Genomic DNA, 65,434 nt, shown 5'->3' with positions numbered 1-65,434 from the left:
ACATGGGTTTAATATCAGCCAGAAACCAAAGCTGGAGGAGGAACTCAACCTGCAACAGGTCGGCACTGGACAAAGTGAGGAAGAAGCTTTGCACACCCAAGCACTCCCCGTTGCTCCTAGAGATTACCAAGGCAGCTTTTGTCCCCCCGATCTGTTAATAGAGCGACGAGGAGGACTTGAGCTGGTGGAAGACTTTGTGTCAATGTCCTCAAGGTGGCTCAAAACCATCTGGCTGGAGAGGAGCTGAGTGGGGATGGATGGAGCTGTACGGCTCCAGCCATGTCCCAGATTCATCCCATGCTGGAGGAGACACGGGAAGAACATTAGAGCCTCATCCATGAAGGTCTTGGAGGGGAGAGCTTAAACCTTGCGCTGGTTTGGGGTCAGATGTGTATGATGCGGCTGGGTGAAGCAGCTGGAGGCGATACCACACTTACTTTGCCCTAAAATTGCATTATGTGCCCCAAAAGCAATGTGAAATCAGGCTGGATGCAGCTATGGGATATGGTCATGCACTCATAGACCCACATACTCTATATATGGTAGACAAGAGACCTATTTCCAGCTAATTACATCCTCAGCATGCCCATACCAAACAACCAGGCCCATCCCACCTAAGCCCGGCTTACATCCCAAATCCACTGTTTACCTTCTGTAATTGGAGACAAGAGCCTGAATCCGGAACTGTTCCCCGCCAGCTCAGGTGATGCTGAGCCTGGCTTGCTGCCATGTTAAATAACCCGGGAAGACCTCGCCGTGTTTATTTTTCCTTGCCGGTGTTCCCAAGATCCAAGCGGATCATTTCCGATGGGTGGTGGGACCATCCGGGAGGTGGTTGGAGGAGAAATTCCCGGTGATGAGCAACTACATGGGTCTTGTAGCATCTTTAATAGAGCCAGGCTCTTGGCTTGCAAAGATTTTGGAGGTGATTGCATCCAAATTATGGATGGACGCACTCAGGGCATGGGGGTTTTGCAGCTTCCCAACACCATCCCATCACAGGACGGCCAGGCAACATCATGGTGGGCTTCGAAATATGCCCCAATCCTCTATGAATTAGCAGCAGCACTTCATCTCTGCTCTAGAAAATTGCTTTTTTGAAAATTTGGGTGGTTTCTCTAACAAAACATCTCCCTGGGAGATGCCCAGGAGCTAGGCAAGGGGCTGTGAAGCATCTCCAGCAATGCCAGAGCGTCATCGTCCATTCCCAGCCATGGTGAGGAGCACAGGGAAGACATGGAATCGCTGCTCGCTACGCACATGGAGGGCTAAACACCCCGTATCTGCAGGAAAAAACCCACAGCTCCACCAAGCAATCGGGGAGATTTTAGCTTTATATCCACATCGTGACACAGGTTCAACATCGACACAGGTTTTTCCCCAGCAGTATAAATAAATCAAGGAGTATTTTGCTGCAGGGGGTCTATTATTCCTGCGTTATCTCCTCCTTTGCTTGATTTGGCTTGTGTTTCTGGCTGGAGGGGAGCAAACCTGGATGAGTTCACCAGGATTTACCCATGATAACATCTTTGCTCCTCCTAGGAAAAATCAAAATACCAGGAGCAGGTTCTCCACGAGGTTTCTCGAAGGGTAAAAATCCATGCAGGAGGTTCCCACGCACCCATGGGTGACCATACCCACGCAACCGTTTGTGGGGCTGGGTGAATTGTTGCATTTCAACATGGGCGAAAACCCTCTGGCCTGAGCTCCTCTTCCTTTATTTTGGATATCGGTGATGAAAACAAGCGGTTGGGATGGGCTGGAAACTCCTCAGACCAGTTGTGTGATGTCTTCTCCACCTCCATCCCAAAATGACCCCCTCCTCGGTGCTTTCATCTCTGCATCTTGCTCTGGCAATTGGGATTTAGGATTGCAAATAGGATGGCTGGGGAAATTTCCAGCAAAAGGCATTTCCATCCCCAACCCGTTGCAATTCAGACTTTGATACATGTAATTTTTTCAGGGGGTGATGCTGAACATCCCCCGTGGTGCAAAATGGAGACGGAAAGCACCATCAGATCCCACTGGAAATAGGGAAAAGCTCAAAAGGAATGTGAAATCCCACTGCCAGAGTAGCCCCCTTAAAAGAAAAAAATCAGAAATATATAATATAGAGAGATAAATGCGGGATTTATTATAAAATATGTTGCTCGTTGCATTTTGTCCTCAATCTGGGGCAAAATGATGGGGAATGGAGGTTCCACATCATGAGCAGGTTGGTGATACCCAATGTGATAGGGTATCAAGAGGTGGAAAAGCCATAAATTAGGGTCAGGAATAAGGCAATAAATCCTTATTTAAGGGAAAATGGATTAGTTTTTCCCTTTTCCCAAGGAAAAGCCCCAGGAAGAGCAGAAGGACACGAGCACGCTTCGGTTTGGGTTGGGTCAATGGTTGAGCTGGCCCCAAGGAGGGGATGCTGCAGAGCTGGGAGCCAGTTTGGAGCTCTTCCACCCAAATCCATGTTAATTTGTTTAATTGACACAGGACTGCTCATCAAACAAGGGCCAGGGTGGGATTTTATTGACTTTTGCATCGGAGTAAATGCCTGGAATGAAGCAATTTTTGCAATTAGCGGGGCTGGTTTCCTCTATCGGCAACACAAATCTGTAACAGAGGCTGAAAGTAGCATCAAATTCCTTCTAAAATGGTAAAAATGCAAATAATACCCCCAATTTCTAGGCATATTTAGGTCTTCTTTCAAAACAAAAATAAAAGATATTCTTACTAATTCGACGATTAACTTTTCCTGGTTAAAAACAAGGGGGAATTGAAGCAAAGTGATGCCTGGCAGCAGGTGAGAGCAAGCCCAGGATGGCCCAAGCAGGAAAACAGCATCATTTCCCAGCTTTTTCCCAAAAAATCCCAATCTCAGATGATGCTGTTGGAGAAGCAGAGACAGACCTGGAGGTCGCTGCTGGCGGCTCTCATAGATCTGCAAACCCATTTTTTTGGGCTTCACCTCAACTGTTTTAGCATCATTCTTGCTCAGCAGCAGTGCTGGGACCCTCCACTAGTGTTTTCCAGGAGAAATCCAAGTGTTTCCCATCATAAGTTGGACTTATGATCTCCCTTGGGGTGGAAAAGTGCATGGAGCAATGTTCTTTAATTTCTGTCCCCTTCCAATATCCAGCATGCAGGGAGGTCCCTCAATAAGTGCAAAAGTTGGGATCTGCTCGTTAAGGCACCAAATATTCAGCTTAAATGGGAGATGGGGCGAGGTGAGGGTGGGGGAACAGCGGGAGAAGTGAGATCGCCCTGGTGTGAGAGGAGCAGCCCAGTGTAAGCCTGTTGCAAGCCCAGTGCAAGCCTATTACAAACCCGTTGCAAGCCTGTGGCATGCCTGTTGCAAGCCCGTCGCATGCCTACTACAAGCCCGTTGCAAGCCCATTGTAAGTCCCTTGCAAGTTCATTGCAACACCCACTGCAAGCCCATTGCAAGCCCCTTGTAAACCCACTGTAAGCCTACTACAAGCCCATTGCAAGCCACTTGCAAGGTCATTGCAAGCCCATTGCAAGCCTATTATAAGCCCACTGCATGCCTGTTACAAGCTCGTTGGAAGCTCGTTGCAAGCCTGTTGCAAGCATGTTACAAGCCCATTGCAAACCTGTTGCAAGCTCACTGTAAACCTATTACAAGCCCGTGGCAAGCCTGTTGTAAGCTTGTTGTAAGCCTATTGCAAGTCCCTTGCATCCCTACCACCGAGGGAAGGAGGAAGCCGGCAACGAATGCCCAGATCAAAGAAACCCTGCTGCTCCAAGCCTCCCGGAGCTGAAATTCCCAGCCTGGACTCCCCTCCCTTCTGGTTCCAGTTACTCGGAGGCTCCAGGGCTTCCTTCATCTCGGCCGTCCTGCCTTCCTGCGCGTCACCAGCCACAGCCCCACGCAGCCATCGCACCTTCGGGGTCCTTCTCGGCAGCGCCGCGGGGTTTTTCCAGCCTCCCTTGGCTTCAGCCGCCTCTTTAATCTCCCACTTTTGCAGCTGCTTTTCCTTAAATTGCGGAAAGCAAAGCAAAGGGCAGGGGGGTGGCTTGAAATAAAACCTCTCCCTGGATGGTCTGAAATAAGAGACAGCCCTGGGAAATCTGGAAGCATCACGGGGGCATTGGGAAACCTCTGCGCTGGCTCCAGCCAGCCTGCTTTTGGGGAGGAGGTGCAAAAATTGGGAGCTGGGATTGGGCTTCCGGAGATGTGCTAATAGTTTGGCCCACCTGTATGGACAGAAGATATTGCAAACCCATTGCAAGCTCATTGTAAGCCCATTGCAAATCCATTGCACATGCGTTGCAGGCCCATTGCAAACCTATAGCAAGCCTATTGCAAACCCTGTGCAAGCCCATTGCAAACTCAGTGCAAGTGTATTGCACAACCCTTGCAAACCTTGGAAGCTCATTGCAAACCCTTTGCAAGCCTGTTGCTTGCAAACCTGTTGCAAGCCCATTGCAAACCCACTGGAAACCTTGGAAGCCTGTTGCAAATGCCTTGCAAGCCCATTGCAAGTCTAATGCAAACTCATTGCAAACCCTTCACAAACCCCTTGCAAGCCTATTGCAAACCCATTGCAAACCCATTGCAAGCCTGTTTCAAGCCCATTGCAACCCCATTGCAAACTCATTGCAAGCCTGTTTCAAGCCCATTGCAACCCCATTGCAAACTCATTGCAAGCCTGTTTCAAGCCCACTGCAACCTCCTTGTGCAAATCCATCGCAAACCTGTTGCGAGCCCATTGCAAGCTTGTTACAAGCTCATTGCAAGCTCGCAGCAAGCCGGGGCTGCTCTCAGCTCTCTATCCCACCCTAGTGCAGAAGCTACCCAAGCCCCCAGCTCGCCCATCCATATCTCCAGCTAAATTTTCTTTAATTAAATCTTTCCTGTTGGAAAAATGAAGGACACACGAAAGCCAAAAGAGAGAAATCAAATCTCTTCTTGTAGCCTCCCCCCTCGCAAAGCCCAATGCCTTGCCGGGGCATCACCCCACCGCTCCCACCCCAGCCGGCTCAGCAGAACCCGCCGACGGTCTCGTCGGGCCCCTTGGCCTCGTTAGGGCTCATTAACGAAGAGTCCGTCTCGCTTTTCCAAGCTGTCAGTGCCCATTACCATCCGGGTCTCCTTCACCCCGTCCTGCGGGCTGGGAACGGGACAGGACCGGGAGGATCAAAGGCAGCGGGTGTCCAGCTCCAGCGGGGCAGAATAATTTAATAGAGAAGCTTATAATTTATTTTTACAAGGGTTTTTATTTTTGCTATTACCAGGTTTTTTTATTTTCTTTGCTATTACCAGTCTCAATTCAGCCCCTAAATCTCTGCTGCAAGCTCCGTCCGCTCCCTGCCCACCTCCACCACCAGGAAAAATTGGGTGGTTTTTTTAATTAAGCTCAAAATTTTTGGCAAATTCCACTTTTCTCTTTCCAGGGAAATTAAAATTTGCTGGAAAGGCCGGGATGGGCGAGGGGGAAGCAGCGGGATGCCGGCGTGTTACCACTGCTCTCTGCTGGACCCGCCGCCTTTCCCGCAGCCGGAGCCAGACACCGCTGGGCTGGGGCAGGGGAGGAGGAGGAAGAGGAGGAGGGGGAGGAAGAGGGATGGTGCTGGGGCAACCCCGGCCTGAGCATCCCCAGCCGGGGAAAAGCAGGCGGTGGTGGAGAACCTGTGGCCCTGAGGGCAGTAGTGCAGTGACCAGCATTGCAACCCTCTCCCCAGCGTTGCAACCATCTGCCCAGTGTTGCAAGCCTCACCCAGTGTTGCAACCCTCTGCCCAGTATTGCAACCCTCTCCCCAGCATTGCAACCCTCTCCCCAGTATTGCAGCCCTCTCCCCAGCATTGCAACCTTCTCCCCAGCATTGCAACCTTCTCCCCAGCATTGCAACCGTCTGCCCAGCGTTGCAAGCCTCACCCAGTGTTGCAACCCTCTGCCCAGTATTGCAACCTTCTCCCCAGCATTGCAACCCTCTCCCCAGCATTGCAACCTTCTCCCCAGCGTTGCAACCGTCTGCCCAGTGTTGCAAGCCTCACCCAGTGTTGCAACCCTCTGCCCAGTATTGCAACCCTCTCCCCAGCGTTGCAACCCTCTCCCCAGCATTGCAGCCCTCTCCCCAGCATTGCAACCTTCTCCCCAGCATTGCAACCTTCTCCCCAGCATTGCAACCGTCTGCCCAGCGTTGCAAGCCTCACCCAGTGTTGCAACCCTCTGCCCAGTATTGCAACCTTCTCCCCAGCATTGCAACCCTCTCCCCAGCATTGCAACCTTCTCCCCAGCGTTGCAACCGTCTGCCCAGTGTTGCAAGCCTCACCCAGTGTTGCAACCCTCTGCCCAGTATTGCAACCCTCTCCCCAGCGTTGCAACCCTCTCCCCAGCATTGCAACCTTCTCCCCAGTATTGCAACCCTCTCCCCAGCATTGCAACCGTCTGCCCAGTGTTGCAAGCCTCACCCAGTGTTGCAAGCCTCACCCAGTGTTGCAACCCTTTGCCCAGTATTGCAACCCTCTCCCCAGCATTGCAACCCTCTCCCCAATGCTGCAACCCTCTCCCCAGCATTGCAAGCTTCCCCCCAGTCTTGCAGCCCTTTCCCCAGCGCTGGCATTCCTGGAAGGCTCTTGTTCGATCACTTGCAGGACAGTGCTCTGCATGTGTCCAGGCTCAAACTCCACTAGGGAAGGTTTCTTTGCTCTCTAGAAAATCAGAGCCTGCTGCAATCTCAGCTGGAGTCGCTTCTCTCCACGGCTGCTGTTTCACAGGGTGCGGAAACCCGGGCTCAGCCCCAGCGCTGGGTTTTCTCTTAGGATCTGCGTACGAAAAATTAAAATCCCTCACGCCTGTAAACTCAGCAGCTCCTGGACTGCTGCTGGGGCCCTGCCGGGGTGTGTTGTGCAACGCAGCACCCCAGGAGCAAAGCTAAATGCACCGATGCTAAATGCAGCAGCGCTAAATGCACCGACATTAAATGCACCGATGCTAAATACACCAACGCTACATGCACCAGCGCTAAATGGACCAGCGCTTAATGCACCGACCCTAAATGCACCAGTGCTAAATGCACTGATATTAAATACACCAACACTAAATGCACCAATGCTAAATGCACCAATGTTAAATGCCCTGATGCTAAATGCTCTTTTGCTAAATGCACTGACCCTAAATTCCCCAGATGCTAAATGCATCAATGCTAAATACCCTGGAGTTAAATGCTTTTTTGCTAAATGCACCGATGTTAAATGCACCAACGCTAAATTCCCCAGTGCCCAGGTGCTAAATGCCCCGATGCTAAATACCCCGGAGCTAAATTCCCCGGCAGCGCTCACCTCATCCTGCTTTGACATACCAGGAAAAAAAATGCATGTTGCAATCTAAAGCAGCGGCTCCATTTTGGGAGACTCCCCCATCCCAGATTTAAGCCGTTTTGGAACTAATTGGAGTGATTTAATTAACCCAAAAAAGATGATGCATGGGAGACACAAACAGATTTAAGGCGCCCGGTTCCCAGTGCCGATTCGGCACCCGGCGGGATTTCTAGCCAAAAAATAGGCGCTGAATCACTCCCATATGGATCCTATAGGATATCCATGACCCAGCAACCCTTATCACTGGTAAATTAAGGTTTTAATTGCAGGGAGGTGAAGACATTCCCCCAAATAAGCCAACGCTGATGGATTGGGGGGGGCGGGATGGACAGACAGACGGACAGCAGGGCCGGAGAGGGGCTGGAGCTGACACCAAGTGGATGGAAATTGCAATTTCTGCTCTGTGAGGAGAAAACGAAGGATTTGGGGCAAAAATGGGGGAGACTGCAAAAAAAAGAACCAGCCAAAATTGTGCAAAAAAAGCTCCATTTGGAGCATTCAGAAGAAGCCGGGGAGGGCAGCGGGGAATCGCGTCAGCCTGCGATTTCCTTTGGAAAAATACCCAATCCGTTGCAAATAAATGAAATAAACCCCCAAAGGCGACTCGAAACATTTATGTAACCTCGGTCATTCCCTTTTCCTCACTTTCCTGCCCCGGAATGGGGAGATGCTGGAGGCTGGGGAGCGTCTCTGGGAGTGGAAGGGTGATGCTTTGGGTCATCACGGTGACCTTTGCACCCCGGGATACTCGTGTAAGGGAGGCAGCGATGGATGGAGGGGTCCCTCGGCAGCCCCACGGGGGGGATTATAAGCTCCCGGCCTCGTTAAACAACCCTCCTTTGTTAAAAAAGGGACAAGGTGACACCGTGCATCGGCAACTTGGGGACCACTGCAGTGCGACCCCCCTGCCACGCTAAGGATGCTTACAGGGATGTGGGAGCCTGGTGCTCATACAAAGCCTTTATTTTGTCCCAAGAAGCCTTTTTTTCCCCCAAAAAAAAGCCTTTTTTTTCCCCAAAAAGACATTTTTCTCCAAAATGCCTTTTTTCCCCCCTAAAAAAACCTTTTCCCCTAAATCCTCTTTTTTTTTTTCAAAAAAACCTTTATTCCCCCAAAAAAAGCCTTCCCCCCCCAAAAAAAAAATAATTTGCCTTTTTTTGGAGGGATTTAAACCAGCTGGAGGCCGCAGGTAGGCAGATAGGAATCGGCTCAGGCCTCGGCTCCGCTCACATCAGAAAATATCCGGCTTCATTGTTTGGGGGGGGAATGCGCCGCGTCCGTGTTTTGTTCCCTTGGGACCTTTTTGAACCGCATAAATATTTGCAGAGCCTGAACACGCGGGGAGGCGGAGGAATTATTCCCCCCCCCTCTTATTTTTGGGGGCCAAATGTGGCTTTTTGTACCTTCGGAGGGAAATTTCCGACTGGAAACCCAACCCTGAGCATGTTTTGAGGTTGAATGGTCACCCCGCTGGGTGGAAACAATACGGATTTTTGCTTAAAAGCTTTTCCTGCCCGGTTCCCCGGAGTGATCAGGAATTGCATCCCACCAGCATCATCGTGGCACGGTGCCAGCGGGATGCACGAGGAGCATCAGGATCTTGGCATTGCTTGGATTATTATTTTGGGGGGGGGCTTCAACATGGAGATACAGAGCTGGGGATGAGTATGTGGGATGGGGTACCCCCAAAATGAAGCCGCATCTCTGAGGGCAAAGGATGCTGAAGGTTTTGATTGATGGGTGTCTTTCACCCTTGCGGTGGTACCCGAGGGGGACCCCCTGGCCAATCTCTGCCACGGTTGGTGATGTCGTCACCCAACATGGCTTTTTTGGGGCTGAAAAGGGCACGATTTGAGTTATACAGTGGTCTGAAGTGGTTTTGGTGTGGGCAAGGATGCTCGGGTGACACCAGAGTATCCTGAATACCGGGAGGTCCTGGGAAAAAAAAAGGGGGGAAAAAAATAAAGGAAGAGGAGAAAAATAGGAAAAAAGGGGAAAAAAGAAGAAAAAAGGGGAAAAAAGAAGAAAAAAGGGGGAAAAAGAAGAAAAAAGGGAAAGAAGGGAAAAAAGGGGGAGGGGGAGGGAAAAAAAGAGGGGGGAAAGGGAAAAAAAGGGATAAATCCTGCCTCAGCCAGGCCTGTGCCAGGCTCAGCGTGGGAGGGAAGGCATTGCCACCTCGTGGCAGCAGCCACGAAGCCCAAAGAGAGGGTTCAGCCGTCCCGCAGCCTGTGGCATGTCCCCCCCAGACCCCTCCCTGTACCCTCCAGTAGGCTTCTCTGGGGTCCCCCCATAGCCCTCACAGGCCCCCCAGTCCCCCCCCAGTGCCCCCCATAGCCCTCACACCCCCCCACTGTCCCCCTAGCATCCCCTAGTGCCCCTGATAGCCCTCACAGACACCCCACTGCCCCCTTCCAGCGCCCCCCAGTGCCCCCCCCAGCCCTCCTAGGCCCCCCAGTTGCCCCCCATAGTCCTCCCAGGCCCCCAGTGCCCCCCATAGCCCTCACAGCCCCCCCAGTCCCCCCCCAAGGGAGCCCTGCCACCCCCCCAGTGCAGGCAGGAGAGGGCAGCACCCACCCTCCCAAACCCAGGCTGGGGGTGGGGGACGCTGGGGGGGGAACCCCAAATCCCCACAGCCAGGCTGGACCCCCCCCAAGGCAGGGGGAGTTTTTTGGCCCCTACCCCCCCCCGGGGGGGGGGCTCCTGCTGCTCCCTGGGAGCAGGAACTGTCATGGGGGGTCAGCCCCACTCGGGGCTGCTCCCTCCAGCTGCAAACCCACGAGCCCCCCCCCCCGCAATCCCTCGAGTGCCCTGTGCAGACCCCCACGAGTCCCCTTCCCAAATCCACAAGCCCCTTCCCCAAATCCTTGGGTCCTCTTCACGAATCCCCACGGCCCAGGCGCAACTCCTTGAGCCCCCTTCGCAAATCCTCGAGTACCACGTGGAAACCCACAAGCCCCCCCGTTGCAAACCCACTAGCCCCCACCACAAACCCACAAGTCCCCGTTACAAACTCACTAGCCCCCACCGCAAACCCACGAGTCCCCTTACAAACCCACTAGCCCCCACCGCAAACCCACTAGTCCCCGTTACAAACCCACTAGCCCCCACCGCAAACCCACTAGTCCCCGTTACAAACCCACTAGCCCCCACCGCAAACCCACAAGTCCCCGTTACAAACCCACTAGCCCCCACCGCAAACCCACTAGTCCCCGTTACAAACCCACTAGTCCCCACCGCAAACCCACTAGTCCCCGTTACAAACCCCCAGGCCCCATCCCAAACCCCCGAGCCCCACTGCAAACCCCCAGGCCCCCACTTGCAAGCCCACGGGTCCCTCTGCAAACCCACAAGCCCCGTTACAAACCCACTGGCCCCATTGCGAAGCCCCAAGCCCCGTGAAGGGCGATTAACGGCCCAAATTTCGGTACCCAAAACCCAAATAACGTCCCTGCCGGGAAACTGGGGGGGACAGCACTCAGCCGTGGGGACACGGGCACGGGAGCAGGACCGGGGGGGACACGGGGACCGGTGCCGCCACCGCCCCCGGTGCAGCATCCCGCCGGTACCGGCACCGGACACCCCGCGGTGACCCCAGGAAGCACCGGGGACCGGTGCCACCCCCCCCCCCCCCCGGTTCAGCATCCCGCCGGTACCGGCACCGGGAGCACCCCCGGGTGACCCCAAGCAGCACCGGGGACCGGTGCCACCCCCCCCCCGGTTCAGCATCCCGCCGGTACCGGTCCCCCCCCCCGCGGGGCGCATCCGCAGCCCGGGGCGGGCGCCGGGGTTCCCCCCCCCCTTCCCCTCCCCTCCCCGTTGCCATGACGACCCCCCTCCCTCCCCTCCCCTCCCCACGTTGCCATGGCGAGCGCGAGCGGCGGCCGCCGTCGCGGCGGGCGCGGGGCTCGCTGGGCGTGTCCGGCGGGGCGGGCGGGGCGCTGATTGGCCGCCCGTCCCACGTGACGCGCGGAGGAATGCAAATGAGTTATGGCATCGGGCCGCCGCGCCGCCGCCTGAGGGAGGAGGGAGCGGCCGCGGGCCCGGCCCCGCCGGTACCGGCACCGGCACCGGGACCCCCCCCCTCCGCCCCCCGCCCGCCCCCCGGAGGCGCCTGGGCCATGGCCGTGGCCGGCGGGAGCCGTTCCGCCCGGGCCGCAGGTACCGCGCGTTGCCGCCGCTACCGGGCCCCGGCGGCTTTGTCTGGGCCGGGCCGGGGCCGGGGCCGGGGCGGGGGTGGGGGCGAGGAGGGGGGAGAGGAGGGGGGGACTGAGGCGGCGGGGGGGGTGGGGGGGTGGTGAGGGGGGGCCGCGCCGCGCATGCGCCCCGGCACCCGCCGTGCCTCAGTTTACCCAGCCGGGCCCGGCTCAGAGCCCACCAGTGTCCGTGTCCCCCCGCCGTTCCCTGCCCCCACTTTAGACCCCCCCCGTTATATCCCAGCCCCACTCGTGTTTTCTGCCCCCTCCCCATCATCTTGTGCCCCCCATCCCCCAGGTTCTGCACCCCCTTATTATCACCCCCCACCATCATGTTTCACTGCTTACTACCACATCCCAGCCCCCCACTAGAGTTCCCCTCCCATATCCCCCTCATCTTGCACCCCCTTTTCTGATTTTTCACCCCCTTACTATTATTCCCACCCCCCCCCGCTGTCATACTCCACTATTTACTGTTCTATCTGCCCCCCCATTATATCTGCCCCCCCTTATATCTTCCCCCCCTCTTTTATATCTGCCCCCCCTATTTCATCCCACCCTTGCTATGATTTCCCCCCCCCCATTATTTTGCACCCCTTTTTGGGGCTCAGCTCAGGGGTTCCAGGTCCGCAGCTCCTCCCTGTGCTGGCTGGGGGACACCCCCCCCCACAGACCTGTGGTGGATCCTGCATCACCTGGCAGTGCCAGAATTCTTCCCTTTTATTTTTCATTTTGGGTGGGTTTAAGGGTTTTTGGAGGGTTTGCGGGGGTCGGAAGTGGGTTTCCTCTGTCACCTGTGGCTCAAAAGCGAGGTGCCCCCGTCTGACACCCCAAAGTCCACGGGGTGCAGGCAGGTCTTGAACCCTTGGAGGGTGGATGGTGGGCTCCCTGCACCATGTTCCTCCTGGGAGGATTTTGGCTCTGGGTGGACCCGGTGCAGTCCCTTCATGTCAGTCACTGTGGTGGCCCCGTGTCACCCTGATGCCACCAGGCTCTTCTGGGGGGAAAAAACAGATCCGTGGCCACTCAGCAGGGAAAAGCACTTCCCAAAATTCCTCTGGCTCGTGGTGGACATGCTGGCGGGCAGACCTGAGGCTGGGAAGTGTCACGGGCCACACGGAGGAGCGGTGGGGACGTGTGCTGCCACTCCCACGGACACGTGGACGTCCCACCCCATGCTTTGGGGCAGCAACACCCTCAGGGGACACAACCCCACGGGCCACCGAGGCCAGGGACATCACCACTGCCACGTCCCTTGGGTGCCGTGCTGAGGCTGGAGGTGGTTTGGTGGGGCCGTGCTGTGGCATGGCCACCATGACCACCCACCGTGGCCACCAAGGCCACCCGCCGTGGCCGCTGTCCATGGTCTGCAGCGCCCCACACTGCTGTCCCTGGTCCTGCCACGTTGTCACCCGTCATGGTGGCACCCATGGCAGTGGCACCCATCGCCTGGCAGCGCAGGGTCTCCCCAGGGACAGGTGTCATGGGCAGGTGACCCGAGGTCCCTTGGTGTGCACGGGGCCACCAGACCGCAGTGGCCATGGGTGGCTGTCGGTGACCGCAGAGCCTCGTGGCCACCATGGTGATAGTGGTGATGATAGTGCTGCCCGCAACCTCCCCTGCAGCCTCAACAGCACCCGTCCCTCTGTCCCTGTCCTCCCATCTGCATGTCCTTCGTTCCATTTGTCCGTCCCCTTCCTTCCATCCATTTGTCCCTCTTCTTCTTTCCATCTGTCCATCCTTCCCTCCATCCCTTGGTCCCTTCCTGCCTGCCTTCCATCCATCCTTCCGTCTGTCCTTACTTCTGTCCGTCCTTCCTTCCCTCCCTCCTTCCATCCGTTCCTTTTTCCGCCCATCCTTCTGTCCATCCCTTTCTTCTGTCTGTCCTTCCCTCCTTTTCCATCCATCCTTCCGTCCATCACTTTCCTCCTCCTGTGGCATTCTGTCCCTCCTTCCATCCTTCCCTTTATGCCTTTCCTACTTCCGTCCATCCTTCCATCTGTCCTTTCCTACTTCCATCCCTCCCTCCCTCCCTTGGTCTCTCTGCTTCCTTCCATCCCTTTCCTACTTCCTTCTGTCCTGTCCATCCTTCTGTCAGTCCCTCCTGTCCTTTGTCCCTTTCCCACTTCCCTCATTTCCTTCTGTCCATCCGTCCCTTCATCCCTCTCCTCCTCCCATCCATCCTTCTGTCTGTCCCTGCATCCTTACCTCCGTCTCTCTCTTCCTTCCAGCCATCCATCCTTCTGTCCTTCCCTTTCCCCCGTCACTCTGTCCGTCCCTCCCTCCCATCATCCCTTCCCTACCTCTGTCCATCCTTCTGTCTGTCCTTCCTTTCATCCATCCTCCCTTTCCCTAGCTCCCCCCGCACTGGGGGCTCCTCCCGCCCCAGCCCCTCCCTCAGCACCCGGGGCAGGATGGCGGCGCTGGCCCCCTTCGCCCCAGAGGGGCCCCTCTTTGGCGGGGGAGGGTGAACCATGGGGCCTCCTGCCGTCCTTCCTCCATCCTGCCATCCTCCTCCTCCTCCATATCAGGGGAGGCGGGAGTCACAGCCGCAGTCTTCCTGCTCTGAGCCTCGGAGCAGACATTGGGTGCCAACTTTGGGAGCCATGGGGTTCCTCCTCTCACTCTTTCTCCCCCACCCCCTGCCCCAGCTCTAGCCTGACCCCTGCCACCTCGCAGCGCCCCGGCAAACCGCCATGGAGAACGAGCAGCTCCCGGCACCTCCGCCCTCCAGCAGCGCCGGCGGCACCGCCACGACGCCCAGCAGCACCGGCACCGCCCGCCCGCCCGCTCCCCAGATCTCCGTCTACAGCGGCATCCCCGACCGCCAAACCGTCCAGGTATGATATTTTGGCACGGGGTGGGGGGCTGGAAGTCAGGGGGCAGCGTTTTGGGGTTGCGGTGCAGCCCGGGGACGTGTTTGCACCCCACAAAAAGGTGATCCAGCAAGCGCTGCACCGGCAGCCCAACACGGCAGCGCAGTACCTGCAGCAGATGTACGCGGCGCAGCAGCAGCACCTGATGCTGCAGACGGCCGCGCTCCAGCAGCAGCACCTCACCAGCGCCCAGCTCCAGAGCCTGGCCGCCGTCCAGCAGGTACGGGACACCACCCCAGGGGCACCCATGGGTGCTGCGGTGAGGGACACGGGTGACGCTTGGCTCTTCTCCCCAGGCGAGCCTGGCGGCAAACAGGCAGAGCGGCTCTTCAGGTGGTAACGGCACCCAGCCGGCACCCACGCAGCAACCCACGGTGAGTCCCCTGTCCTCTCCGGCACTCGTCCCGCCATCGCCTATCCACCAGTCCGGCGCGGCACCCCGGCCTTCTCCTTCTGCCCTGTTGCAGATCAACCTGGCGACGTCACCGGCGGCCGCACAGCTCCTGAACCGGGCGCAGAGCGTCACCCCCGGGGCCTCGGGCATCGCGCAGCAGGCCGTGCTGCTGGGCAACGCCGCCTCACCCGCCCTCACTGCCAGCCAGGCCCAGATGTACCTGCGGGCGCAGATGGTAAAGGGGCCACCGTCATGCCTGGCAGCGCCCTGCCCCACGGCGCTGTGGGGTGGCTGGGATCTGTGGGGTGCTCATCGTCCTGCTGTGGGGTGGCTGGGAATTGTGGGGTGCTTCTTGTCCTACTGTGGGGTGGCTAAGACCCTACAGGGTCCCTGACTCTGTAGGGTGCCCATTGCTCTGCTGTGGGATGGCTGGGACTCATAGGGTGCCCGTCATTGTGCAGGGGGGTGGCCAGGATCCATGGGGTGCCCGTCACCCAGCTGTGTGGTGCCCGGGACCCATTGGGTGCCTGTCATCCAGCTGTGGGGTGGCCAGGACCCATTGGGTGCCTGTCATCCAGCTGTGGGGTGGCCAGGACCCATAGGGTGCCCATGGTCCTGCTGCAGGACAGCCAGGACCCTATAGGGTCCCTGACCCTGTAGGGTGCCCATTGCTCTGCTGTGGGGTCCCCAGACCCATAGGGTGCCCATCGTCTCACTGCTATGCGGTGGCTGGGCCCCGTGGGGTGCCCATTGTCCCACCATGGGGTGGCTGGGCCCCGTGGGGTGCCCATTGTCCCACTGTGACGTTGCCAGGAGCTGGGGGGTGCCCTTTACCTTAGGGGGGGAGTTGGGACCCTATAGGGTGTCCTCTGCCATGCTGGGGGTGCCCACACCCTATAGAGTGCCTGTCCCCTGCGCCCCTCCTGGCGCTGGGGTGCACCCAAGGGACGGGAAGGGCACTGCCACGCTGGAGGGCCCTGAGGACACGTGTGTCACCCCACCTGCCATCCTACCTGTGTGCCACCCCACAGGGACATGGGGGACACATGTGGGGTGCCACCCTCTCCCCTCTGCCGCATCGGGGGCCATGCACCCATCCTCTGTCTCCCCCACAGCTCATCTTTACCCCTACGGGCCCTGTCAGCGCCGTCCGGCCCGAGAGCCCCGCACCGGCACCACCGCCAGCGCCACCACCCGCCCCGCCACCTGCCACCCCTCAGGTGAGCCCCCCAATGCCCTCACCCCCTCAGCCAGTCCCCCCAAATCCCCCCCCCACCCTGGGACTCCCCTGACCCGCTGCCGTTGCAGGTGCACAGCCTGGCCCTGCGCCCCACCGGCCCTCACCTCCCCGCCCTGGCCATGAAGCCCCCCGGCGGCCCCCCGCCCCGAGCTGGCCCCCCCCGGGGTCCCCCACCCGACCCCCCGGCCGAGCACCTCAAAAAAGCTGAGGGTCCTGACGCCCGCGCCCACCCCCTGGCCCGCGCTGCTGCCCCCGCTGCCGCCCACCCACTCGTCACCCCAGGTAAGGTGCTGTGCCGTGACGGGGATACCCATAAGTGCTGGGAGAGTCATGGGGTGAGATGTTCACTCTGAAACCTAACAATGGTTTTCTTGCCTGTACATGGCACCAGCAGCCCCGTATATGCACTTCAGGGGTGCGTTGCCACCGCCTCAGGTGCTCAGAAACTCGGGGTGAGGTGAGCAGGGTGGGCGCAGCTCTCAGCTGAGCAGCCTGTGGGCCATTCACTCTGAGACCTAATGGTGGCCCACACTGGTGTTTCCTGTACATTGCCTGTGTTTGGGACCTTGTGTGTCCACACACCCCCTCAGGGGCCCTGCCTGGGAGGGTCTTAGCACCTGCAGCAACCACAGAGTCCCAGGGCCTCGTGGGGTGAGCCTTTGCATGGGGCTGGGCCAGTGAGGGTGTGGGCCAGGGGACCCCACAGGGTGACAGAGCCTGGGGATGCTGTGCTGGTGTGTGTGGCTCCCAAAATGGGGGATCCCCGCCTGGGACAGCCTGAGCCCAGCTTCCTCCCGCAGCAGCAGCGGGAGCTGGTAAAGTTGGTTGTCAGTAGGCACCACAGTGAACAGATGCTAGAGTGAGGAGCAGCCTCAGGGAGGGGGGAGGATCCTGGAGGGAGGCTCTATTAGGGCTGAAGTGCTGGTGACGAGGGGGGGGTCCCTGTCCCCCATTGTTGTCCCCGCAGCCTACGCCCCACTGCAGCCCCCCCAGTTCCTGCAGCAGCCGCCGAAGCCGATGCAGCCACAGCCGCAGCAGCAGCAGCAGCAGCAATTTGTCATCCAGCAGCAGCAGCTGGCACCCCGTGGGCAGCCCCCCCCGGGCCCCCCCGCTGCCCCCCAACTCCAACCCCTTCCCCCTGCCAGTCCCGGCCCGGCCCCGCAACCCAAAGCAGGGGTTCCCCAAGGAACTGGGGGCGAGGGCGGCCCCCCCAACGGCCACCCCGGCTGCCACGCTGCCCCCCGCAAGTTCCAGCACGCCTCTGCCGTCATCCTGCAGCTGCAGCCCGCCGGCACCACGGTGAGGGGCGTCCCCCCACCCCCCCAGCACGGTTTGGGGGTGCAGGGGGGGTAGGGATGGGGAGGCTGGTGTGGGAAGGGGGGGCCCTGATCTGTGCACGCGCGTGTGTGCGCACACATGCATGCCTGATCCGTGCACGTCTGCGTGCACCTCATCTGCGCACGTGTGCGCAATCCCTGTGGCTGACGCACAGGCGGGTGCACACTTGTGCCGCGTTTGTGCGTGTGCACGCGTGGGCCAGATCCATGCATGTACGCCCGTGATCGGGGGGGTGGGGGGGGGCGGAATGTGCACGTGCCGGATCCAGGCACGTGTGTGCGCTTGAGCCGCGTGGGTCTGGTCAGTGCACGCGTGCTTGATCCGCCTCTGTCCCAGCCGTGCACATGTGTGCACGCTCGTGCCAGATCCCTGCATGCGCGTGTGCAAACAACCGTGCCAGATCATGCACGTGGCGGGGGGGAGGTGTGCGGACGCGCGGGCCTGACGGAGACATGCGTGGCACATGCCCGCGCCCGACCCACGTGCTCCCGCCGCCCTCCCCGCATGCTCATCTCGCGCCTCGCACGCTCGAAGGCGCGCCTGACCCTCGCGCCCCCCTGTGCCCCCCCCCCCTCCCCGCTGCCGCAGCCCCCACTGGGGGTCCCCGAGGGCACCCGCCGGGACCCGCCGCCCACCCCAAGGAGCACCGAGAGCCCACCGCCCGCCCCACCGCAGCCCCCCGCCCTCTCGCCACCCGCCGCCCCACCGGGCCCCGACACCCCCGAGGGTGAGCGGCCCCCCACTCACGGTAAGCCCCATGCTGCTTCCCCCCCCCCAATTCCACGGGCACCCACTCATGGGGTGGAGCTGACCCTCACCCCAAGGAGGGGGGGCTGCAGCAGGGGGAAAACTGAGGCATGGGTGGGCGTGCGGGGCCTGGGGGGGCTCTGCGGGGGGGGGAGCTGTGCTGTAGCGGGGGTTCTGTGAGCCCACGGGTGACAGCGTCGGGTTTGGAGGGGTCGGGCTGAGTGTAGGCGTCCCCCCCTGGCTGCGGGGGGGGGGGGGGGGTGTTCCCGCCCCATTGTGTCCGCGGGGGGCGCCCACTCCCACGCGTGGGGAGGGGAGGGGGCACGGGGCCGCTGGGAGAAGCGCGGCCACGCCCCTTCCTCGAGACCACGCCCCTCCTCGAAGCCCCGCCCGGCGGCGCGGCTCCACCCCCTCACACACCCCACACCCCCGCCTTCCCGGCGGCGTGGGCGCGCGAGCGCGGCGGCGGCCAATAGGGCCGCAAGGGGCGTGCCCGCCGCCGGGCCCCGCCCTCCCCGCGCAGCAGCAGCCGCCGCCGCCCCGGCCCGGCCCGGCCCCGCCGCCGCCGCCGCCGCCTTTGTCCCCGCTCCGGCACCGCCACCGCCCGCGCCGCCTTTGTCCGCGCCATGGGGCCGCCGAGCCGCTGAGAGCCGCCGGTGAGTGCGGCCCGGCCCCGCCCAAACCCGCCCCGACGACGCTCGGCCTGGTCCGGCCCGGCTCGGCCCGGCGGGGCGGCGGGCGCTGACCTCACTTCCGCATCCGCCCCCCCCTTCCCACGCCCCCCCCCCCGTCCCCCCCCCTTCCCTACCGCCGGTCCCGGCTCCGCAGCCGCGGCCCGGGCGCAGGTAGGGGCGGGGGGAGCCGGCTCCGCCGCCGGACAAAGGTGGTGGGGCCTACCGGGGCCTAGCGAGGCCTGCCGGGGCCTTACCGGCACCTACCGGGCCGTGCGGGGGGTAGATGAGGCCTTACCGGAGCGTACTGGGCCTTACTGGGGGAGATGGGGGCTTACTGGGGTGTATTAGGCCTTGCTGGGGTAGATAGGGCCTTATTGGGGCGTACTGGGCCTTACTGGGGCGTATCGGGTCTTTCCGGCGTAGATCGGGCCTTGCTGGGGCCTTTTTGAGATGTATTGAGGCTCTGCTGGGGCGAACTGGGGGCTTACTGGGCATGTTTGGGGGCTCTTTAGGGCCTGCCGGGGTATTTGGGGGCTGTCTGGGCTCCACCAGGATATTTTGGGGTGCACTGGGGCGTTTGGGGGGGCTCTCTAGGATACAGGAGGGCTCTTCAGGGCTTACTGGGACCCACTGGGCCACACTGGGAGCGGCAGCAGCTGCTTTTCCGCTCCCCCCGCCCCCCCCGCCCCGCTCTCTTTCCCAAAGCAGCCCAGCTGTATGGTAATACAGGCCCCGGCGTCACCGCCGGCGTCACCGCGTCCCCCGTAACCATCCCTGTCCTTCCCCCCCCACCCCCCACCCCCCCAACCCCCCCCAACCGCAGAGCCGCCCCCCGACCGCCTTCATGCTCAGCCCCAGACCCTCGCCAGCGTTCCCGGCATGACCTCGGGGACCGGGAGCTCTGCCTCCACCGTCGCCGGCGCTGCCCCCCACAATGGTGAGAACAAACCGCCCCAGGCCATCGTGAAACCCCAAATCCTCACCCACGTTATCGAGGGCTTCGTCATCCAGGAAGGGGCAGAACCGTTCCCGGTAACGTATTCCCCCCCCCCCAACCTGATCTTTATTTCTTCTTGTGGGGCTGGATTGGGGGGGGGGCGGGGGGGAAGCACCCACTAGTGTTTTTCTGTCACAGGTGGGGCGCTCCTCATTGCTGGTAGGGAACCTGAAGAAGAAGTATGCGCAGGAGCTGCTGGCTGAGAAACTCCCGCAGCAGGACAACACCACCACCACCGACTCCGAAATGGAGGAACCCTATTTACAAGGTAGCGCCCGGCCCCCCCAAAACGATTTCCTCGCCAAGCAGGGTACGGTAGAGCCCCACCCCCTCCCCCGCCACCTTCCCAATTTGGGGGTCCCCCACGGCTGAGCTGGTTGCGTTTCTCTCTCTGGGCGTCCCTCCGCGCCCCCCAGAATCCAAAGAAGAGGGGAACCCCCCCAAACTGAAATGCGAGCTCTGTGGCCGCGTCGACTTCGCTTACAAATTCAAGCGCTCCAAGCGCTTCTGCTCCATGGCTTGTGCCAAGAGGTAACCCCCCAAAAAACCGCAGCCCCCCTGCCAGGATCTGGCCCCCCCTCCTCCCCATCTCTCACCCCCTTCCCTCCCCACAGGTACAACGTGGGGTGCACGAAGCGGGTGGGTTTGTTCCACCCTGATCGCAGCAAGCTGCAAAAACCTGGCGGTCCCCCCCACGGCCGCCGTCGGACATGCAAGGGGACGTTACCCACCCTCAGCAAAGACACCAAGAAGCAGGTGAGGGCAGGGGACGGGCAGGATTCGTCCCCAAATTCAGGGCAATGCGTTAACACGGGTGGGCTCTGAGGCCGGTGCTGCTCCGTCCCGCAGCCGCCGGTTTCTCTCCCGCCGGGTTCGGTGCCTCTTTCCGTGACGGCGTCGTTGCAGCTCAACCACAGCCAAGAAGATTCGAGTCGTTGTTCGGATAATTCGAGCTACGAGGAACCGCTCTCCCCCATCTCGGCCAGTTCCTCCACGTCCCGCCGACGGCAGGGCGAGCGCGACTTGGAGCTACGTGAGATGGAACTGCCCGACGTCCACGTCCGGGACCTGGCGAGCATCGGCCATCGCTTCCTCCCCAGCGAGCCCAGCAAATGGAACGTGGAGGACGTCTACGAGTTCATCCGTTCGCTGCCGGGTGAGGAATATTCGGGGACACCCCCACCAATATTTTTGGGGTTCGAGGTTGGGGGGCGGGTTTGCTGAGCGTAGCCCCCTCCCCGCAGGCTGCCAGGAGATCGCGGAGGAGTTCAGGGCACAGGAGATCGACGGGCAGGCGCTGCTGCTGCTGAAGGAAGATCATCTCATGAGCACCATGAACATCAAACTGGGGCCGGCCCTCAAGATCTACGCCCGCATCAGCATGCTCAAGGACTCCTAGAGCCGGTTGGGTGGGGGGGGGGCACCCATGGGACCCCCGATCCCACTCCCCCCCCCCTCCAAACCTTTGCCCAGCTGTAGGGAGGGGGCTATGGGGCAGGGAGGAGGGGGGGGGAAGAGCCACTTCTGAGCACAACCCAGCCCCGGGGCAGCCCCCCTCATCTCCCCAGGGGTGTGTATATAGCCCGTAGCTATAGTGTCCCCCTGTATGGGGGGGTCACCCCCCCTTCTCCAGCAGGGAGGGGAGGTCCCCACGTCTCCCCCCGTGTCCCCCATCCCCGTCCCCCCCCTCCCCAAAACGGCAGGGCGAAGCAGGACGATTGCCTTAACGTGTGGGCCCCCCCACCCCCAGATGGGATTTGGTGTACCAGCCCCAGGGGGGTGTTAGCCCCTGGGGGGGGGGGGGGGGGGGGGGCAGGCGGGCGGGGGGGGGGGCAGCGTTTCGGGGTGCCTGGGGACAGAGAAGTTGTCACACACACACACACACACCCCTTCACATACCCCACGCTGGGTCTGGTTTGGGGGCACCTTAGTAGAAGATGGTGGCAGTGGAGGGGAGGGCCCCAGGCAGGTAAGGACCCCCCCACCCCGCCCCCGGCCACCACGGTCTTTTTAAGAAAAGAAAAGAAAAAAAAAAAAAGGAAAAAACCACACACAGCCCCCCACCCCCTTTTTTTCCTGTTTTTTTTTTGTTTGTTTTTAATAAACACCGAGAAAAAAAAAAAAAAGAAAATCTTGGGGCCCCCCCACTTTTCCTCCTCTCCCCTGTCGTCCCACCCGTTCCTTCCTGGGTAAACTGAGGCAGCACCGTGGGGGATGTCCCCAGGTGCCACCGAGGGGTGGTGGGATGCTCCGTGGGTGATGGGGACAGGGCTGGTGTCACCGAGGGTGCCCCTGCTGCCTCCCAAGGGGGCGGTGGGCTGAGGTTCCCCCCCCACCCTGTGCCAGCTCCCTCCTCAGGGGACCCCCGGGTGGAGGCAGAACCCTCCACGCCTGCAGGGTGGCCCCAAAATCCCAGCCCTGGGGACTGCGGGGGGGCCCCAAAGTGCGTGAGATGGGGAGGAGGAGAGGAGGGGACACCCGCTGTGGTGGCACCATGGTGATGGCACCTGTGGTGAGATGTCCGCGGAGCTGGTACCCATGGGGGTGACATGTCCTTGGAGCTGGTGCCTGTGGTGAGGTGTCCCCAGAGCTGGTGGCCATGGTGGTGACATGTCCCCAGAGCTGGTGGCCACAGAGGTGGTGGCCCCGGCGAGGTGTCGCTGGAGGTGGCGACACATCCTTGGACCTTGTGCCTGGGGTAAGGAGTCCCCGGAGCTGGTGGCCATGGTGGTGACGTGTCCTTGAAGCTGGTGACCATGGTGGTGACGTGTCCCCAGGGCTGGTGACCACCCCCTCCCAGCCCAAGACCTGCTGGTCCCCAGGGGTGTCCCCAGCTCAGGCCATCACCCCACCACCCCCTGAGACACTGGTGACCCCCCTCCCGTGGGGACAACTGCCCTGCTGGCAGGGTGACCCACGGCTTCACACACACACACCCCCCCCCGCGGCTGTGGCCCCACGGGGACCGGCCCACCAGCATTGTTCCCACCAGGAGGTCCCTGAGGTGGCCCAGAGGAGCCATCGGCTACCAGCCCCTCGCTCACTCGTTTCCACCTTTATTGGTCGTTTTTTTTTTTTTTTTAACCTCCCACAACAAACACAACAAACCCAGATTTTTATTAAATTTTTTTTTCTTCTGTTTTATTCTTCTTTTTTTTTTTCTTTTTTTTCTTTTTGGGAAATGGGCACCGGTTTTGGGGGGGTTTCACTCCTTTTCGACACCGTGAACGCTCCCGGCGAGGCCACGGATTTTCACCACCCCCACCACCACCCCCACCCCCCCCCCCCGGCTTCTCTGTGAACCACAATGCAAGACAGCGGCGGGGGGGGGCGGGGGGAGGGAAGGGCTTTTTTTTCTTCATTTTCTCTTTTTTTTTTGTTTTTCGCCTTTTTTAATAAGGTAAGAACTAGCTCTAGGGACACGTGGCCTGGATTTCCATCGAGGAAAATAAAAAAAGCCCCAAAACTTGGGGGGGGGGGGGGGCACAGGGCGGGGGGGGGAAGGGGAGGGGGGGTGTTAAGTGTATCAGAGGCGTATTTACACAGTATTAACATGCTGACAAAAAAGATTACAATATTGAGTATCGTACAACATCGAGGGGGGAAACGAGGAATCGGGGTGGGGGAAATAAAAAATAATGAGGGGGGGGTAAAAATTAATAAACAGAAGGTAAATAAAACACCCTGGCGAAAAAAACCCAAAATAAACGATGAGTTAAGGCTTAAAAAGTGTATAAAAAAATAACACAGTTAATATCCAAAACCGGAACCAAAGAGTACAGAATATAGATGAGTTTTTTGTCGCGGCTCTGCGGGGGGGGGGAGTGGTGTGACCCCCCCTCCCCGCCTCTATACATGGGTTTATGTACAGGTGCCCGGGGCCGGCAGGCACAAGGCAAAGCGATTCCTCCTCCCACCCCACCCCCCGATGGATTTTTTGGGGATCCTGGGAATAGGGGGGGTCAGATCTGGCCCCGGAGGGACGCCACTCTGCTTGCCGGCTTCTCCCTCAAAAAGCTCCCCCCCCCCCCCAAAAAAAAACAACCAAAAATGGTTAAAAATAAACCCCAAATGTCCCCAAGGAGGTGGCGGCCGCCGCAGTCCCCGGCCTGAGTCCTGTCTGCTCCCGCTGGAGAGTCCGGGTGAGTCCTGTCTGCTCCCGCTGGAGAGTCCGGGGGGGGAGGGCGCGGGGCGGGAAGGGGGGGGAGAGGTGGCAGGACACCCCCCCCCGCCCCCCCAGCTTCATTTTTTGCTCCATCCACAGTTCGTTTTGGGTCTTATTTCTGTTTTTAGCAGCACCAACTTCTTGGCCAATAAATATATATATATATTTGTATCCAAAAACTGAGGAGGGGGGGCAGGGACTCACGGGAGGAGGAGAAACCTCCCCTCCCCCCGACCGCCCCCCCCCCAAAAAAAAATAAACCAAACCGCAGAGATTCAAAGTGCTCTGAAACCGTCTTTGGGTGTCACCAAACCTGTGGGGACCCGGAGCTGGCGGGGGGGGGGGAGCAGGGGGGGACACGGCCCCGGGCACGTCCCGCCGGGCTCCCGGCCAGGGCTGGGGTGCTGCGGGTTGGGTTTGCTTCCTCTTCCTCCTCCTCTTCCTCCTCCACGTGGGGGTGTCCTGTTTTCGCACACACATCCCCCCCCACCACGTTTTCCCTCCACCGATGCCGAGCGTCCCCGGTTAGATGAGGGAGATCCGTACGGGAATGCCGGGTGACTCCGTCCTCTGCGGCGAATGTTGGCTGACCAGGTGCTCCACCACGGTGTGTTTGGACATGTGCTTCATCAAATAGGTCTCCTGCGGGAGGAGGAGGAGAAGGAAAGCGGTAAAGCTGGGGCTGAGGGTGTTTTTGGGGTTGGGGGGGGGGTATTCCCGGTGCCCCCCCCCGGCTCACCGAGGTATAGGCGCGGCCGCACATGCTGCAGCAGTAGGCCTTGGCGTGCTTGATGGCGTGAGCCGAGAGGTGGATCTGCAGCGAGGCCGAGTCCGTGTACGCCCGGTAGCAGTTGGGGCACTTGTAGGGCTTGTCCTTGTTGTGCTGTCGCTGGTGAGACTGCGGAACGGCGGAGGGGGGTGGTTACGGCAGCAGCTGTACCTGTGCCCTCCCCACCCCGGGTGTGGGGGGGCTGTCGGGGTTCCTCACCTCCCCCCCCCGCCCCACTCCCCGCCACCGCTGACCCCCGGGGCGCTGACCTGGAGGTTGGAGAGTTGCGTGAAGGCCTTTTCGCAGCCAGGGTGCGGGCACTTGTAGGGTCTGTCGCCGGTGTGGATTCTGGGGGGGGGGGACACGCACGTCAGGTCACTGTCCCCTCTCCCCACCCCCCCACCAAGTGCCAGCCCCAGAGCCCCCCGCCAGGGACCAGCGCTGTCCCCACACCACGTGGAGAGGGGTCACGCCAGGGATGGGGACCGCGGCGGCCACAGCGACGTCAGTGCCTCCCCGTGGGGCATGGGGGATGGGGGGAGAGACGCGGGGCTGGGAGCCAAGAGGTTTGGAGGTGATGAAGGTGTTGGAGGTCATGACCATGATGGGGTCGATGAAGGCGGTGGAGCTGATGAGCGTGGTGGGGATGATGAAGGCAGTCGGGACGGTTAAGTGTGGCAGGGACAGAGGAGCGTGGCGGGGATGAAGAAGGTGGTGGGGACAATGAGCGCAGTGGAGATGGATGAGCGTGGTGGGACGATAAAGGTGCTGGAGATGATGAGCGCGGTGGGGATGATGAAGGTGCTGGAGATGACAAGCATGGTGGGGTCAAGGAAGGCAGTGGGGACTGATTGGCGTGGTGGGAATGATGAGCGTGGTGGGCTCAATAATGAAGGCAGTGGAGATCACGAGCGTGGTGGGTCAATGAAGGTGGTGGAGACAAGGTGGTGGAGATGATGGGCGTGGTGCGCATGATGAAAGCAGTGGGGATGGTAAAGTGTGGCAGGGATGGATGAGCATGGCAGGGATGAAGAAGGTGGTGGGGACAATGAGTGCAGTGGAGATGGATGAGCGTGGTGGGGACAATGAAGGTGAAGGAGGTGCTGGAGATGATGAGTATGGTGGGGACAATGAAGGCAGTGGGGACTGATTGGCACGGTGCGGACAGATTGGTGTGGTGGGGATGATGAGCATGGTGGGGCTGGATGAGCATTGTGGACTCAGTGAAGGCAGTGGAGATCATGAGCATGGTGGGGTTGATGGAGGTGGTGGAGATGAGCGTGGTGGGGTCAATGAAGGCAGTGGGGACTGATTGGCACGGTCGGGACAGACTGGTGTGGTGGGAATGATGAGTATGGTGGGCTCAAGGAAGGTAGCAGAGATGATGAGTGTGGTGGAGTCAATGAAGGTGCTGGAGACAAGGTGCTGGTGATGATGGGCGTGGTGGGGATGACGAAGGCAGTAGGGACAATGAGCGTGGCTGGGACAGATGAGCATGGCAGGGATAAAGAAGGTGATGGGGACAATAAAGGTGCTGGAGATGACTGGACGACGTTTGGACTCAATGAGCTTAAAGGCCTTTTCCAACCTAAATGATTCTACGATTCTGTGACGAGCATGGTGGGGTCAATGAAGGTGCTGGCAATGATGAGCATGGTGGGGTCGATAAAGGTGGTGAAGATGAGGACTATGGTGGGGTTGATGAAGGCAGTGGGAATGGACTGGCATGGTGGGACAGACAAGCATGGTGGGGATGATGAAGGTGCTGGAGATGATGAGCATGGTGGGGATGAATGAGCATGGTGGGGATGAAGAAGGTGGTAGGGACAATGAGCATGGCATGAGAGATGCTGGGTGGATGCCCCACCACCCTCTAAGGGAAGATGGGGCTGAAGGGCCTCCCCACAGCCTCCCGGGGCCCTCCCCAGCCCCACAGTGATGCCGTGTCCTCACCTGGTGTGCTGCTGGAGGTGGGACAGCTGGCGGAAGGACTTCTCGCAGTAGGAGCAGTGGTAGGGTTTGACACCCAGATGGATGCGCAGGTGCTGGGCCAGGTAGGAGGCGTTGGCGAAGGATTTGGAGCAATGGGGGCACTTGTGGGGCTTGGCCTCTGTGTGCGACTTGGAGTGGATCTGCATCTCCGACTTGGTGAAGAACGTCAAGGGGCAGACCTTACACCTAGAGAGGGTGGGGGGAGAACCCCGCAGGGACCGGGCTGGGGCTGGGGGGGGGGGACCCCACCATCACCCTGGCCCCCCGAGCGGGTGCATGGGTGCCTACCTGTACGTCTTTCCCTCTTTGGCGGTCTCCCCTGAGGCCAGGATGGGATAGGGCACCACCAGGACCGGCGGTCCCGAGGGATTTTCCGCTTTGATCTTCTTACGGCCTCGTTCTGCCTTGGGTGCCCCCAGCAAGCCGTGGCCCTGGATTGTCTTTATGGAGTCGAGGAGGGGAGGGCTGGTGATTCCTGAGATTAGGGTGGGCGAGGAGGCGATGAGGCGGCTCTGGCTGGTGGAGGTGGGAGTCGATGGGGTGGTGGTCCCTGTCCCCGTGCTGGATTCGGAGGTGCTGACTGCCGGCGCACGGGAAGCCAACCCCAACCCTGGCAGGCAAAGAAAAGGAGGGGCGTTAATTTTAAAGGGGTCTACCCTCCCCTCTTCTCTCACAGCAAGATCCTAAATTGGGGGAACCCTCCCCAAAATGTCCATGGCACTGCTGGGAGCTGCTAACTCCCCCCCCCTCGCCGCCCGCTCCCTGTGACAGTACCTGTGACCGTGCTGGTGGCCGGTCGGGCGTGCAGGGCCACGTCGGGCTGGGGGACGGCTTGAGGGTGGAGACCCGGGACCTGCTGCAGTTTGGGGAGGGACATGATGGACTGGCTGCTTTCGGCGGGCGAGGGGGGCACCAGGAGGGGCTGCTGGGAGGCCACGGAGGTGGGGGGCAAGTGCGGGGGTCGGATCTTCTCCGCCATCAACTGCTCCTTGATTTTGTTGATCAGGACCAGGTTGTCCAGCTGGCGGAGGGAGGGGAAGAGAAGGCAGCAAAGAGGTGGGTCAGGGGCGGAGGAGCCGACACCCGCAGCCTCCCCCCAGCGCATCCCCCACATCCGTCTGTCCTCCCTTCTCCCCAAAATCCCACTGTCCTGGTGCCAGGGAGGGGGGTCCTACCTGGCTGGGCATGGTGGGGGGGGGCGGCCAGAAGTAGGGGTTGTTGAAGCGAGGCTCCGCCATCCTGCAGGGAGAGAGGGGGGGTGGGTTAGGGGGTGGCACCAGCCACCACAGATACACCCCCCCCGCCTCCCCTCGGGGCTCAAACCCCACTGACACCACCATCCCCCCAAACAGCAATACCCAGGCTCTAAAAGAGGGCAGGGAGCAGGCAGGGAGCAGGCAGGGCCAGGGAACCTCCCAAGCATCCTCCCAGATGAAAACTCCTGCAGGATCAGGGCAATGCCGAGCACCTCAAAGACCCCAAAACACCAACGAGGATGCAGGATGCAATTTGGCGGGGGCGGGGGAGGGGGGGGCAGGATTTGCAGAAAAAGAAAAACAAGTCTCCCAAGCCCTGGAGGTATCTGCAGGAGGGATTACAGAGGCGGACGGGACGCTGCCGCAGGAGCGAGGGTGAGCATGACGACGGCACATCAAACCCAAAGCCAACCCTGGCTGTATCCCACCCCGTCCCCTGAAAAAAGCCACCCCCAATCCCAAGTGAAGTGACCTACGATGTCGGCAGGCAGCTCGGCAGGAAAACCCGGCTGCAGCGGGGCCAGGAGATTTATAGAGACACTTAAACACGTTGGGAAAATTAATTCTAAATCCATCTTTGGGTAATAGAAAACATCTGAAAGGGGGACGGCACGAAAATGATAGCGGCCTAACGGCCGGGCGTAAACAGGCATCGCCGCGCCGGCAAACCTCGTTATGGGGGTGTTTAAGGGTAAAGTGTATAAGGGACCCTGGTGGAATGTATAGGAGAGGTCCCTGAGGAGCTCCCGTCTGTAATATAAACCAGGCCACAGCTGGGATCCTGAGAGAAACTAGACCAGTGCCTCCAGCAAACCACGTCCCCAAAAGCCTTCGGGGTGGTCGGATTTGGGGGCAAGGTGCCTACAGCAGAGCACTGGCGGCTGGGGAAACTGAGGCATGGAGAGCCCCGGGTCACAGCTGCGCGGAGCCAGCCACAGTCCTGCGTTTGCTGGACAGGCAGCCTCCTGCGAACCGTGCCGGTGTCACCCAGGAGCATCCCTGCTCCCACAAAAAAAAGCAGCCTGGGGGTGGGATGGGACGATGAGCCTTCCTCCTCCTCCTCACACTCACTCGCTGCCCCTCGGTTTAAATCAAGACTCCGAACTCTCTGTAGGCGGGTGGGCAGCACCCAGCAAAAGCTCCTGGGTCCACCGGGGACTTAGCACCCATACGGCCACTCCAGCCTGAGAAAGAGCCATGGGCTGGACCCCTCCAGGTTCGTTTTGGGGGGGAAACTGAGGCACGGAGTGAGGGACAGCCTGACCCTCGCAATACGGAGCAGCACGGCACAGGACAAGGCGCGTTTTTGGGGCAACTCAGACCGATGCGCCGGTGGCTGTAGGCAGCACCAAGGAACGGGAGCCATTTCACATGGCAGACCCCAACGCCGCAGCCAGGCCAGGAGACCACCCAGACACTGAGCATCCTGACCAGCTTCAGAAACTCCCCTTCCCTGCCTCGAACCATGCCATGTCACCTCCCAGCTGCCCATGCACCAAATTTTGGCTTTTTCAAGTGAAAGCGGACCCCGGATCCTCGCAATATCCCCAAGCACGATTTCCCCCTGCGTTTTCTCTCCATCCGCCGTATTTACCCCCCTCTCTGTGGCGCAGGCAGGCGAAAGGCAGAGCTGGGAGTCCTGCTCCATGCCACGCCTGTGCGCGCAGAAAGGGAAATTGCTGGGGCTATTAAATGCACTTTCCCATACGCGTACACACCCGCCACCGGCTATTTTATATAGCTTATATATGTACCCGCAAGCCACCCACGTTGTGAGTTTACCCACCAGCTACGTATATATATATATATAAGACCGCTCGGGATGATGAACATGGGATGGGGGGCTCCGGGATGACGGCACGAGGGGCCAGTGCACTGGGAGACAGGGCCAGAAGAGGAGGTAGTGGCAGGGAAAAGTCCTCATGACGGAGGCAGGCAGGAAAGCGGGCAGCAAGCAGACACAGAAGTACAGGCAGGAGGGCTCCGGGTCCCCCCCTGAGGTGGCCAAGGACCCCGGCACAAACCCCACTGCCCTGGCTCAGCCAGCAGCAGCCCCGCGGCGTGGGAAAACAGGAAGCCGGAGCTTTGATTAGAAAAGGGTTTTTTGGAGCTGCTCCCCCATCACAGCAGGTGCTCTGCGACCTCCGTCCTTCCCGTCTATCTGTCCATCCATCCATCAGTCCTTCTCCCTGTCCCAAGAGCGTGCCAGGCTCCACCGGAGCCATTGGTGGCACCAAGAAGGATTGAAACGACCAGCATGACTGCCAAACCATCCCCGGGACACGGCATGAAGGGCATTTTGGGGAGGAAAGAGCAAATATCCTGTGTATCTCCCTCCCCCTGCCTCCACCTGAGGAGGTTTTATTAAATAAAATTATAAATTATTTGCAAAACCACTGCACTCAGAGCTTGATGAACCTGCCCAGAATAAAGAGGAAAGAAATGGTTGGCGTGCCCCAAAAAAAATCCCTGTTCCCGTCCCGATTTAACGTTACAAATTGTGCGGTATTTTATAGGGAGCGGAGGGAGCGGCTTCCCCCTCTCCCAGGGCTGGGATGGCTGGGGGAGGGAGCGGGAGGGGATATAAAGCAGATGGAAAAGAAAAAAAAAAATATAAAAAGTCCCTTTTTCTATATTCTCAGCTAACTATGAAAAATGGAAGCTGACATGCAGCAAAGAAAAAAAAAAGAAGAAAATCCATTAAAATGGAAATTATGAAGGGTGGGGAATGCTGCAGCGCGTCTCCCCCCGGCTCTGCGGGACCCAGCTCTGCAGGGCAGGGGGGGCAAAGGGGGCATGTTAGGACTCTCCGTGCCCCCCAAATTTTGGCCAGGCAGGGGGAACCCCACCCCGCAGGTAACAGATCTCCAGCGGCACGGGCTCCTGTGGTCCAAACCACAGGGTGGGAGAGCCCTGGCATCCTCCACAGGCACCGGATTTGGCCAACTCTTGCTGAGGGGATGCCGAAGGTTTTCCCGGGGGACAAGGGTGGGTGCAAAAAGCATCGCAGCCGCCCAAGCAGGCATGGCTGGAGGAGAAGGATGTTGGAAGAGCAAACAGGAAGATGCGCGGAGCCCCAAAAACAGGGGCTGAACCCTGAATTCCCACAGAATGGCGCGGTACCCAGCATCGCCGCTCAACTGGGCAAAGGGGGGAAGCGGCAGCATCTCAGGCGACCCTAAAAAGACACAAAAATCATCCCCTCCGCACCCACGGGGAAGGAAGAGAGCGTGAGAAGCCGGCAAGCCAGGGCGAGGGGGGATGCCAAAGGGGAAAGGGGTGCGGCGGCGGCAGCGAGGGGTCGGCGGTGGCGAGATATGGTCAGACGCCGGTGTTTTGGTACTCACAGGCTGGCCTCAGAAGCCAGGTGGCCGCAGCTGCCTGGGGAGACGTGTCGATGAGGCTCCAGATTGATGGGAGGTAGATGATGGCACGGGTGGGCACGAGCTCACTAGAGCCTTCCAACTTCCTACCCAACTGCCGCTAAGTCAAGCTACAGTTCTCTAGGGAACGCCTCTACCTTGGCAGCCCTCTCTGTCTCGCCTTCGCTGAAATAAAAAGAAACAAGAGATTTCTTTTCACGGCACCGCCAAAAGAAAGGGGGCAGCTCCCGGGTACCGGCAACCCTGAGGACGGCGAACGATCACCGACCCAGTACAGCCAGCAAGCGGGGTGAGTGGGAGGCGAGGGGAGGGATTTGGGGTGACCGGAGAGGTGGTCGGAGTGCCTAAACATGCCCAGGACCGAGTGAGAAGCCGAGCCCTTGGTGTCCCCAACCGCAGTGTCCTGTTCCCGAGGGTCCCGGCGAGAGCATCGGGGCAGAGATCCCCCCTCCCCATGCCAAGCGGCGAGCGCAGAAAAGCCGATGGCGGCCCGAGACGGCGCAGCGGGTGACAGCCAAGCAGTGGAGGTCCCCTGCGTGTTAACCCCCCCCCCCAAATGCCAGCACGCCCTCACCACCATGGGACAGACAGGGGGACAGTGACGCTGGCGTAGCCATGTCCCTGCCACCTCCTGTGGCTGGGCGAGGGCAGAACCCAGCTCTGCCCTGCACCGTGCCTCAGTTTCCCCCCAAAACACGAGGCCACAGCCCCTCTCCTCCCACAAGGACAGCCTTCCCCCCATGTGCAAGTGGGGTTTGCCTGGAGCAGAAGGTTTTTTCGAGGGAAAGCGAGTGCCCCTCAAAAACCCCATCCCAGAGCCGCCGGAGTGGGAAGCAGCATCCGGCACCATCCCGCTTCCATCCTTGGGGAACCCGCATCCCTCCCCACTCAGATTGTCCTCATCCGGGAGGGATTTACCCCAAAGCAGAGGTGGCAGAAGGCAGGCGAGGCCAGGGAAGCAGGAACGACGGGCGAGACCCGAAATCCCCATCGCTCAGGGAGGGGGGGCAGACTGCGCGCCAGAAGAATTCACCCAAGATGGAACCAATTAAACCCCGCGTTTCCGCCCCCCGAAGGGCTGTTAACTGGTGTTTCTCCTTCGGATTTTCAGCAAAACCAACCCAAAATGAGCCCTGGCATAAACCCCATCCTGGTATGGGGGCCCCTGCATGGGAAAGGGGGTGCGCGGGCAGAGGGACAAGGAGCCAAGTACCGGCGTGAAGAAAAAAGGGGAGGCAAAGCCACGCTGGGGACCACCGAGTTGTGCCCCCCACCCCGAGGATGAAGGAGGGGGGAACCAGGGAGGCAATGCTGCCAAAAGATGGGGGCCGAGGAGGCGCAACCCCAAATCCTCGGGGTCGAAACGCCATCTGTCCATCCCATCACTGATGGGACCTACTGAAGGGGACACGGGGACAGTCCGCAGGGAAACCCGGCACCTGTGGGGTGACGCTCGCGCCAAACATGGGGCCCGTGTCCCCCAGAAATCACACCATTCCCCAGCGCTGGGGTGGGGTTACCTGCTCCCCCAGACCCCCAAATACACCCACCCCCTAAAAGAGACCAGCTGGGCACTCCACAAGGCAAAGCTGGCACCCGCAAACCAGCCAGCTCAGGGTGCAACCGGCCACCCCACGGTAGCAAGGGGGCGCGTGGAGAGCACCCACAGGTGACGCTGCATGCCGGCGGGTGGGGAAACCGAGGCACGGGTGGCTTAGCAGGGGTTCGCCCCGAGGACGTAGCGAGCACGCATCGAATCCAACATGCACTTGTCATGACATCGCACCCGCCGACCAAACATCCACATTTTTTGAAGGGGAAAATAAATAAGGGGGGGGGGGGTTCGAAGGAGAAAAAGATTATTTTACACACATAAATACACGTATCTCAAAATGGAAATTTCAAGTGGTCACACTTACGCCATGAGTGGGGTCCCCTCTGCCGCTGGATCCAGTCCCCTCCCCGCAGAGGGTGTGGGCAGGTGGCCCCCTGCACCCCCCAAAATCCCCCAGGGAGGGCCAGAATCTGCCCCCACTTTTATATAAATACTTATATGCACATGATAATACCTATATTATTATGTGCATATATATATATTATATTTATATGCATATGTATAATTTCATGCATACACATATTAAGCATATATACATTAATTTACACTGTAAATATATACATATGTATAGGGGTTATTTTCTCCAGTCCCCTCAATAAAGCCGGCATGCCCACCTCTGCGAGTACTGGCGTTGCTTCCCCTTATCCGCGTCCATCTCCAGCTCTAGCTGAGACCGGGTGCTGCACGCGGGGCGTTTTTCTACGGGGGGACAAGGAGGACAACTTCACACACCCCGAACCCACCGCCAGCCCCCGGCGCGCGAGATCCCAGAGCGGAGGAACAAAAGCGAAGCGGCTCCGACCTACCCGACCCGTGGGAACGTGGGGTTTTTCCTGAAAACAGAGAGAGAAAAAAAAAAAAAGAAAAAAAAAAAGCAATGTTTTGTTTTGTTTTGTTTTTTTAGCCCAGCTCACCCCCAAGCTGCCTGCAAAGCTGAGGGATAGGGAACTGGCTGGAAAATCGGGGTTGAAATCCATCCCCTCGCCCCGGACCCTCCGCCTCTCGGCAAATTGCACGCCGGGAGGAACCGAAAACTTTTTTACCTCTCTGCTAAAATATCACTTTATAATCTCAAAGGCCTCGGGCTCAAAGCCGCTATCGCCCGCTCCATCCTCCCCGGATTAAAAAACCCGGCTGATGTCCCAAGGACCGCGGGGCCGGGTGAAAAAGAAAAAAAAAAAGAAGGAGCATCCTCCAACCTTGCTGGGTATTTGCTGGAGAAAAAGAAACAAAATCGGCAAATTAATCATTCCTGGGTTAAAATGCATCTTCGTCCGGCTTCGCCACGACCACGCCGGCTCTAAGCTCCCCCCCGGGCCCCCGACGTGGCCAGGAGATTATGGATGTATAAATAGTATATGGCTAAATATACGTCCAGGCAGACAGACAGACCTCTCTAAGCACCGCCACGGAAATTTGGGTCCCTCGCTAAGGCTGCCGCATTCCTGCCAAAGCGCGATGCAAAAATATTCCCCCGTTAGACCTTCCAGCCAGCGAGACCACTTTCTAGACAAAACCGGTTAATGCGGAAAGAGAGGAAAGGAAGAAAAAAAGGTGGGGGGGAGGAATGAAAATTATAATAATAATAATAACCACCCCCCCGCGCTTCTTCCGCCACCCCCTGTGTTAAGAAAAAAGCCATGAATAAATAAAACAAATGCCCCCCCCCAACATGCAACATCCACAAAAATAGGTACGTTCGGCTGCAATTAACTTTTCCATTAGACCATCCAGAGGGAGAGAAAAAGACAAAATCCAGCAAAACGGGTATTTTCCTGGATGTCCCCCTCCTTTTTCCCCCTTCCCCCCCCCCTTTTCCTTCTTCTTCCTCCTCGGCGAAGTGGGGGGGGGGTGGGGGCGGTAAAAATAAAATAGTAATAATAATAAAAAAAGAGGTAGAAAAAGGCGAAGTTTGGCGTTAAGTGAAGTTGAAATCCTCGACCTGGGAGGGGAGATGGTGGGGGGGGTGGCCTTTTTTTTTTTTTTTTTGCAGACAAAAAGGCCGGGGGATGGGGATGGAAGGGGGGGTTTGGGGGGGGGGAGGTTGGCCCGGCCGGGAGCTTCCCCCCCCCTTCATCCGCCGCCTCTCCCACATTCTCAGACGGTTTTATTAAAATTCGCAGACAAAAGGAAAACAAAAATGGCAGCCCCGGCTTATTTTTAAAACGCTAGGACGGGGACGCCATATTCTGCAGATCTGCGAGGAGGGGAAGGAGGGGGGGGTGAGGAAAAAAAAATGTAAAAAAAAAAAAAGAATAAAAAATAATTTAAATAATTTAAAAAAACCAACAAAACCCAAAACGCAGCGCTGGGGGGGGGGGGGGGGGGTGCGGCCGTGTCGTCGTCCCCCCCCGCGCGTACCCGGGGTGAAGGGGGGGGGGTTGCGGGAGGGGGTTGAGGTGTTTTGGAGGGATGGATGGGGGGGCGGGGGGGGGGAGAAGGGGGGGGGAAGGAAGGGAAGAGGGGGAAAAAAAAGGGGGGGGGGAGTAAAAAAAAAAAGACACTTCCTATACCAACAGCCATGCTGCCCCCGCCGCGTCCCGCCGGCTCCGCCGCACGGAGGAAGATGGGCGCCCCGCGCCGCCCGCCCGCCCCCGCGCCCGCCCCCGCCCCCGCCCGCCCAGCCCCGGGACGCGGCGGGCCCGGCCGCCGGCGCCGCCTTCAACCCCCCCCTGCCTCGTTAGCCGGTGGGGGGGGGAGATTCGGGGGGGTCCTACGGGGCACCGGGTCCTCAGGTCCTCCGCGGTCTCCCCCCAAATCTCCTCAGAGGCCCCCCCCCACCCCGATCTCCTCAGCCTTCCCAGGTCTCCTCAGCCCCCCCCCCCCCCGTTCTCCTCAGCCCTCCCTGGATCCCCTCAGCCCCCCCGGATCCCCTCAGCTCCCTCAGTTCTCCTCGGCCCCCGCATCTCTTCAGCACTCCCAGGTCTCCTCAGCCCCCCGATTTCCCTCAGCTCCCCGATTCTCCTCAGCCCCCCTGATTCTTCTCAGCCCCCTTGGATCCCCTCAGCCTCCCCTGATTCCCCATAGCCCCCACAATTCTCCTTAGCCCCCCCAGATCCCCTCAGCTCCCTCAGTTCTCCTCGGCTCCCCCCATCTCTTCAGCACTCCCAGGTCTCCTCAGCCCCCCTATTCCCCTCAGCTCCCCGATTCCCCTCAGCCCCCCCAATTCTTCTCAGCCCCCTTGGATCCACTCAGCCCCCCCCTGATTCCCCACAGCCCCCCAATTCTCCTCAGCCCCCCTGGATCCCCTCAGCCCCCCCAATTCTCCTCAGCCCCAATGTCCCCTCAGCCCCCCCCCAGCCCTTCTCTCTGCCTCTGTAGCCCCATAGCCCCCCGCAGGGTGTCACCCCCCACTTTGCCCCCCCCAGCCCCTTTGTGGGTCTCTGCAGCCCTCCTCGGGGACTCTGCCCCCCCCAGTCCTCCCGGTACCTCTTCAGTCCCCCAAGGGTCCCCCCCATTTCCCTGGGGGCTCCCCAGCCCCTCTCAGGGTCTCCCTCCCATCTCAGGGTCTCCCCAGCCCCTCTGTGTGTCTCTGCGGCCCCCCAGGGTCTCCCCAAACCCCTCAGCTTTGGCAGCCCCTTGGGCCTCCCTGTTTGTTTTCTCCTCCCCACATCCCTTTTGGGGATAATCCCTTTTTTAAAAAACATAAATTTATTTCTCTGTTTTTTCATCATTTTATCCATGTGTCCCCCATCTCAGCCCCATGCCCTAAATCAGCAGATACAGCCCATAGGGGAAGGAAATGGGGGGCAAATCCCACCTGGTTCCCCTCCTTCCCCAAGGTCCAGGGGATGATGGTGTTTCTGTGTTTCCAATTTAAAAATAATAAAAAAAAAAACCAAAATGGGATTTTTTTCACGCTTTCCCAAAATGCTCCATCATGGAGGGTGATGGAGAGGAGAGGGATGCCCTGAACGGGCAGAACCATAATTAACAAATCCAACGATGCCTCCAAGAGAGAGGTGGGGAATGGGGAAGGACCAAGGATGGGATGGGATGGGATGAGCTTCCAAGAGGTCTCCACCAAGGTGTGGACATCCATCTGCAACTGCCCTGGACATCTCGTGGTTTGGGATGAGCTTCCAGGAGGTCCCCACCAAGGTGTGGGCGTCCATCTGCAGCTGCCCTGGACATCTCATGGTTTGGAATGAGCTTCCAAGAGGTCCCCACCAAGGTGTGGGCATCCATCTGCAGCTGCCCTGGACATCTCGTGGTTTGGGATGAGCTTCCAAGAGGTCCCCACCAAGGTGTGGGCATCCATCTGCAGCTGCCCTGGACATCTCGTGGTTTGGGATGAGCTTCCAAGAGGTCCCCACCAAGGTGTGGGCATCCATCTGCAGCTGCCCTGGACACCTCGTGGTTTGGGATGAGCTTCCAAGAGGTCCCCACCAAGGTGTGGGCATCCATCTGCAGCTGCCCTGGGTGAGTGGAGGGGCATGAAGAGTCTGGGGAAGGTCCTGGCCAAGGTGATGGTGCTGGGGCAGAGGTGCTGTCACCCTCCCCGCCCAGTGACCTCTCAGGTCTGGCCATGTCCCCTACCCACGTCCCCACCGCTTCTTTAGCACCACCAGCAGCTAGCTGGCCTGAGATCCCCCCATCACCCAACATTTCTCCATCTTGGAAGGTCCCCAGATCCATTAATTATCCATGACTTAACCGAGAACCTGAGCCAGCAGCTCGAAAACTCCCCTTTTATCTGATTTTCAGATGTTGACACCTAGCAGTTGTCACTCAACACTGGTGTCACCCCAAAACGGGACACCAGGAGAGACTGGAACATCTCGGAGCTTCCCTGATGTCCCTTAAGCCACCGGTGTTCATCCCCGATGCCACCAAGTTCCCCCTTCTTGGGTTTATTTTCATTGGTGCTTTCACTTCTGCCGCAGCGCCGGGGCTTTTGGCTGCTGGGATTTTTTTTTTGCTGTGATTATGAAACTAGTGGTTTTAAACCTCTGCACCATTTTAAGTGATTCTTGACTTCTGAGGGGGTTGTCCAACCCCAAATCTGCAGTGGGAGGACACGGTGTGGGTCACCCCTAAGTTTCGGGGGAGTCCATCAAGGTTCAGTGAACGTCTGGGACCGTCCTTGTTGAGAATGGCTAAGATAAGCAACGCTCCGGGCTTTTTTTCCGACCCTACGTTGGGTGGATTTAATCTTGGGTGTGGGAAAGGGGCCCCTTTCCTGGGGAGGTGGTTGGTATGCAGGGATAAAAAAAAAAATAATAATAATAAAACCGTGCCCGTCTCCATCCTGGGTTGCAAAATGGAGGAAATAAGCACTCGCCTTCCAAAAAAATATGGTTCCAAGGCTGGTTTTGCCCCTGGGATAGATCCGACCGCGATTAAAAGGAGGAGAAAGCAAGAGCGGAGGTAAACCACCACCGTAAATCACCGCCGCGGAGGTTTCGGCAAAGCTGCGGGGCCACTACACCTGTGCGCTCCCCCCTGGAACGGCGGCTCCTTCTTATTTCAGCATCACCGTGAAGCCAGATCCGTCCTGTACAGCGCCGGGGCTTTGTAAATCCCCTCCGGTTGACTCGCTGGAGAAAGGGAGATGTTTACGGAGGGCAACCTGGGATGTCCCAATGGGAAAACGTGGTCCCTGAGGGGCGATGCGGGGCTCCCAGCCAGCTTTTTCAGTGTCCCCAAAGTCTTTGTCCCCGACTGTGGGACACCAGGCAGGAAATCCTTTGGGAAATGCCTCTCCGAAACTCCTCTGTCCTGACCGCCCGCTCGTTTCCTTCACAAGAAATCCCTCGTCTGCGATAAAAAGCTGGTGAAAGCATCCACTGCCTGCCCTGGAGGAGGTTCCACCGCGACGGGTGGGCATGCCGGGTGTTGGTAATGCCGGCGTTCCCAGTGCTGCTTGGGCCAGACAGGTGAAAATCCTCATTCCCAGCTTCTTGGGGTTAGCGAACCCATAAAGTGGGTTTTTCACCCCGGATTCGCGGTGATCAGGAGGGCCAGGTGCCGAGGTCCTCGCTGACACTGGCATTAAGCCAGTGGAGGTTTTGGGGTGTTTGGGGGGTGGGGGGGAGCAGAAAGAAGGTACGTGAGTTTCCCTTCTCTCTGCAAATGGGAGGGCCGTTTGGTTCTAATTAGGTAATGAGTTAATTAGGATTAATTAGTTAATGTTTGCAAAGCACTTAGGAGATGAAAAGTGCCAGCGTGGGGCGGCTTTGTGCATCCTCAGTGCTCTTCGTGGAGGGGTTGCGGGGGCTTTGGCTAAACTCCCCTCCCCGCAGCACCCTTAGGAGGGGGATCCTTAAACCAAGCCTAGCCAGGCCTGGCTTAAACCCCGGCAAGCCGATGGGCTCCAGTAACAGGAGGTCTCAAAAGGCGAGGGACGCTCCCGGCGCTCTGCCTTGGCTCTGGCGAGGGGAAAAGCTGTGCTGGGATGGAGGCACGCATACCGAGAGCCAAGCAGGCACGTTGCAGCGTGCCTATCCCGCCGGCAGCGCCGTTTCATCCGGCGGTGGGGGGAAAATTCCAGCACTGCGGATCAGGGGCCTCCCTTCCCGCCAGCATCCTGCCGGCAGAGCCGGCACACGCGGCACACGTGGGAAGGAGCCTGGTTTTCCCTGCCCGGCGGGTGCATCACCGCGCTTTGCCGGATCACCCAGACCCCTGCCTCATCCTGGCATCCTCCGGCATACCAGAGCCGGGGCAGAGAAGTGGCTGTGTACCCCCCAAAAAAACCTGGGAATCAAGGCACATCGGAACCCCCCCACTGGGGGTCACACCAGGGTTACTGGGAGGTAACAAAGCCAATTTACTAATTAACCAGGATTAATTTCCCTGTTTGCCCAAACACACCCACCCTGTGGTTTCCCTTCATTGCCTAACGAGCCACCGGAATGAGCGAAGGCAATCCCGGCTGACCGCCACGTGGTCCAGCGGGACGATGCTCTTCTGTCGCCCAAATTTCCCAGGGTCTTTTGGCCACATGCTTGGTATACAAATTAAATAATAACCCGTTAACAACCTGGGATGAGACCCCTCCAGCCCTGAATCTGAGCAGAGCTGGATTTGGGGTGAAAGGGGGGCTTTTTTGGTTTGGTTTTTTTTTTTTCCTCCTTTGGCAAAGCTGGCCCCGTCCCTGCTCACCAGCGTGGCAAAATTTGATGATATAATTTCAGCTGTTCCTCGGTCCCCCGTGAGTTCCAGAGGGGAGACAAAACCTGAATTCCTAATGCACAAAACCAAGCAGAAATAAAACCAAACCCATGTGGGGTTTTTTCGGGGGCTTTTTTTGGGGGTGCCGGCTTTTTCCAAGCTTTTTGGGCCTGTCAGGAAGTGGAACAAAGTGAGTGGTGATTCCCTGAAAGGAGGAGAAGGGATGTGGGGGGGGATACCCGGGTTGTGCTGGGGGGGGGGATGGAGAAAAGCGAGGTGCTGGCAGCCGGAGCAGGGCGATTCGGCGGCAAAACCCGAAGAGTTTGTTCCCTTTGGCTCGCGGCCCGGTGTTCACGCCGCTTCTGAAATATGCAGCTTAACACACCCCCCCCGGGAATTTTTTGTGTGTGTGTGCCCCCACCCCGCCATCACCTCCATTCTCCTGGCCCCAGACCCCTCATGCCCTGCCCGCCGTCCCTCTCCTGCCCCAGCCTTGGGGGGCCCCATCCTCTGTCTTGCTTGGTCCTCCAAGGGGGGAGCAAATGGGTCCCCAGGGGGCTTTTTTTTTGGGGGGGGGGGAAGCCTTGCCGTGGGGCAGCCGGTGCTGGCAAAGCCCCCCAGTCCCCATAGGTCACCGTGGCCGAACATCACGGTGACACGGGAGGGGACAGTGGAAACCTGTCACCCAAAACTCCTCTCAACGTGATTTTTTGGTCAAATTGGTAAAATTTGGGGGGGGGGGGGGGAAGGTGTTTTCTCAGCAATACCTGTGCCAGTGCCACCTGTGGTCCCCACGGGTCCCCCGTTGCTCTGCCAGGGGGTGGGATGGGGGCAGCGCTGGTGGGCACAGAAAGCTGGAGGAGGGGGGGTGGACAGATGGACGGACGGAGGTACCCAGCGCTGCGGCCCCTTTAAGCACCCCCCCAAAAAACGCCGCCGCGGCCCCTTTAAGAGGCCCCCCCCGCGGGCGGGCGGTGGTGTGCGCCGGTGGGCCGTGCCGCGCGGTGGACAATGGGGCGGGGGCGGCACCACTGTGGCTGCGGGGGGGGTGGTGGTGGAGGGGGTGGGCAGGAAGTGCCGCGCGGCCCCGCCCCCTCCTCCTCGCCCAGCCCCCGCCCGTCGCGGCGGGGCGCGCTGTGAGGCGGTGGCGGGATCGTTCCCCCCTCCCCCCCCCCCCCCGCCCCTTCCCGGGAACCGGGCACCGGCACCGCCGGCGGCTGGGTGAGGGCAGTGGGCGCCGGCGGTTGGGGGAGGCGGGGGGGCAACCGCGGTCTTGGCGGGGGCCGGTCTCGAACCTGGGTTCTTGGTGGGGCGCGGAGCGGGGAGCGGTCCCGAACCCGGGTCCTGCCGGGAGCGGGGGGGGCGGTCTCGAACCCGGGTCCTGCCGGGAGCGGGGGGGCGGTCTCGAACCCGGGTGCCCCCGTTGCAGCCTCCCGGTAGCCTCACTCCCGGTCCCCCCAATAATTCAGTCTCGCCCCAGGCCCCCCCGTTGCAGCGGCTCCCCTGGGTGTCCCCGTTGCAGCCTCACCCCCGGGCTCCTCCGTATCATCTTCCCCCCCAGCCCCCCGCATTACAGCACCCCGGGTCCCCCATATCAGATTCACCCCCGGTTCCCCCCTATTGCAACCCCATTGTATTGGCCCCCCCGGGCTCCCCCGTATCACCTTCAGCCCCAATTCCCCCCGTTGCAACGCCCCCAGCCCCCCCAATTGCATTCTGGCCCCCCCGCTCCCCCCATTGCAATGCCCCAGCTCCCCATTGCATCCTGACCCCCAATTCCCCTCCACTGCAACCCTCCCAGCCCCCCGCATTGCCACCCGACCCCCAATTCCCCCTCATTCCATCCCCCTTCCCCAGCCTCCTCATTAGCAGCCTCACACCCAGGCTCCCCATTTTCGCCCCCGTCTCCCCCCTGCCCCCAGGATCCCCCTTTACCATCTGCCCACCCCCCCCCAGCCTCTCCCCGAGCCCCAAGCCATGGCTTGCAGCCTGAAGGACGAGCTGCTCTGCTCCATCTGCCTGAGCATCTACCAGGACCCGGTGAGCTTCGGCTGCGAGCACTACTTCTGCCGCCGGTGCATCACCGAGCACTGGGTACGTCAGGAACCCCAGGGCACCCGTGACTGCCCTGAGTGTCGCCGAACCTTCACCGAACCCACCCTGGCCCCCAGTCTTAAGCTGGCCAACATCGTGGAGCGTTACAGCGCCTTCCCCTTGGATGCCATCCTGGGTGCCCAACGCAGCCCCTTCCCCTGCAAAGACCACGAGAAGGTCAAGCTCTTCTGCCTCACTGACCGCGCCGTTGTCTGCTTCTTCTGCGATGAGCCCGCCATGCACGAGCAGCACCAGGTCACCAATGTGGACGATGCTTTCGAGGAGCTGCAGGTGGGTCCATCCCTCCCTCCCCATGGAGTATCATCCTTCCAGGATCCTCTGCCCTGAGCTGCTCCCCTCGGCTTTGTTCATCTGTCCCCTCTTATCTCGGTGTTAGCTCCTGTTTGTCTGTCTCGATACCCCTTCCGCCCCCGTTGGGGTCAGCCCTGTGGCTTCCTCCTGTCTGTCTGTCTGTCCATCAAACCACACGCACTTCTTCAGCTGCCCCCATGGGATTCCCCCCTCCTCCATCCATATTGGGGTTCCTTGAGGACCCCCAAACCAGCCGGCCATGCACTCCCATGGATCTGCTGAGCTGCTCCCCAAGTAGGACTCCCCCGCAAGCCATTACCTCCCCCCCAGCTCTGCCCTGGTCAGGACTCCGGTGCCGGCAGGAACCAGCTGTGCCCCTGCCACACCCCACCCCCTGCACCCCCCTTTCCCACAATCCCTGTAACCCCACAGGCTGGGTTTTGGCAGGAAAGCTGCCTGCTGGGATCCTTTTTTTCCCCAAATCCCCTATTTTATAGTTGTTTTTTTTTTTCAGCGAGAGCTGAAGGAGCAGCTCCAGGGGCTGCAGGAGAGTGAGCGCGGTCACACTGAAGCCCTGCACCTCCTCAAACGGCAGCTGGCCGAGACCAAGGTATGAGTGGGGATGTGGCTGTGTCACCCGATAGCACCCCAGCCCCGAGCCTTGCCGACCTGATTTTGGGACCTCCAAGGACCCCAGACCCCACAGTTTCATGGATCTGCCACATTTTTCCCTTTTCCCGTACCCCAAAACCCACTGGCAGGTTGATGAAGCTGCCCGTCAGGCTGCTCAGCCCTCTTTTATTTCCTTCAGGGGTGCTTTTATTTATCGTTTTAATTAATTTTTATTTTATATTTATCTCCTTCTCCTTGCTCAGGGGTTCAACTTTCATCGAGGTTCCATCCCCGCCAGTGACAGGGTTTTTCTTTTAGGTTTTCTGTAGGGATGTGGGGTCAAATATCCATCCTTGGAGCATCTGGAATTGAGTTAACGGGGCTGTAGGGGTTTATTTTGGGAGTTATGGATTCATGGAGGGGTCAGGGCAGGTTTGGGGGGTCCTGACACCCACCTGCACCCCAAAAGTCCTCAGCCAAGAGCCTGCGGGTGACTATCGGGGAGGCTTTCGAGCGGCTGCACCGGCTGCTGCGGGAGCGGCAGAAGGCGATGCTGGAGGAGCTGGAGGCGGACACAGCGCGGACGCTGACCGACATCGAGCAGAAGATCCAACGCTACAGCCAGCAGCTCCGCAAGGTGCAGGAGGGCAGCCAGATCCTCCAGGAGCGCTTGGCCGAAGCCGACAAACACGTCTTTTTAGCCGGTGTTGCGTCCCTTTCCGAGAGGTGGGTGACACCGGCGTGACACCCTGGTCCTCCATGTCGTCCTCTCCTCTTCTCCAGCATCTCTCCTTCGCAGGCTGAAGGGGAAGATCCACGAGACCAACCTGACCTACGAGGACTTTCCCACCTCCAAATACATGGGGCCACTGCAGTATACCATCTGGAAATCCCTTTTCCAGGATATCCATCCCGGTGAGGGGTGCAGTGATGGGCTGGCTGCGGGATCGGGGGGGGTTACTGGTGAGGGATGGGGATGGGGACGTCACCAGTGAGGAGTAGGGAGGACAGGGACATCACTGGCAAGGAATGGGGATGTGCCGGTGAAGGATGGGGATGCGCTGGTGAAGGATGGAGTGTGCCGGTGAAGGATGGGAACGCACTGGTGGCGTTCTTGGCACCACGGTGGTTGATGCTTGTCCCCTTCCTTGTCCCCATGTCCCTCCCAGTGCCGGCAGCCCTGACGTTGGACCCTGGCACGGCTCACCACCGCCTCATCCTCTCCGATGACTGCACCATCGTGGCCTACGGCAACCTGCACCCCCAACCGCTGCAGGACTCCCCCAAACGCTTCGATGTGGAGGTCTCGGTCTTGGGTTCAGAGGCGTTCGGCAGCGGGGTCCACTACTGGGAGGTGGTGGTCTCCGAGAAGACCCAGTGGATGATAGGTTTGGCCCACGAAGCTGTCACTCGCAAGGGCAGCATCCAAATTCAACCCAGCCGAGGTTTTTATTGCATCGTCATGCACGATGGTAACCAGTACAGCGCCTGCACCGAGCCCTGGACCCGGCTCAATGTCAAGAGTAAGCTGGAGAAGGTGGGGGTCTTCCTGGACTACGACAAGGGGCTTCTCATCTTCTACAATGCTGACGACATGTCCTGGCTCTACACCTTTCGGGAGAGGTTTCCTGGCAAGCTCTGCTCATATTTTAGCCCCGGGCAGAGTCACGCCAATGGGAAGAACGTCCAACCCCTCCGGATCAACACTGTTCGCATCTAACAGGGAGGGGGGATTCGTCTCCTGGGGTTCGGCGTGTGCCCCATCTCCCCCCCCTCCCCGCCCCTGGGTGTTTTCCCGCTGTTTGGTGGAGGTTTCGGCTGATCCTGCCCCAGGAACTGCCCCCGGCGCTGGGCAGGATCTGGCCTTTTTGCCCCCCTGTCCCCCCTTCTCTCTGTCCTGTGCTTCCAGGAGGGTCCCGGTGCTGGGGGGGCAAGGGGGGGTCCGGGCTGCTGCAATAAAAGGATTTGGAGAGAAGGGGCCAGGTAGTGGAGAACCACTGGGCAGAGGGGGTGATGCTGGCATGTGCCATACGGCACCATGGCATGCTATGCAGTGCCATACGTGCTGCACTGTGCCGTGGTGTGCTGTGGCGTGCCACGCCATACGTACTGTGCTGTGCCAGATTTACGGCACTGTGCCATGCCATATGTACTGCGTCACGCCATGCCGTACGTGCTGCACCATGCTATGGTGTGCTGTGGCATGCCACGCCATACGTACTGTGCTGTGCCAGATTTACAGCACTGTGCCATTGTGCACTGTGCTGCACCATGCCATGGTGCACCATACCATGCCATATGTACTGCGCTGTGCCATGGTGTGCTCTGGCGTGTCATGCTATACATACTGTGCCATGCCATATTTATGGCACTGTGCCATTGTGCACCATGTTGTGCTGCGCCCTACGTACCATACTGTGCCGTGGTGCACCATGTTGTGGTGTGCTGTGCCATGCTGGACGTACTGGGCCGTGCTATGCCGTTCCATATGTGCTGCACTGTGCCATGGTGCACTGTGGCATACCATGCTATAGGTTACTGCCCTGTCCATACCGTGCCATGCTATACCATGCACTGTACCTCAGTGCACTGTGCCATGCCGTATGTACTGCCCTGTACTGTGGTGCACTGTGCCGTACTGCACTGTGCTGTGCCGCGCTATACGTACTGCTCCATGCTGTGGTGTGGCACTATGCTGTGCCACGCTATACGTACTGCTCCATGCTGTGGTGCGCCGTGCCATACTGCACTGTGCTGTGCCGCGCCAGATGTGGTGCCTGTGCCGTGCCTTGGTATACTGTGTGCCACACTGGCAGAGCCCTGGGGACACTGGGACGGGTCCATATAGGGGATGCTGCCTGCGTATAGGAGTAGTTCCTGTATAGGGGGTGCTGCCTATGGGGCTGTGCTGTGGGGAGGGGTTGGGCTGGGGGAGGTGTATGTATATAGGGGGGACACGACGTGGAGAGCAGGGCTGTGCTTTAGGGCCCTGTGCGCGTGTCAGGCTGTGTAGGGGCTGGGCTGTATAGGGGGTATGCTGTATAGGGGTCGTCATGTATATAGGGGTGGGCTATACAGGGGATGTGATGTATAGGGGGTGGGCTGTCCAGGGGCAGGGCTATATAGGGGGTGGGCTATACGGGGGTATGATATATAGGGGGTGTGATATAGATCTATGGGGCAGCGGGGAACGGGGGGCCCCGCCGCAGCTCTCCTCCCGCCCGCCAGGCGGCGCTGCTGCCACCCGCCGCCCTCTCGACGGCTCCGCTTGGGCGCGCGGCGGCCGTAGCCGGCGCATGCGCGCTGCCCACACTCCCCCCCCCCCAATCCCCATCCGCGCAGGCGACGGTTTCGCGCGTGCGCCGCAGGCCGGGCAGCCGCGCGCCGAGAGGGCGGGGCCCCGCCGCCATCTTGCCCCGGGCACTGCCCCGCCGGTAGCGGGGGGGAGGGGGGAGGTGCACTGAGGGGAACCGGGGGGCTGTGGGGTACGGGTGGGCTGTGAGACGTGGGGGGCTGTGGGGAGGGAGCGGGGGTTGGGGGGCACGGGTGGCTGGTGGGGGGCTGTGGGACAGGGCTGTCTGTGGTGCGTGGGTGGCTGCGGGGTGTCGTGGGGCCGGTGAAGGGGGGCGCTGTGGGGGCAGATGGTGGACACGGGGGGGGAGTCTGTGGGGCTTAGGATGCCTGGGGGGTTGGGGGGGGGGCTCTTGTGGGTCTCCGGGTGTCAGTGGGGGGCTCCTGTGGGACCCTAAGTTGGCTGGGGGGGCCGTGGGGGGGGCTGTGGGCGTGGAGTGGGCGTGGGGGGCTGTTCGTGGGGCTGAGGACAGTGAGGAGGAGCAGCGGGGCTGGCAGAAGAGAGGGTGGCCCTGGCATGACCCCCCACTCCCCCTCCCTCCCCCCCAGCCATGGAGCCCAGCGGGGGGGGGCGGAAGGAGAGGCCGAAGCCCCGGGAGCCAGCGGCTCGCCTGGAGAAGGCCAAGCAGAAATCAGCTCAGCAGGAGCTGAAGCAGAGGCAGCGGGCAGAGGTGAGCGACCCGAGGGGGGGGACAACAGCAACACTGGGGCCGAATTCGCCCCCCATCACCTCTTTCTCCCCACCCGTCCCGCAGATTTACGCCCTCAACCGAGTGATGACAGAGCTGGAGCAGCAGCAGTTTGACTCCTTCTGCAAGCAGATGCAGGCCTCCGGCGAGTGAGGCGGCATGTGCAGCCCCCTCAAACAACCCCAGACCCCCCCCATCTGCTGCCCATTCCCTTTTCTAAACTCTTTGTTATTTATTATCAAATAACTGCCTTTTTTTTTTTTTTTTTCTAAATAAAATCTGTGATGGTTCCAGCTTTCTCCGGCTCCTGGTCCCTCAGCGGCACCGGTGGTTCCGTCCCAGCCCGGTGCCGGGTGGGAATGGCGTGGGGGAGGCTCTAGCGGGGCCAGGCGCCAGAGCAGCTGCGGCCACTGGCTGCCAGCTCTGGCCCTCCTTGTGCCGAGCAAGACCTTGGCCTGCCGGTTCCCTGCCAAGGCGAACAGTCCTGCGCTCCCAGTGCCTAGATTCGGTCGGTCCCCGAGGCTGCGGGAGGGGGGGGGCGGGCGATACGGTGGGGGCTGCATCCAGCTCTTGCAGCTGCTCGCGGCGCAGGAGCCTCCCCGGGGACCCCGAGTGTTTCTCTCCGCCGCTCAGCGCAAGGTTTGACCTTCGCTTCCTTCCTCCACCCACACGCCCTCCGCTTTCCAGTCACCACCGTCCCGCATCCTCTGGCTTTCCAGAGAGTTCGGATCACAGGCTTCAAATCCCTCTTTCCCCTTCTACCTCCCTCCCGCACCCCAGCGAGCGAACACCGAGGGAGGTGGGAAAATAAAACACATTAGAGAGATTATTTCCCTAGAGTGACAGGTAAAATAATAAATACCAAAACGCTGCCGGTGAATCGGGTTTCGAAAACCCTCTGGAGATTTGATCGTCGGCTTCCTCCCCCGCAGGGAGGGGGCGTCCTCATCTTTGAGGGTGTAAACCTCCCCCTCGTAATAAATTAACGATGCAAGGTGGGAGCAATACCTAAATTTCACGTTCCCCCGCGCAGGGAAGGGTTTGTGGGTCTCCGAACCGGGGTGGTTGTTCTTGGAGCGGGGGACGGGTGTTTGCTCACTCCCCTGCAAGAGGGACAGGGTGCGGGGAGGGTATTTTGGGGCTCCCCTGAAGCAGAGCCTTTCCTACTGCTCAATTTCCCTTTTCTAAACAGGCTCCCGCTGCAGCTCCTATTCATTAAGAGCGAAGGGAAATACCGGTGGAGGAGGCGGCACCCAAGAGTGAGGAGGAGGAGGAGGAGGAAGAGGAAGGCTTTACTAGCCGTTAGGCGAAGGCAGGGGTTAGGCTTTGCAGCTCCAGATGGCGAAGGGGAAGATGATGTAGGACATCGACCAAGCAAGGCAATAGATGGAAGCCACCACTGCCGGTGAGAAGAGGACGGCTGCCACGCCTGCAGAATAGGAAAAGCCTTTGGGATCTGCTCTTTCCTCTGCCGCCATCTCAGTGGGTTTAATTACCCTGCCTTGATTTTGTCCCTGTCCTTACCTCCAGCGTAAACCAATTTCTTCCAGAGCTGGGACTCCAGCACCTTGTCGTGGGGATAGAAACCCCGATCGACCATGAAGAGGATCATGATGATGGCGGTGACGCGCAGCAGGGTGATGTTACCCCCTGTCAGCAAGAAGGTGCCCGCCAGCAGCGAGGAGGCGTAGGGACAGGGCAGCCCCCGGTAAGTGAAGGGGATCCCTGCTGGGTGCCAGACATTTAGCTGAGGGGGGAAATCACCCCCCAAACCCCCCCTGCTGCCCCCCAAACCACCCAGCTTACCGCTGGAGAAGAAGCAGAGGCGAGCAAATACAGCCATCACGTAGGCGATGGCCAGCAGCCCATCCAGGACGCCCTGCGGCTGCAGCAGCAGAGCTGTGGCCAGCCCAAAGGTGGTGAAGTCGGCGAAATCATCCAGTTTGGCACCTGCGGGGCAGCAAGCGGGCAGCTGCCAGACGGGTAGCGGGGGAGGGCAAACCCAGCGGTGGGTTCCCGGGGGCGGCAGGACAGACTCACCCAGCGCTGAGCAGGCGTCGAGCTGTCGGGCGACGGCTCCGTCAGCCAGATCAAGCAGAAACCCTACCAGCAGCAGCCAGCACGAGTGGTGGTATTGCCTGGGGAGGATGGAGAGGGCAAAAATGGGGTGATCTGCCCTTTGCACACACCTCTCCCCCCCAGTTTCACCCCACTTCCCCTTTTTCCCCACCTATTGAGGCTGCAGAGGATGGAGGAGAGCCCCGCCACCAAATTGGCCACGGAGAGCCCGTTAGCAGCGTTTTTCCGGATGAACTCCAGGGTCTGACCCTGGCCAGCTCGCTCGCTCAGGAACAGCTTCTTCGTGGACTGGAAAATACCTGCAACCCGCCGAGGTGGCCGGTGAAAGGCGGAACCGACAGCCACTTTCCAACTGGGGAGTTATTTAAACCCTCCCCGAGGTAGCAGGTCGGTGCTGGGGAGGGGGGGACAAAGCCCCACAGCACCCCCCCCCTTGCAGCGCTGGAAAGGGGCTGGAGGAGATTTTGGGGGGTGCTGCTGACGGCAGGAGCCTTGCTGGCTGTTTCCCTCCTCAAACCAAAACCCCCAAAAGCCTTTTAGCAAGCAGTGGGATGTTTTGGGGGATGTTTTGGTTTGGGTGTTTTTGCAAGCCCTGCCTCTTATCTACCCGCCGGAGGTGAAAATAAAACCAATAAAAGAATCACAAAAATAAAAAAATAAAAAAGAAGAAAAATAAATCCAAACCCAAGCTTAGACTAAAAGCCAACCCCGGTTTTAAGCTCTATTGATCTTATATACCTATAGGGCTAAGCTTTAGAGAAAGAGTTTAAGGGTCATGTCCTACTAGTGGGCTTTGCACCCTGCCTTTGCCGTGGTCCCAAAGCCAGGCAAGCTGGTGAGATCCTTCATCTGAAAGAAAACAGCACGTCAGAGCAAAACAAAAGCCACCCCCTCCCTTGCCCACCCCCCCTTTACCCGCTCCCGGCTGAGCCTGGGCCAACTTATCACCGTCGTGGCATCGAAATGCCGCCGAAAACGGTTCCCGAGGTGTAAAAAATAGAATTAAAAAACCCCCCTCAGTGGCGAGCAATTAAAATATGTTCCTGGTTTTGGGAATCCCACCGGGGTCGGTGGCTCCGCGTGCCAGTGGTGGGACGGATGCGGCCACCACCGGTGACCTTTGGACACCGCGCCCCAAGCCGCTGGTACGGGCTGAGCCGGGTGGGTGGGGATGGAAAAACTCCCCCCGATCTGCCGGGATGGTCGCTCCACCACCTTGGATTTTATCGGATCTGGTGATTTTGGGGGGTCTGAGCACATGCCTTGTGCCGTCCCCTCCTTTTTATCCTTGGTTGGGGCTAGTCTGGTGGGTTTTGGGGCCTCCAAAGGGAAAAAGGGGCAAAACCCAGTGATTTTGAGGCTTGCTGTCACCATCCCTACCCTTCCCAGCGCTGGGCAGGATCAGGCCCCCAGGGAGGGTTACCGGTGCCACTGCTACTCTGGATCTGGGCACCGGTGAGCATCACAATCCCCAGGCATCACCACGGTGCCCAAACTTGCTCATTCTTGGTGTTTCTAGCCCTGAAAGCAAAGGGCTGGGGCAGGAGGGACCTCCCCAGCCCCATGCCACTGCCCGTGCATTTTATTACTATGTCTGGAGGAAAAAAAGGCAGTTTTGATTCTCCCCAGGTGATCCCATCTGTGTTATGGGGGGCTTGTGCCCCCCAGGGGAGTGTCACCCTGCCAAGGCCGAGGGGAAAAGGGGGTTCAGCCGGAGGAGGTGCAGAATTAACCTGTTTTTGGGGGGCTGCTTTATTGTTTTTAGGCTTTTCTGCCCCAATTCACAGGGCTGAGCAAGCGGCGCTTGGCCGATGACCCTTATTTTTTCGCTAAACCCCCCAAAACAGCTATTTTGGTGCGGGGGAGGGGGTTAGATGCCTTGTGAAGGGGCCAAGCGGTATCGGGGCGTCAGGCTGGCACTTACCGACCGGTGGTGACACCATCCACATGACTGCAGCAGCGGTGGCGGTGACGCCCCGGCGAGGGGAAACTGAGGCAGGGGCAGTTCAGCGGGCGCTCACCCGGCGCGGCGGTGACGCCGCGTTATATAAGGAAAGGCTTCGCCGGCTGACTCACCCCTCTGGGGGTGGGTCCGGCCAGAGGACACGGGGGTTTTCAGAGGCGGCTGGCACCACCGGCGAGGGAGGAGCTGCCCCGGGAGGGGGGCCAGGGGGCCATGCCAGCCTTGCGGCACCCTTGCCAGCCTCGCGGCACCCGTGCCAGCCTCGCAGCACCCGTGCCAGGCTCACAGCACTGGTGCCAGGCTCATAGCACCCGTGCCAGGCTTGCACCACCCCTACCAGGCTTGTAACACCCATTCCAGATGTGGGCCACCCATGCCATGCTCGCAGCACCCAAGCCAGGCTTGTGCCACCCGTGCCAGGCTTGCAGCACCCAAGCCAAGCTCGCACCACCCAAACCAAGCTCACACCAGCAATGCCAGGCTTGCAGCACCCATGCCAGGCTTACACCAGCAATGCCAGGCTTGCAGCACCCATGCCAGGCTTATGCTGCTGATGCCAGGCTTGCAGCACCCATGCCAGGCTTACACCACCGATGCCAGGCTTGCAGCACCCATGCCAGGCTTACACCACTGATGCCAGGCTTACACTGCCAATGCCAGGCTTGCAGCACCCATGCCAGGCTTACACCAGCAATGCCAGGCTTGCAGCACCCATGCCAGGCTTATGCTGCCGATGCCAAGCTCACAGCACCCGTGCCAGGCTTGCAGCACCCATGCCAGGCTTACACTGCCGATGCCAGGCTTGCAGCACCCATGTCAGGCTTGCACCGCCCACATCAGGCTTGTAGTAACCATACCATGCTTGCAGCACCCATGCCATGCTCATGGGACCCATACCAGGCTTGTACCACCCCTATCCGGCTCGCAGTACCCACGCCAGCCTGGTAGCACCCGTAACAGACTCGCAGCACCCGTTACCACGCTTCGCAGCACCCCTGCCATGCTTTATGTCACCCTCACCAGGCTCAGAGCACCAACACCACGCTCGTAGCACCCACGTCAGCCCCCGGCACCCCGGCACCGCCACGCTCCTGCCCCCGGCTGCCCCCGCAGGGCATTTGCACCCGACGGGCAGCACGACCCCATGCCGTGCCACCGCCGATTCGCGCCGCCAGCGGGGGTCACGGCCGGTACCGATAAGAAACAGCCGGCTCAGCCGGGTGCCGCTGGTTTAGGTCACCCCTGTCCCCACCCCGGGGCCTCCAGCAGGCGGCACCCACTTGTGCAAGGGTGTCACGAGTTGGGGGCGGCCTCAGCCCCCCTCTTCGAGCAAAGGGCCCGCGATAGCGGCAGGGCCGCAACGTGCCGGGGCGGCACTGGCGGACGATGGCGGCAACGCCGGGCCACGGCGGGGAGAGCAAAGGTCCCCCGGGACACAGTGACAAGGGGCCAATAAAACTTATACAGCCCCGGCGCCGGAATTTTCCACCCAGATCCCCGGGGGAATTCGGGGGGTGCTTGTAGCACCCGTCACCGTGGGGTGCCCGGGTGGGGTTGGGGGACCTGGGGTGCTCCGGCCGGGGGGTCCCAGGGGTGCTGGCCGCGGCGGGGTCGCCGGTGAAAGGGTTCTTTGTTCGCCGGTCACGCGCCGGTGGCGGTGGTTGCGAAGCGACGGCCGGGCCGGGAGGGCAGGAGACGGCGGGAGAGAGGCTGCAGCCATGGCCGTCCGGCCCTGGGGCGCCTGGAGGGGGCCATCCCCGGGGCCTCAGGGCTCCCATCCCCATGGTGACGGGACGTCACTGGGTGCCCATCGCCGTGGCATCAGGGCACATGGCTGAGGCCATCCCCGTGTCCTCAGGGCACCTCAGGGGGCCTATCCCTGTGGCCTCAAGGCGCCTTGGGGTGCCTGTCCCTTTGGCATCACGGTGCTTCACGGTGCCCATCCTCACGGCTTCAGGGCACTGCGGGGCGCTCGTCCCCGTGGCACCTGGGTGTCTTTGGGTGCCCATCCCCATGGTGTCTGGGCACCTGCGGGTGCCCATCCCTGTGGCACCACGGGTCCTCAGGGCAAACAGTGCATGTGGCATCTGGGTGCCTGTTCCTGTGACACTGGGGTGTCTCTGGGTGCCCACCCCAGTGGTATCTGGGCACGTCTGGGTACTCTCCGTGCCCACCCAGCCAGTGACATCTGCCGCCCCCGCATGCCGGCCGCCCCTCCGCGTGCCCACACCCCAGCACAAGGACACGTGTGGTGCCAGATCTGGGGGTTTATTTGCCCGATGCCACACTGGGAGGTCGCTGCCGCCAACGCTCAGTTCTGGCTCATGGTCTGGAAGGGAGAAGCTGCTGAGGGGGGAGTGCGGCACCCCGGCACCCCAGCACCCTGGCACGCCACTGCCCTGGCACCCTAGCATTCCAGCACCCTGGCACTCCGGCACCCCAGTAATCCAGCACCCCAGCAGCCTGGCCCATTGGCACCCTGGTATCCCAGCACCAGAGCACCATGGCACCCCGGCACCCCAGAGTCCTGGTACCCCAGAACCATGGCACCCAAGTGCATCCCAGTCCCCTGGCACCCCGGCACCACGGCATCCTGGTACTCTCGTGCCCCAGCACTCCGGTACCCAGCACCCTTGCACTCTGGTACCCTGGCACCCCAGAGCCCTGGTACCCCAGCACCATGGCACCCCAGTGCCCTAGCACCCCAGCACCACGGCATCCTGGTACCCTAGTGCCCCAGCACTCCAACACCCAGCACCCTGCTACCCCAGCACCCTGGTACACTGGCATCATGGCACCCAAGCACCCTGTTGCCCTGGCACCCCAGCACCCTGACACCCTGGTATCCCAGTTCCCTGGTGCTCCAGCACCCTGACATCATGGCATCCCATTTCCCCAGCACCCTGGGCATCCCAGCACCCCAGGCACCCCAGCATCCCGTTCCCCACCTCGGCGATCCAGTCCTCGAAGGCGGAGACGCGGGTGAAGACCGTCGGCTTCTTGGGCGCGTTGCAGCCCAGCCCTGAGACGAAGCTGGCGATGCCGTGCACCTCCCAGTGCCCGTCAGCTGCCTGGCAGTTCAGGGGACCCCCGGAGTCGCCCTGGGGTACAGGATGGGGGGGGTGTCAGTGCCAGGGGGGGGTCCCAGCATGCCCCCCCCCACCCCGGCCTGGCGTGGCACTCACGTTGCAGCCAGCCTTCTCCGCGCCGCCGGCGCAGATCATGGTGCGGCGGATGGCGAGGATGCCCCACCAGTCGGGCTGGGTGCAGCGCTCGTAGGACACCACGGGCAGCAGTGCCTCCTGCAGCCGCTCTGGCAGTGGCCCCCCCGCTGCCAACCGGGCGTTAGGGGGGCTGGGGTGGGGGGCGTGCCATGCTCCGTGTCCTTCCTGCTGGCCCTGACTGTCCATGGCCAGCCAGCCAGCCGTCCGTCCGTCCATCATCTATCCCTCATCCAGCCACGTATGTCTGCTCCCCATCCATCCAACCAGCCCACATCCACCCGTCCGTCCATCCGTCCATCCATCCCTTCAACCCCGCATCCTTCAAGCCCTCCAGCCCTCCACCCTTCACTCCATCCCTCTATCCTTCCATCCTTTCCTCCATCTCCCCATCCAACCCTCCATCCATCCCGCCAACCATCTCCCCAACCCTCCAACCATCTCCCCATCCAACCCTCCATCCATCCCTCCAACCATCTCCCCACCCGTCTCCCCATCCCTCCAACCATCTCCCCATCCAACCCTCCATCCATCCCGCCAACCATCTCCCCACCCGTCTCCCCAACCCTCCAACCATCTCCCCATCCAACCCTCCATCCATCCCGCCAACCATCTCCCCACCCGTCTCCCCAACCCTCCAACCATCTCCCCATCCAACCCTCCATTCCTCCAGCCACCTCCCCACCCACCCCCCCATCTCCCCATCCATCCTTCCAACCATCTCCCCATCCACTCCCTATCCGTGTCCCCCCCCAGGACGTACTGGCCAGCCGCCCCCAGCCGCTCAGGTAGCAGGGGTACCCATCGGGCAGGACCGTGCCCGCCGGCGGCAGCTGCCCCACCTGCACCTGGGTGTTGAGCACCGCCAGGCGCTGCAGCTTCAGCAGGGCGATGTCATTGCTGCCACGCAGGGACACGTGTCACGAAGGGGGGGGGAAGGCTGTTGGGGACAATGTCCCCAACCCCCCCCCCACCCCCACCCAGGGACCCCGCTCACCCGCAGGCCACGCAGGAGCTTTGCCATTTGGGGTGGACGAAGATGTCGGCGGGGGCCACGGGGATGCGCTGCTCGGAGCCCTCCCTGGCACCCATGTCGTACTCGCCCAGCACCACCTCATACGTGCGCGAGGAGCTGCCCGGGGGACGGGTACGTCAGGGGACACCGCAACCCTCCTGCACCCCTCCCTGCACCCTGCACCTCCTCCATTCACCCCGCACCCCCCCATGCGCCCAACACCCCTTCCATGTACCCGTCCTGCACAATATATCACCCCTCCACCCCATCCCTGCACCCAGCACCCCCTCCATGCACCCTGCTCAAACCCCCATCCCCTCCATGCACCTGGTCCTGCACCCATTTGGCACCCTGCACACTGCCCCTATACCCTGCACCCCTCCTGCACCCTACATCCCTCTGCACCCCCATCCCTTCCACGCACCCATTCCTGCACCCTGCACGATCCTTCTGCACCCTGCACCCCTTCTGCACACTCCCTGCACCCTGCACCTCCCCACACCTCCCTGCACCCCTCACGCACGCTGCACCCCTTCACGCGCCCATTCCTGCACCCTCCACAATCTTTATGCGCCCTGCACCCATCCCTGCCCCCCTGTCCCCCCCTGCACCCTACATCCTCTCCATGCACCCACCCCTGCACCCTGCACCCCTCCTGCACCCATCCCTGCACCTCACACCCCCCGTCGCCCCTTACACTCCCTCCTGCACCCTGCCCCCCCCAACAGCCCCCCCCCCAGCACCCGCCGTGGGTCTCGGGGGGTCCCTCACGAGATGCAGTGTGCGGCCGTCATCACCCAGTTGGGCGCGATCAGAGTGCCCCCGCAAGTGTGGCGGAAGGTGCCGTCCCGCTCGTACTGCAGCGAGATCTGCGGGGACACCGGTGGGTGCCACAGCACCCATGGGTGCCACCCCCCACCCTACTCCCCCTGCCCACTCACCTGCCAAGGCCAGCTATAGGGTGCAGCATCCTGCCCGTTGACCACCCGTGAGTTTGGCAGCACCGTGGCCTGGCTGCCTGCGGGACAGGGCGCCCGTCACCCACTGGGAACCTATCACCCCACCCGAGGTTGGGGACACGGGTGGGGGGCTCGGGGACACGGGGAGGGGGGGTCGGGGACACCTTACCGCCAGCCACCAGCAGCAGGAGGAGGCTCAGCATCGCGGTTGTAGCTCAGTCGGGGCGCATGGGGGTGGCTGCTGGCCTTAAATCCCCTCCGGTATCGGGGGCACCCAAGGGCACCCCTGGGAACCAGCACCTGGCACCCACCTGGGTGCTGGGGGGGGGGGGCACTGGCAGGGTTAACCATTAACCTTGGCCTTGGGGGGGACGTGGCACCTGGCACCCAGCCAGCTGCACCCAATGGAGACCCTATAAACCCCTGTGCCCCTATAGCCCTGTGCCCCTACAGGCCCCATACCACCCCTGCCCCTGGTGTCCCCCCATAGCCCCTATAACCCTCCCGTGCCCCCCATACTGCCTCATGCCCCTGATGTCCCCATGTAGCCCTTATTGCCCTTATAGACCCCATGGACTCCGTGCCCATATATCCCCCCCTCCCAGACCCCATAGCCCCTGTGCCCCCATAGCCTCCATAACCAGCCCTGTGTCCCCCACAGTCCCCCATACCCCCCATGACCCTGGTGGCCCCCTCTGGCCCCCATACATACCCCATCCTGGACCCGATAGCTCCTGTGACCCCCATAGCCCCGTATCCTCAATGCCCCTGGTCCCCCCCTATAACCCTCTGTGCCCCCCTCTAGCCCCTTACCCTCCTCGGCATCCCTATAGGGACATGGTACACACCACAGAACCTAGAACCCCTGTGGTCCACAGAGCCCCAGTGTCCCCCATAGCAGCTGGGGTCCCTATAGCCCCTATACCCTTCAGGCACCTGGTGCCCCCCCATAGCCCCTGTGCCCCCCATACCCTCATGTCCTGCTACCCGCATAGCCCCTATATCCCCCATGGACCCCATGGCCCCTCTGCCCCCACTATGCTCCATACTCCGCAGTACCCCTGGTTCCCCCAGTAGCCCCTATAACACCCCTGTGCCTCCTAGAGCCCCTATATCTGCCATGCTCCTTGTGTCCCCTATAGCCCCCATACTGCCCCATGTCCCTGGTGCCCCTCATAGCTCCCATAACCCCCTGTGTCCCCTATAGCCCCTATACCACCCCATGTCCCTGGTGCCCCCCATAGCCCCTATAACCCCATGTCCCCTATAGCCCCCATACTGCCCCACATACCCGGGGGCTGTGGGGTCCCACAGGGGCACCGTGTGTCTTGTGGGGACACTCGTGTCACCCCCGTGTCTCCGTGGGCACCTCCCACGGCCGCGTCCCTGTGAGCATTTGTGTCCCCGGCTAGGTGGCACAGACAGTGTCCCCACGCCCCCCCCATGTCCCCTGCAAGTTCCCAGAGGTGTCCCCACGGTGTCCCGACGCCCCCCCCGTGTCCCCGCGGAGATGCACCGAGATGTCCCCTGGGTCCCCACGCCCCCCCCCATCTCCCCGTAGAACTTCCCAAAGGACACGCCCCCTCTCCACTTTCCCCACGCACCCCCCGTGTCCCCTGCAAGTTCCCAGAGGTGTCCCCCACGGTGTCCCCCTGGTGTCCCCATGCCCCCGTGTCCCCTGCATGTTCCCAGAGGTGTCTCCACGGTGTCCCCACGCCCCCCCCGTGTCCCCGTGGATATGCACAGAGATGTCCCCTGGTTCCCCACGCCCCCCCCGTGTCCCCGTGGATATGCACCGAGATGTCCCCTGGGTCCCCACGCCCCCCCGTGTCCCCGTAGAACTTCCCAGAGGACACCCCCCCTCTCCACTTTCCCCACGCACCCCCCGTGTCCCCTCCAAGTTCCCAGAGGTGTCCCCACGGTGTCCCCACGCCCCCCCCGTGTCACCGCGGAGATGCACCGAGATGTCCCCTGGGTCCCCACGCCCCCCCGTGTCCCCGTGGACATGCACCGAGATGTCCCCTGGGTCCCCACGCCCCCCCCCATCTCCCCATAGAACTTCCCAGAGGACACCCCCCTCTCCACTTTCCCCACGCCCTCCCCGTGTCCCCTGCAAGTTCCCAGAGGTGTCCCCACGGTGTCCCCACGCCCCCCCCGTGTCCCCGTGGATATGCACAGAGATGTCCCCTGGTTCCCCACGCCCCCCGCCGTGTCCCCGTGGATATGCACCGAGATGTCCCCTGGTTCCCCACGCCCCCCCCGTGTCCCCGTGGACGTGCACCGAGATGTCCCTTGGGTCCCCACGCCCCCCCGTGTCCCCGTAGAACTTCCCAGAGGACACCTCCCCCTCTCCACTTTCTCCACGCCCTCCCCGTGTCCCCTGCAAGTTCCCAGAGGTGTCCTCCCCGGTGTCCCCCCGGTGTCCCCATGCCCCCGTGTCCCCTGCATGTTCCCAGAGGTGTCCCCCACGGTGTCCCCACGCCCCCCCCGTGTCCCCGTGGATATGCACAGAGATGTCCCCTGGTTCCCCACGCCCCCCGCCGTGTCCCCGTGGATATGCACCGAGATGTCCCCTGGGTCCCCACGCCCCCCCCATCTCCCCGTAGAACTTCCCAGAGGACACGCCCCCTCTCCACTTTCCCCACGCACCCCCTGTGTCCCCTCCAAGTTCCCAGAGGTGTCCCCTGGTTCCACACGCCCCCCCCGTGTCCCCGTGGAGATGCACCGAGATGTCCCCTGGTTCCCCACGCCCCCCCCGTGTCCCCGTGGACATGCACCGAGATGTCCCCTGGGTCCCCACGGCCCCCCGTGTCCCCGTAGAACTTCCCAGAGGACACCCCCCCTCTCCACTTTCCCCACGCCCTCCCTGTGTCCCCTGCAAGTTCCCAGAGGTGTCCCCACGGTGTCCCCACGCCCCCCCGTGTCCCCTGCAAGTTCCCAGAGGTGTCCCCACGGTGTCCCCACGCCCCCCCGTGTCCCCTGCAAGTTCCCAGAGGTGTCCCCACGGTGTCCCCACGCCCCCCCCGTGTCCCCGTGGGTATGCACAGAGATGTCCCCTGGTTCCCCACGCCCCCCCCGTGTCCCCGTGGAGATGCACCGAGATGTCCCCTGGGTCCCCACGCCCCCCCCCGTGTCCCCGTAGAACTTCCCAGAGGACACGCCCCCCCTCCACTTTCCCCACGCCCCCCCCCTTCCCCGTGTCCCCTTCAAAGTTCCCAGCCTTGACCCCCACCCCCCCCGCCCCGCCCCGTGGGCGCGCTCCCGGCCGGCCCCGCCTCGGGGCGGGGCGGGGCGGGGCTGGGCGGGGCCCCGGGGCGGGCGGCGACGCGGGAGCGGAGCGGGACGGGAGCGGAGCGGCGGGGCCGGAGCGGGGCGATGGGGCCGCCGGTACCGGCGGGGCTGGGAGCCCTCCTGCTGCTCGGAGCCCTCCTCGGAGTGAGTGTGCGCCCCCCCCCCGCGTCCCCTCGGGTCCCCAGGGGGTGGCGGGGTCCCGCAAGAAGTTGGGGTCCCCTAGAGGGATCGGGGTGCCCCCCCCTCCCCCCCCCGAGTTGGGATTCCCCCCTCCACGGAGGTGGGGGTCCCCTAAAGGAGTTGGGATCCCCACCCCGGAGTTGGGGTCTCCTCAAGGAGTTGGGGTCCCTTGAAGGAGTTGGGGGGGTCCTTAAAGAATTTGGGGGGGGCGGTGCGCTGTGGCCGAAAGGATTTTTTGGGGGGGTGTCCCGTCCCCTCCCCGAGCTACAGGAGGGTGCGGGGTCCCCGGCATTGTGCTCTGGTCGCTAAAGGGGAATTGGGGTCCCCTCCCCGGGTACTGAAGGGGTGCGGGGACCCCGGGATCCTGCCCTGTCCCATCAGGGAATTGGGGTCCTCCTGGGCACCAGGGACATGGGGGGGTCCCCATGCCCTAAGGGATTGGGGTGTCGTCCCCCCGTACCAGGGGGGATGCGGGGTCCCTGGCCCCCTGCCCCGGTCCCGAGGGGATTGGGGGTCCCCCCCCCCCCCCCGCCATGTACCAGGGGCATGTGGAGACCCCAGCACCCTGCCCTGGCCCCTGAGGGAACTGGGGTCCCCCCCAAAGAGCAAGGAGGGGTGGGGGCCCCATCCCCATGCCCTGTCCCATCTGGGAATTGGGGTCCCCCCAGAAACCCGGGGTGCACGGTGTGCCCACCCCCATGCCTGTCCCCTAAGGGACTTGGGGTCCCCCAGGGACCAGGGGCACATGGGGTCACCACGCCCCGTCCCTCTCATGGAATCGGGGTCCCCCCCTAAACCCGGGACACGTGGGGTCCCTGTCACCGCACCCTGTCCCCTCAGGGAATTGGGGTCCCCCAGATCCCGGGGTGGGGGGGTCCCCATCATCCCCCAAAGCCACCCATGGGCTCCTGACCCTGGGGGTCGAGCTGTTCCAACCCCCCCCCCCCCCCGGGACCCCACTGCCCTCCTTGGCCCTGGGTGGGGTGGCCACGTATAGGGGTGCATCCTGCTTTTGGGGTGCTGCTCCCCCGCCGCACCCCCCCATCCCCCTCTCCCACCCTGGCTAAATTTAAAGGGTGACGGGTGGCGCCAGCCACCCTAAAAATAGCTCTCCCAAAATACCCCCCCCTCGGGGGGGGGGCGGGGGGGGCTGCGTCTGGGGGTGTCCCTGGGGGGGGGGGGGGTCACACCCAGCTGGGATGCAGTGTGGGGGGGTGACACCTCTGGGTGCCCCCCCCAAGGGGGGGTGCAGGGTGGGTTTGCACCGTGGGGCAGAGCATCCCCTGTCTGAGGGGGGGGTCCCCAAGGAAGGTAGGGGGGCTGATGGTGATGTGGGGGGCCCCCCCCCACTCGGGACGGGGTGGGGGTGGGGGGGGCAGGGGGGTGGTTTGGGGCTGGGACGATGCCCGGGGCTGAGAACAGAGGGGGCCTTGTTGCTCGGGGCCATGCTGGCAGGGCTGGCCCCCCCCTGCTCCGTGGGGCTCCCACCCACGTCCCGGGGGGAGGGCTGGTGGGGAGGAAAGTGGGGGGGAGTCCCCCCATTTTGCCCTCCCCCCACCCCGCCAACCCCATTCCGCTATGGGACAGGGGGATTTGGGGACACCATGATGTAATGGCACCCCAATATCCCCCCCCCCCCACTCTGGGATGCTGAGGAATGTGTGTGTGTCCCCCTTAAAAAAATGCAGGGGGGGTCCACCCACTCCACGGGGGGGGGTTCTGGCGTGGGGGTGCCCCCCCCCCCCCCGAGGGCTGTGAAGGGTTAATGAAGGGGGGGTGAGGGCGCAGCAGGAATGTGCGATAAGATCGCCAGCCCTGGGGGGGGGAAAGGGAGGGGGGCCACGCACCCGCGTGTGCACGCACCCGCACCCACCCGGGGCGCTCCCAGCACCCTCATCGCTTGCACCCTCACTCTTGCACGCTCGTGTGCGCGCTCGCGCCGGCTTTGCTTGCTCCCACGCTTTTGGGAAGGGATGAGGGGGGGGGGGGCTTCGTGTCCCCCGTGGGGACCCTTGGGGACCCACCCGGGATTCCCCAGGGTGGTGTATGTGTGTCCCCCCCCCAAGGGTCCCCAGCGCACGTGGCCCTGCGAGCTCCCGGCTCGCTTCAGCTCTTTCCCATCGCCAAAGATGGCCTGGCTGGGAGGAGGAGGAGGAGGAGGAGGAGGAGGAAGAGCAGGACAAGGCCAGCCCAGACTCCTGGGTCCCCTCAGCACCCCTGGGGCGTTGCCCCCCCCCCCCCAAAGCCCAGCTCTTTTGGGATAAATTAGGCACACAAATATTTGCTCCCCCCCCCCCCCCCGAGTGACTTTGACCCCACCGCTGTTTGCACCCCCAAAATCATGGGGGGGGGGGCCAGCAGCGGGGAGGGGGTAGGCAGCTGCCTGTACCCCCCCCCCCAAGGGACCAGTATCCCACCAGCTGTGCTGGCAGCCCCCCCCCCCCAAAAAAACCCCCCAAAATCCCCCAAAAACTGGGGGTGGCTAAGCACCGCAGCGGGGTCCCCTCCATCCCAGGGGACCCCCAGGGGAGGAGGAAGGTTTTTTGAGGGGGGGGGGGAAACACCTTGTAGCCACGACCTTGGGGGAACAATAAGGCTGAGGGGGGGCTGCTATTAATAACCCCCCCCCCCCCGGTTATTATTCCTGCCGTGCGTCACCTCCTCTTCCTCGCCCGGATGAAGTAAAGGGGGGGACACACATCCAGAATTTAGGGGGGGCACATCCAGATTTTGAGGGGGGCACATCCAGATTTTGACAAGGGGACACATCCAAATTGATGGGGGGGGGAGGAGAAGTTGAGCCCCCCCCCCCCCCCCCCGAATTTGGGGCACAAGGTTCATCAAGCGAAGCTGCACGTGGGACAGGGTGGTGCTTCCTCACCCTCCTCTTCCTCAGCTCCCCCCCCCCCCCCCGCGTTTTCCCCAGGGTGCGGGGCAGGATTTGGGCCGGCGAGTGGAAAATGTGAGCGGCGGCGGCGGCGTCCGGCCGGGCGCGGTGCCCCGGCGGCGGCGGGGGGAACCCAGGCGTCCGGGTGCGGGGCCGTGGCGCGGGGAGGCTTCCGGTAACAGGAGAGGGGTGATTGTCCCTTCCCTGGCCACCGCCGGTGACAGGACAGGCAGCTGCCCTTCCGCTTGGTCAGGATGGGGCCCGCTGCCCGGCAGGGCTGAGCACCCGCCCGCTCGGTGCATGTGTGGGGAGCGGGGGCAGAGAACCCACATACTCGGTGCATGCATGGATGGGGTGATGGTGGAGCACGTACACACTCAGTGCACGTGTGGGGAGCAGCAGCAGAGAACCCGCGTACTCGGTGCATGCGTGAGGGGCAGTAGCAGAGAACCCACAACTCGGTGCACGTGTGGGGGCAGTAGCAGAGAACCCGCATACTCAATGTATGCGTGAGGGGCAGTAGCAGAGAACCCACGTACTCGGTGCACATGTGAGGGGCAGTAGCAGAGAACCCACAACTCAGTGCACGTGTGAGGGGCAGTAGCAGAGAACCCACGTACTCGGTGCATGTGTGAGGGGCAGTAGCAGAGAACCGACAACTCAGTGCACATGTGAGGGGCAGTAGCAGAGAACCCACGTACTCGGTGCACATGTGAGGGGCAGTAGCAGAGAACCCGCATACTCAAAGTATGCGTGAGGGGCAGTAGCAGAGAACCCACGTACTCAGTGCACGTGTGAGGGGCAGTAGCAGAGAACCCACAACTCGGTGCACGTGTGAGGGGCAGTAGCAGAGAACCCACGTACTCGGTGCACGTGTGAGGGGCAGTAGCAGAGAACCCACAACTCGGTGCACGTGTGAGGGGCAGTAGCAGAGAACCCACAACTCAGTGCACGTGTGAGGGGCAGTAGCAGAGAACCCACGTACTCGGTGCATGCCTTGGAGAGCAGTGGCAGAGCACCCACACAGTCCGTGCATGGGTGGGGAGCAGTGGCAGAGGACCTGCACGCTCAGCGCATGTGCGTGGGGACGATGGCAGAGCACCCACGCGCTCAGTGCGTGCGTGAAGGGCAGCAGCAGAGCACGTACACACTCAACGCACGTGTGGGGAGCAGTAGCAGAGCACCCCCCCAGCTCAGCGCCACCCATGAGTTCCTCCGTGCCTCAGTTTCCCCCTCCGCACCTCAACTCCCCCCTCCCAAGCAGGCCGGGGCTGCGCTGGCACCCACGGGGTCCCCCCACCCCGAGCCCGACTCCCTCAGGGTGCCGTGTCCCCCCCGTTTGTGCAGGCGAGTGGCCACGTCCCCCCCCCTCCCCGTCCCCCAGCACCCGCTTAATCCCCCCCGGCGCTTGTTTGCACAGCAAAGTGCTGCCCCGACGGATTCCTCGCCACGGCGGGCGCCGGGGGCGGTGAGGGGGGGGGACACGGGCCGAGGGGCACCCGCCGGGGCGGCGCACACGCGTGTGCGTGTGTTGGTGCCCAGGCGTGACGCGGCGAAGGCGGCACCGTGTCGCCGGCGCGGACGCGTAGCGGTGCGGACGCAGGCGTCCGCGTGCACCCGCGGCCGCGTGTCGGCGTGCGAATAGGTGTGCACGGCCACGTGTCGGCACGAGCGTGCGTCCCCGTGTCAGCGCACGCGTGTGTGGCGGTGCAAAGGCAGGGGCGCAGGCATGTGTCGGCGTGCACGTGCATCGCCGTGTCAGTGCACACACGTGGGATGGCGCAAACACACGTGCACAGTCCCACGGTGCTGTGCACGCACGTCTCTGCGTTGGTGCACACATGTAGTGGTGCGAACGGGTGTGCACAGCTCCATGCCGCTCTGCACACGCATCTTCACGTCAGTGCACACGTATAACGGTGCGAGCACACGTGCACGGCCCCACGCCACTGTGCACACGCGTCCCTGTGTCAGTGCATGCACATAGCGGTGCAAAGGCATGTGCACAGCCATGTCAGTGTGCACACGCATCCCTGTGTCGGTGCCCACGTGTACAGGTGCAGAAGCGCGTGCACAGCCACACGTCAGCGCGCACAAGTGTCCCCATGTCGGTGCATGCACGTAGCAGTGCAAAGGTGTGTGCGCCGCCCCACGCCCCTGTGCACACGCATCCCCGTGTCGGTGCATGCACGCAGTGGTGCAAATGCGTGTACACAGCCACGTGTCAGCGTGCACACCCGTCCCCGTGTTGGTGCGTGCATGTCGTCGTGCAAACACGTGCGCACAGCCACGCGTCAGCGCGCACACGCGTCCCCGTGCCGGTGTGTGCACGTAGCGGTGCGAACACGTGTGCACAGCCACGCGTCAGCGTGCACATGCGTCCCCGTGCCGGTGCGCGCCCGTAGCGGTGCAAAAGCGTGCGCACGGCCCGCGGTCCCCTCGCGCACGCCCCCCTCCCCATGTGCCGGCACACGCGTGTGCCCGCTGCCGTGGCGGTGCCGTGGCGGCGCAGGAATGCGGTGGGTGGGTGATGAGCTCATTCCCCCCCCCCCCCCCCCGCGCCGTGACTCCACCGCGCAGCTATGCGGCCCTGGCCCTGCCAGCACCCATCTGTGTCCCCCCCCCTTCCCCCCCTTCCCCGGTGCCGGTGACGTGGCCTGGCACCCAGCGGAGGGGTGACGGGTGTC

General features: G+C 61.4%; 7 protein-coding genes across 19 annotated transcripts in view; 4 read left to right on the top strand and 3 right to left on the bottom strand.

The window, feature by feature from the left end:
- The first annotated feature begins 11,353 nt into the window (after positions 1 to 11,353).
- On the top strand, positions 11,354 to 21,903 carry PHC2 (polyhomeotic homolog 2). 4 transcript variants are annotated; one of them, XM_075027656.1, is made up of 15 exons: positions 11,354 to 11,497; positions 14,184 to 14,372; positions 14,470 to 14,628; positions 14,705 to 14,782; positions 14,876 to 15,037; positions 15,918 to 16,022; positions 16,111 to 16,324; positions 17,010 to 17,341; positions 17,969 to 18,128; positions 19,625 to 19,833; positions 19,937 to 20,067; positions 20,195 to 20,329; positions 20,413 to 20,554; positions 20,648 to 20,954; positions 21,043 to 21,903. In XM_075027656.1, exons 2-15 carry the CDS (start codon positions 14,229 to 14,231, stop codon positions 21,195 to 21,197), a joined length of 2,433 nt encoding a protein of 810 aa, XP_074883757.1. In that variant the 5' UTR covers positions 11,354 to 11,497; positions 14,184 to 14,228; the 3' UTR covers positions 21,198 to 21,903. The 4 variants fall into 4 exon arrangements, with proteins under 4 accessions (XP_074883757.1, XP_074883759.1, XP_074883756.1 ...); XM_075027658.1 differs by having other exon boundaries at positions 11,355 to 11,497; positions 19,937 to 20,108; positions 20,215 to 20,329; positions 20,705 to 20,954; XM_075027655.1 differs by having other exon boundaries at positions 11,355 to 11,497; positions 19,937 to 20,108; positions 20,215 to 20,329.
- Positions 21,904 to 22,911: 1,008 nt separating this feature from the next.
- Positions 22,912 to 35,544, bottom strand: ZNF362 (zinc finger protein 362). 5 transcript variants are annotated; one of them, XM_075027680.1, is made up of 10 exons: positions 35,492 to 35,544; positions 33,593 to 33,677; positions 31,328 to 31,528; positions 27,900 to 27,963; positions 27,499 to 27,745; positions 27,013 to 27,334; positions 26,686 to 26,910; positions 25,002 to 25,080; positions 24,703 to 24,861; positions 22,912 to 24,605 (listed from the first exon to the last, which is right to left on the bottom strand). In XM_075027680.1, the coding sequence occupies exons 4-10, from the start codon at positions 27,960 to 27,962 to the stop codon at positions 24,489 to 24,491; spliced, it is 1,212 nt and encodes a 403-aa protein (XP_074883781.1). In that variant the 5' UTR covers position 27,963; positions 31,328 to 31,528; positions 33,593 to 33,677; positions 35,492 to 35,544; the 3' UTR covers positions 22,912 to 24,488. The 5 variants fall into 5 exon arrangements, with proteins under 5 accessions (XP_074883781.1, XP_074883778.1, XP_074883780.1 ...); XM_075027677.1 differs by lacking the exon at positions 31,328 to 31,528 and adding an exon at positions 33,785 to 33,811 and having other exon boundaries at positions 35,492 to 35,523; XM_075027679.1 differs by lacking the exon at positions 35,492 to 35,544 and adding an exon at positions 33,785 to 35,205.
- A 5,673-nt stretch (positions 35,545 to 41,217) lies between these two features.
- Positions 41,218 to 46,003, top strand: LOC142030994 (E3 ubiquitin-protein ligase TRIM62). Of its 2 annotated transcripts, none has more exons than XM_075027675.1 (6): positions 41,218 to 41,315; positions 42,051 to 42,479; positions 43,015 to 43,110; positions 43,582 to 43,838; positions 43,912 to 44,027; positions 44,282 to 46,003. In XM_075027675.1, exons 2-6 carry the CDS (start codon positions 42,072 to 42,074, stop codon positions 44,830 to 44,832), a joined length of 1,428 nt encoding a protein of 475 aa, XP_074883776.1. In that variant the 5' UTR covers positions 41,218 to 41,315; positions 42,051 to 42,071; the 3' UTR covers positions 44,833 to 46,003. The 2 variants fall into 2 exon arrangements, with proteins under 2 accessions (XP_074883776.1, XP_074883777.1); XM_075027676.1 differs by lacking the exon at positions 41,218 to 41,315 and having other exon boundaries at positions 42,084 to 42,188; positions 42,266 to 42,479; positions 44,282 to 46,001.
- Positions 46,004 to 46,427: 424 nt separating this feature from the next.
- SVBP (small vasohibin binding protein) lies at positions 46,428 to 47,450 on the top strand. The gene is made up of 3 exons (XM_075027721.1): positions 46,428 to 46,546; positions 47,013 to 47,134; positions 47,219 to 47,450. Exons 2-3 carry the CDS (start codon positions 47,015 to 47,017, stop codon positions 47,303 to 47,305), a joined length of 207 nt encoding a protein of 68 aa, XP_074883822.1. The 5' UTR covers positions 46,428 to 46,546; positions 47,013 to 47,014; the 3' UTR covers positions 47,306 to 47,450.
- A 992-nt stretch (positions 47,451 to 48,442) lies between these two features.
- TMEM269 (transmembrane protein 269) lies at positions 48,443 to 51,266 on the bottom strand. Of its 4 annotated transcripts, XM_075027710.1 has the most exons (7): positions 51,156 to 51,180; positions 50,036 to 50,080; positions 49,383 to 49,530; positions 49,193 to 49,290; positions 48,959 to 49,102; positions 48,677 to 48,877; positions 48,443 to 48,581 (listed from the first exon to the last, which is right to left on the bottom strand). In XM_075027710.1, exons 1-7 carry the CDS (start codon positions 51,178 to 51,180, stop codon positions 48,472 to 48,474), a joined length of 771 nt encoding a protein of 256 aa, XP_074883811.1. In that variant the 3' UTR covers positions 48,443 to 48,471. The 4 variants fall into 4 exon arrangements, with proteins under 4 accessions (XP_074883811.1, XP_074883807.1, XP_074883809.1 ...); XM_075027706.1 differs by lacking the exon at positions 50,036 to 50,080 and having other exon boundaries at positions 48,677 to 48,880; positions 51,156 to 51,266; XM_075027708.1 differs by lacking the exon at positions 50,036 to 50,080 and having other exon boundaries at positions 51,156 to 51,266.
- Positions 51,267 to 53,505: 2,239 nt separating this feature from the next.
- On the bottom strand, positions 53,506 to 56,592 carry CELA3B (chymotrypsin like elastase 3B). The gene is made up of 8 exons (XM_075027711.1): positions 56,559 to 56,592; positions 56,372 to 56,448; positions 56,202 to 56,299; positions 55,413 to 55,547; positions 55,179 to 55,315; positions 54,380 to 54,525; positions 54,143 to 54,295; positions 53,506 to 53,523 (listed from the first exon to the last, which is right to left on the bottom strand). The coding sequence occupies exons 1-8, from the start codon at positions 56,590 to 56,592 to the stop codon at positions 53,506 to 53,508; spliced, it is 798 nt and encodes a 265-aa protein (XP_074883812.1).
- Positions 56,593 to 59,694: 3,102 nt separating this feature from the next.
- HSPG2 (heparan sulfate proteoglycan 2) overlaps positions 59,695 to 65,434 on the top strand; it is a 41,386-nt gene continuing 35,646 nt past the window's right edge. For both annotated transcript variants that reach the window (XM_075027599.1, XM_075027598.1), the window contains exon 1: positions 59,695 to 59,824. In XM_075027599.1, coding sequence (XP_074883700.1) covers positions 59,765 to 59,824 — 60 coding nt within the window. In that variant the 5' untranslated portion in view covers positions 59,695 to 59,764. The remainder of the gene's footprint in view (positions 59,825 to 65,434) is intronic.

This window comes from Buteo buteo, chromosome 5, assembly GCF_964188355.1.
Source record: "Buteo buteo chromosome 5, bButBut1.hap1.1, whole genome shotgun sequence".
Taxonomy (NCBI): domain Eukaryota; kingdom Metazoa; phylum Chordata; class Aves; order Accipitriformes; family Accipitridae; genus Buteo; species Buteo buteo.
The sequence above is the reverse complement of the archived record's forward strand: the minus strand, read 5'-3'. Positions and strand labels throughout refer to the sequence as shown.

Bases quoted from the DNA above. Each gene is read 5' to 3' on its own strand.
- TMEM269 (XM_075027710.1), bottom strand. From the start codon at position 51,180: ATGTGGATGGTGTCACCACCGGTCG. The intron at 50,081-51,155 runs GTAAGTGCCAGC...GTTTTCTTTCAG, and splicing joins GATGGTGTCACCACCGGTCG to ATGAAGGATCTCACCAGCTT. The intron at 49,103-49,192 runs GTGAGTCTGTCC...GCTGCCCCGCAG, and splicing joins CGACGCCTGCTCAGCGCTGG to GTGCCAAACTGGATGATTTC.
- SVBP (XM_075027721.1), top strand. From the start codon at position 47,015: ATGGAGCCCAGCGGGGGGGGGCGGAAGGAGAGGCCGAAGCCCCGGGAG. The intron at 47,135-47,218 runs GTGAGCGACCCG...CCCGTCCCGCAG, and splicing joins AGCAGAGGCAGCGGGCAGAG to ATTTACGCCCTCAACCGAGT.
- PHC2 (XM_075027655.1), top strand. From the start codon at position 14,229: ATGGAGAACGAGCAGCTCCCGGCACCTCCGCCCTCCAGCAGCGCCGGC. The intron at 17,342-17,968 runs GTGAGGGGCGTC...CCGCTGCCGCAG, and splicing joins TGCAGCCCGCCGGCACCACG to CCCCCACTGGGGGTCCCCGA. The intron at 20,955-21,042 runs GTGAGGAATATT...CCCTCCCCGCAG, and splicing joins GTTCATCCGTTCGCTGCCGG to GCTGCCAGGAGATCGCGGAG.
- LOC142030994 (XM_075027675.1), top strand. From the start codon at position 42,072: ATGGCTTGCAGCCTGAAGGACGAGCTGCTCTGCTCCATCTGCCTGAGC. The intron at 43,839-43,911 runs GTGGGTGACACC...TCTCCTTCGCAG, and splicing joins GTTGCGTCCCTTTCCGAGAG to GCTGAAGGGGAAGATCCACG. The intron at 44,028-44,281 runs GTGAGGGGTGCA...TGTCCCTCCCAG, and splicing joins TTTCCAGGATATCCATCCCG to TGCCGGCAGCCCTGACGTTG.
- ZNF362 (XM_075027677.1), bottom strand. The intron at 26,911-27,012 runs GTAGGCACCCAT...CACCCTCTCTAG, and splicing joins AAAGAGGGAAAGACGTACAG to GTGTAAGGTCTGCCCCTTGA. The intron at 25,081-26,685 runs GTGAGGACACGG...CCCCCCCCCCAG, and splicing joins CACCTCCAGCAGCACACCAG to AATCCACACCGGCGACAGAC.
- CELA3B (XM_075027711.1), bottom strand. From the start codon at position 56,592: ATGCTGAGCCTCCTCCTGCTGCTGGTGGCTGGCG. The intron at 55,548-56,201 runs GTGAGGGACCCC...TCCCCCGGGCAG, and splicing joins ACGGCCGCACACTGCATCTC to CTCCTCGCGCACGTATGAGG. The intron at 55,316-55,412 runs GTGAGCGGGGTC...CCTGCGTGGCAG, and splicing joins AGCTCCTGCGTGGCCTGCGG to CAATGACATCGCCCTGCTGA.